This window comes from Anomaloglossus baeobatrachus, unplaced genomic scaffold, assembly GCF_048569485.1.
Source record: "Anomaloglossus baeobatrachus isolate aAnoBae1 unplaced genomic scaffold, aAnoBae1.hap1 Scaffold_167, whole genome shotgun sequence".
Lineage (NCBI taxonomy): Eukaryota > Metazoa > Chordata > Amphibia > Anura > Aromobatidae > Anomaloglossus > Anomaloglossus baeobatrachus.
The window spans coordinates 306,978-379,066 of NW_027441937.1; the positions used below are offsets into that span (position 1 = coordinate 306,978).

Consider the following 72,089-nt stretch of genomic DNA (forward strand, 5'->3'; position numbering starts at 1 on the left):
GTGGGTGTGCACCTGTGGGGATGTGGTGTTGGACCCCTTTTATTCCCCCAAAATCTAGCGGGCTTCCCACCGGTAACCCGCTCCCCAGCTTGGATGGATGCTGAGGGAGCCCCTTTTGCCCGCAGGCTCTGGCCCTGGGAACTGTAGCCTTGGCGGTGACTGTGCTTCCCTCTACGGTGTGAGCTGTTGCCTTCAATCGGGTCTTGACTGCTGGGAAACCCTGGAGGTTCCTGTCGCTAACGGATTTGACCGGTTTTACGGCGACTCCTAGCCTGGTCGGGGTCCGTAGGCCCTGCCGGATGGTGCTGGCTTCTCTTCACTCCCCGATCTGGTACCGGCGGGCCACCGCCCATCCCCGGTCCGTACGGTTCACTCCAATCAGCCTCTCCTGCAGAAGGTCACCACCGTCTGCCAACCTTGCTGAGTGCCCGGGCCACACACCCGGACACGGTCAGTCTCCTCTCCTCTTCACTTCTCTAACTCCAAAACTGATCTCTAATCTGACTCCTTTTCCCGCCTCCAGGACTGTGAACTCCTCGGTGGGTGGGATCAACCGCCTGGCCCACCCCCTGGTGTGGACATCAGCCCCTGGAGGAAGGCAACTAGGATTTGTGTTTAGCTTCGGTGTGCCTAGCCGGAGTGTAGAGTGTGTTGGTGTAGTACCTGTGACGACCTGGCTTGTCCAGGGCGCCCATGTGGGGTGTTGGCAGTGTATTTGCGCCTGCGTTCAAAGGTTTGCTGAATGGATAACTGAACGCTGCGCTGGGACAAGGACGTGCTTGATGATGGTGTTATTTCTGAGTAGGCAACTGCAGGTGCAGGACCGGAGGAGGCTTGTTCGCAGGCAGCATGGACAGGGGATTGGCTCGCATGCACAACCAGCGAAGACGTAGCAGTGACATTAGCAAGCACTGCTCCTCGACTCTGTTGTACTTCCCACAAAGTCGGGTGCTTGGCTGACATGTGCCTGATCATGCTGGTGGTGGTCAGGCTGCTAGTTTTGGTACCCCTGCTGATGCTGGCACGGCAGGTGTTGCAAATGGCCTTTTTAGAATCATCTGGATCCAACTTAAAAAACTGCCAGACTCGGGAAGACCTAACATTTGTACAGGCACCTTGTGTCGTGTTGTTGTTCCGGGGAACGGTTGCCTGACTTCTGCCTGGAGCCACCACCCTGCTTCTTACTGCCTGTTGGGATGCTACGCCTCCCTCCCCCTGTGCACTGCTGTCCTCGCTCTGCATATCCTCCTGCCAGGTTGGGTCAGTTACTGGATCATCCACCACGTCGTCTTCCTCTTCCGCACCCTGCTCCTCCTCCTGACTTCCTGACAATTATGTCTCATCATCGTCCACCCCTTGTTGAGACACGTTGCCAACTTCGTGAGAACGTGGCTGCTCAAATATTTGGCCATCTGTACATACGATCTCCTCATGACCCACTTCAACATGAGCTGGCGAGAGGCCAGAATGTGCGAATGGAAATGTGAACAGCTCTTCCGAGTGTCCAAGTGTGGGATCATTAATGTCCGAGGACGTGTACTCAGCCTTGTGGTAGGAAGGAGGATCAGGTTCTGAAATGTGCGGTGCAGTATCACGGCTACTGACACTTGACCGTGTGGAAGACAGAGTGTTTGTGGTGGTGCCAATCTGACTGGAAGCATTATCCGCTATCCAACTAACAACCTGTTGACACTGGTCTTGGTTCAAGAGCGGTGTACTGCTGCGGTCCCCAAGAATTTGGGACAGGATGTGCGAGCGACTAGATGTGGCCCTTTGTTGTGGCAAAATTAGAGCTTGCCCACGACCTCGGCCTCTGCCTGCACCACCATCACGTCCACTTCCTTGTTCCTTGCCAACGCCCTTGCGCATTTTGCAATGCTGTGCTGACGTGTATTCACTAGACTTGGGCGTTATATCAAAGTTTGTGCAAATTGTGCACCTGTACGCTGCCACCGACAGGCACACACGTGCGGTTTTTAAATGCAAGCACGGACGCACTAAGAACCTAACAGGTTTTAGGAGCAAAAATTAATGACGAGAACTCTGACACTATCAGCCACTGCTGACTGACGTGTATTATACACTACACTTGTGCGTTATATAATAGTTTGGTAAAAACGCACACAAGTGCACCTGTACGCTGCCACCGACAGGCACACACGTGCGGTTTTTAAATGCAAGCACGGACGCACTAAGAACCTAACACAGGTTTTAGGAGCAAAAATTAATGACGAGAACTCTGACACTATCAGCCACTGCTGACTGACGTGTATTATACACTACACTTGTGCGTTATATAATAGTTTGGTAAAAACGCACACAAGTGCACCTGTACGCTGCCACCGACAGGCACACACGTGCGGTTTTTAAATGCAAGCACGGACGCACTAAGAACCTAACACAGGTTTTAGGAGCAAAAATTAATGACGAGAACTCTGACACTATCAGCCACTGCTGACTGACGTGTATTATACACTACACTTGTGCGTTATATAATAGTTTGGTAAAAACGCACACAAGTGCACCTGTACGCTGCCACCGACAGGCACACACGTGCGGTTTTTAAATGCAAGCACGGACGCACTAAGAACCTAACACAGGTTTTAGGAGCAAAAATTAATGACGAGAACTCTGACACTATCAGCCACTGCTGACTGACGTGTATTATACACTACACTTGTGCGTTATATAATAGTTTGGTAAAAACGCACACAAGTGCACCTGTACGCTGCCACCGACAGGCACACACGTGCGGTTTTTAAATGCAAGCACGGACGCACTAAGAACCTAACAGGTTTTAGGAGCGACAATTGCTGAGAAGTCTGACACTATCAGGACTGTTTTAGACTGTGTACACCAGCCCCAGATATGATGAAGGCTGGTATACGGTCACCACTAGGAATGGCTATATACCCTGCCTGCCTGCCTGCCTGCCTGCCTGTATACTGCTACAATAGTCCTGACAAGGACTCTTTTGGTCACTAGCCTGTATTCCAACCTGGCTATACCCTGCCTGTATACAGCAACAATAGTCCTGAGAAGGACTCTGCTACTGTACTCCGACCTGGCTATACCCTGCCTGCCTGTATACAACTAGAATAGTCCTGAGAAGGACTTTTGGTCACACTGTTTGCAGCCCTGCTACGGAAATAGCTATAAAGGGCCGCAAACCTTTCCCTGAAGCAGCGACCCTCTCCCTGCACTGACTGTCTGGATAGCTGTGAGCAGAGCACAGCGCGCCCGCCGGTATAAAGGCTCGGTCACGCTGTGCAGGCCGGCCAATCACTGCAATTCCACAACTAACAGGGCTGTGGCATTGCAGTGGTCTGCCAGCCAATCCCTGCATGAGGGCTGGCTCTCAAAAGAGCGCCAACATGCAGGGATGAAGACCACGAGTACAGCACGAGTATCGCGAGATTACTCAGTCCCCGTCGAGTAGACCGAGTACAGTGATACTCGTGCGAGTACCGAGTAGTAACAAGCATGCTCGCTCATCACTATTTATTAGTAAAATGGCTTACACTCCCCTTTTTTCCACTTTTTTCTTCACTACTTTTATAAAGAAATTTTTCCTTTCTTTATTCTTAATGCAATTTTATATAGCAACACCACCATTTTTTGCCACGAACATAATTTTTCTTGTCCGTCATCCCGTTCACCCTTACAGGGTTGTGGACAGATGCACTTGTCACTACACTTCTAAGACTCAATACAGGGTCTGGAGCTCAATGCTCCCTTTTTGTTTTTTTTTTCTTCTTTTTTTTCTTTTTTTCATTTTGTCCTTCTTCTTCTTCTTTTTCTGATTTTTGTCTCAAAAAGCTGATGAAATTTGAAACACTATACCCCAGTGATTTTATAAATGTTTCTCAATATATCACTTGAGAACTTTTATGGCCGGTATTGTAACAGTTGACCATCCCGGCAGTATTTGAAATACAGCAGTCAGTCCTCTGACGTAGCTCCATATGTGTATATATAGAGGTTCTTCCTCCTTTGATTGCATACTGTTCTTTTTTTGCCCTGATGAAGGAGACAGTGATCTCTGAAACACATTGACCGGAAAAAAGAATAAAGAGATGAAATAATTAACATCAGTTTCCTTTGGTGACAGCGCGGCACGCACCCGATTTTCCTCCTATACGTTATTGCTCTTCTACTAGGGGCTGCGGCTGTCGCCATTTGTAACGTGCATTTAGGGGTTGTGACTGGCACAACCTTAATAGGTGAGTGCAACTACTATTAATTATTTGTTACCTTACCAGGTAAGACCCTAATTTGTGCGTCTGCTCCAGAGTTATTTCCCTGATTATTAATATCTGACAGGCAGTGATTGATCCTGCATTCTCACCTTCCTCTCTGTTGCACATTCTTATTGTTCCTATATGCTCTCTATTTCCATCAGACTTTTTTTGTCCTTCGGTGGGGCTCTAACATATGTGCACCATTTATTATTTATTTTTATGGATTCCTTTCTTTTTTCATGCTAGCGTTCATTATGCAGTAGTCATTCATGATATATCTTATATTTGTGAATCCATTAGGGCTCTATATGTCTGGTGCATCACATTGGGTCTTTTCAGTGCACAATAGGCACCTTTTTCTGTTATGCTCTGCTGCCACCTTATGGACATCCTATCAGTGATGCCAGAAAAAAATGGACATGTCTCCGTGCAGCAATCACGGACACGCGGGTACGCCGCACGGAGACACGTGCAGTGAAAAATCACTGATGTGTGAGCAGACCCATTCATTATAATGGATCTGCGTATCTCAGTGATTCTGTTATGTTTAAAAAAAAGCACAAACGTACCAGAATCACTGACGTGTGAAACAGGCCTTATAGTGTTTTGATTTATGTATGTATTATACAACTTCTGTGGATCTTGTATGAGTGACTTTTCTTCATTTTATTGGATTGTTTTAAAATATTGAAATAAAGTCACGCTTCCTATGCATCCTTTTGTATTCTGATTGGCTACTATAATACAGTTTTTAGGCACTGAGATCGATACCAGAGGCATGGTCTTCCGCTTACCAGAGGATAAGCTCAAAAGGCTAAGGGACATAATAGAAGGGTTTAGTGCTGTTAAGAAGGTGGCATTAAGATAAATGAAATATATCTTCTCGGTCTTCTCGTTTTCTTGCTGAGTTGTGCCAATGGACAGAGTTTTTTCTAGACATTTGCTATTGGAAACTCAGGGAACCAAAGCTCCTGGATAGAGTTGAGCGCGGTTCGTGGTTCGTGGTTCTCCAGTTCTAGGCTCGAGTGATTTTGGGGCATGTTCTAGATCGAACTAGAACTCGAGTTTTTTGCAAAAGCTCGATAGTTCTAGAAACGTTCGAGAACGGTTCTAGCAGCCAAAAAACAGCTAAATCATAGCTTGGTTTCTGCTGTAATAGTGTAAGTCACTCTGTGAATCAAACTATTATCACATTTCAGTGTATAGTGTGCGTGAACAGCGCCTTCAGATCACTGCTGTTTCTATAATGGCGATCGCCATTTTTTTTTTTTTTTTCTTGTCTTCCTTCCCTAAGTGCGCGCGTCTTGTGGGGCGGGCCAGCATGTCAGCCAATCACAGACACACACACAGCTAAGTTGACTTTGAGCCAGAGAAGCAACGGCATGTGTGATAGGATCTGCATGTCACATGTCCCTGCATTATAAAACCGGACATTTTCTTCACGGACGCCATTATCTGCCTTCTGCGTCTTTGGTGTCAGACATCACTGTCGCAGCTCCGTCCTCCTGAGTCCTATAGCCGATACAGCTGTATGCGCTGCATACACAGCGTTAGACAGCATAGGGAGAGCACTTTATAGCAGTTCTTTTAAGGACTCAAACCGGCAGGGTCAGAGAGCCATAGGTGACAGGTCCTGCAAACAGCAACAGCATCTGTGTAGCCAAGGTCAGGGATTTCCTCCCTGCATTTCACCATTAGGAGGGAATAGAAAGGCAGGCTTCCATTCCTCTACCCAGAGCACCACAATCCTGCCACTGTACCCTCCTATCCTCTGCACACTCCAACTCATTATAACTAAGCCATTATACTAGCAAACACTCAGTGTACCTAGTGGCATCCTATCTGTGGCTATTGGACTTTGCTATAGTCCCACTAGTGCAAAGACATTTGCAGAGCACGTCTGCCTGCATTGCACACTCCAACTTTTTTAAACTAAGCAATTTTACTAGCAAACACTCAGTGTACCTAGTGGCATCCTATACGTGGCTATTGGACTTTGCTATAGTCCCACTAGTGCCAAGACATTTGCAGAGCGCATCTGCCTGCGTTGCACACTCCAACTAATTTTAACTTAGCCATTATACTAGCAAACACTCAGTGTACCTAGTGGCATCCTATACGTGGCTATTGGACTTTGCTATAGTCCCACTAGTGCCAAGACATTTGCAGAGCGCATCTGCCTGCGTTGCACACTCCAACTAATTATAAGTAAGCCATTATACTAGCAAACACTCAGTGTACCTAGTGGCATCCTATCTGTGGCTATTGGACTTTGCTATAGTCCCACTAGTGCAAAGACATTTGCAGAGCACGTCTGCCTGCATTGCACACTCCAACTTTTTTAAACTAAGCAATTTTACTAGCAAACACTCAGTGTACCTAGTGGCATCCTATACGTGGCTATTGGACTTTGCTATAGTCCCACTAGTGCCAAGACATTTGCAGAGCGCATCTGCCTGCGTTGCACACTCCAACTAATTATAAGTAAGCCATTATACTAGCAAACACTCAGTGTACCTAGTGGCATCCTATCTGTGGCTATTGGACTTTGCTATAGTCCCACTAGTGCCAAGACATTTGCAGAGCGCATCTGCCTGCGTTGCACACTCCAACTAATTATAAGTAAGCCATTATACTAGCAAACACTCAGTGTACCTAGTGGCATCCTATACGTGGCTATTGGACCTTGCTATAGTCCCACTAGTGCCAAGACATTTGCAGAGCGCATCTGCCTGCGTTGCACACTCCAACTAATTATAAGTAAGCCATTATACTAGCAAACACTCAGTGTACCTAGTGGCATCCTATACGTGGCTATTGGACCTTGCTATAGTCCCACTAGTGCCAAGACATTTGCAGAGCGCATCTGCCTGCGTTGCACACTCCAACTAATTATAAGTAAGCCATTATTATAATTATTATTATTATTTATTATTATAGCGCCATTTATTCCATGGCGCTTTACAAGTGAAAGGGTATACGTACAACAATCATTAACAGTACATAACAGACTGGTACAGGAGGAGAGAGGACCCTGCCCGCGAGGGCTTACAGTCTACAGGGAATGGGTGATGGTACAATAGGTGAGGACAGAGCTGGTTGCGCAGTGGTCTACTGGACTGAGGGCTGTTGTAGGTTATAGGCTTGTTGGAAGAGGTGGGTCTTGAGGTTCCTCTTGAAGCTTTCCACGGTAGGGGAGAGTCTGATGTGCTGAGGTAGAGCATTCCAAAGTATGGGGGATGCACGGGAGAAATCTTGTACGCGATTGTGGGAAGAGAAGATAAGGGAGGAGCAGAGAAGGAGATCTTGTGAGGATCTGAGGTTGCGTGCAGGTAGGTACCGGGAGACTAGGTCACAGATGTAGGGAGGAGACAGGTTGTGCATGGCTTTGTATGTCATGGTTAGTGTTTTGAACTGGAGTCGTTGGGTGATGGGAAGCCAGTGAAGGGATTGGCAGAGTGGCGAGGCTGGGGAGTAGCGAGGGGAGAGGTGGATTAAGCGGGCCGCAGAGTTTAGGATAGATTGGAGGGGTGCAAGAGTGTTGGAAGGGAGGCCAGAGAGCAGGAGGTTGCAGTAGTCGAGGCGGGAGATGATGAGGGCATGCACTAATGTTTTTGCTGATTCTTGGTTAAGGAAAGCACGGATCCGGGAGATGTTTTTGAGTTGTAATCGGCATGAGGTGAAGAGGGCTTGGATGTGTGGCTTGAAGGATAGAGCAGAGTCGAGGGTCACTCCAAGGCAACGAGCTTGTGAGACTGGGGAGAGTAAGCAACCATCGAGTTTGATGGAAAGGCTTGTTGGAGGAGATGAGTGAGGAGGAGGAAAGACAATGAATTCTGTTTTGTCCATGTTAAGTTTTAGGAATCGCACAGAGAAGAAGGATGAAATAGCAGACAGACATTGTGGGATTCTGGTTAGTAGAGAGGTAATGTCAGGTCCATTATACTAGCAAACACTCAGTGTACCTAGTGGCATCCTATCTGTGGCTATTGGACTTTGCTATAGTCCCACTAGTGCCAAGACATTTGCAGAGCGCATCTGCCTGCGTTGCACACTCCAACTAATTATAAGTAAGCCATTATACTAGCAAACACTCAGTGTACCTAGTGGCATCCTATACGTGGCTATTGGACCTTGCTATAGTCCCACTAGTGCCAAGACATTTGCAGAGCGCATCTGCCTGCGTTGCACACTCCAACTAATTATAAGTAAGCCATTATACTAGCAAACACTCAGTGTACCTAGTGGCATCCTATACGTGGCTATTGGACCTTGCTATAGTCCCACTAGTGCCAAGACATTTGCAGAGCGCATCTGCCTGCGTTGCACACTCCAACTAATTATAAGTAAGCCATTATTATTATTATTATTATTATTTATTATTATAGCGCCATTTATTCCATGGCGCTTTACAAGTGAAAGGGTATACGTACAACAATCATTAACAGTACATAACAGACTGGTACAGGAGGAGAGAGGACCCTGCCCGCGAGGGCTTACAGTCTACAGGGAATGGGTGATGGTACAATAGGTGAGGACAGAGCTGGTTGCGCAGTGGTCTACTGGACTGAGGGCTGTTGTAGGTTATAGGCTTGTTGGAAGAGGTGGGTCTTGAGGTTCCTCTTGAAGCTTTCCACGGTAGGGGAGAGTCTGATGTGCTGAGGTAGAGCATTCCAAAGTATGGGGGATGCACGGGAGAAATCTTGTACGCGATTGTGGGAAGAGGAGATAAGGGAGGAGCAGAGAAGGAGATCTTGTGAGGATCTGAGGTTGCGTGCAGGTAGGTACCGGGAGACTAGGTCACAGATGTAGGGAGGAGACAGGTTGTGCATGGCTTTGTATGTCATGGTTAGTGTTTTGAACTGGAGTCGTTGGGTGATGGGAAGCCAGTGAAGGGATTGGCAGAGTGGCGAGGCTGGGGAGTAGCGAGGGGAGAGGTGGATTAAGCGGGCCGCAGAGTTTAGGATAGATTGGAGGGGTGCAAGAGTGTTGGAAGGGAGGCCAGAGAGCAGGAGGTTGCAGTAGTCGAGGCGGGAGATGATGAGGGCATGCACTAATGTTTTTGCTGATTCTTGGTTAAGGAAAGCACGGATCCGGGAGATGTTTTTGAGTTGTAATCGGCATGAGGTGAAGAGGGCTTGGATGTGTGGCTTGAAGGATAGAGCAGAGTCGAGGGTCACTCCAAGGCAACGAGCTTGTGAGACTGGGGAGAGTAAGCAACCATCGAGTTTGATGGAAAGGCTTGTTGGAGGAGATGAGTGAGGAGGAGGAAAGACAATGAATTCTGTTTTGTCCATGTTAAGTTTTAGGAATCGCACAGAGAAGAAGGATGAAATAGCAGACAGACATTGTGGGATTCTGGTTAGTAGAGAGGTAATGTCAGGTCCATTATACTAGCAAACACTCAGTGTACCTAGTGGCATCCTATCTGTGGCTATTGGACTTTGCTATAGTCCCACTAGTGCCAAGACATTTGCAGAGCGCATCTGCCTGCGTTGCACACTCCAACTAATTATAAGTAAGCCATTATACTAGCAAACACTCAGTGTACCTAGTGGCATCCTATACGTGGCTATTGGACCTTGCTATAGTCCCACTAGTGCCAAGACATTTGCAGAGCGCATCTGCCTGCGTTGCACACTCCAACTAATTATAAGTAAGCCATTATACTAGCAAACACTCAGTGTACCTAGTGGCATCCTATACGTGGCTATTGGACTTTGCTATAGTCCCACTAGTGCAAAGACATTTGCAGAGCACGTCTGCCTGCATTGCACACTCCAACTTTTTTAAACTAAGCAATTTTACTAGCAAACACTCAGTGTACCTAGTGGCATCCTATACGTGGCTATTGGACTTTGCTATAGTCCCACTAGTGCCAAGACATTTGCAGAGCGCATCTGCCTGCGTTGCACACTCCAACTAATTTTAACTTAACCATTATACTAGAAAACACTCAGTGTACCTAGTGGCATCCTATACGTGGCTATTGGACTTTGCTATAGTCCCACTAGTGCCAAGACATTTGCAGAGCGCATCTGCCTGCGTTGCACACTCCAACTAATTATAAGTAAGCCATTATACTAGCAAACACTCAGTGTACCTAGTGGCATCCTATACGTGGCTATTGGACCTTGCTATAGTCCCACTAGTGCCAAGACATTTGCAGAGCGCATCTGCCTGCGTTGCACACTCCAACTAATTATAAGTAAGCCATTATACTAGCAAACACTCAGTGTACCTAGTGGCATCCTATACGTGGCTATTGGACTTTGCTATAGTCCCACTAGTGCCAAGACATTTGCAGAGCGCATCTGCCTGCGTTGCAAACTCCAACTAATTATAAGTAAGCCATTATACTAGCAAACACTCAGTGTACCTAGTGGCATCCTATACGTGGCTATTGGACCTTGCTATAGTCCCACTAGTGCCAAGACATTTGCAGAGCGCATCTGCCTGCGTTGCACACTCCAACTAATTATAAGTAAGCCATTATACTAGCAAACACTCAGTGTACCTAGTGGCATCCTATCTGTGGCTATTGGACTTTGCTATAGTCCCACTAGTGCCAAGACATTTGCAGAGCGCATCTGCCTGCGTTGCACACTCCAGCTAATTATAAGTAAGCCATTATACTAGCAAACACTCAGTGTACCTAGTGGCATCCTATACGTGGCTATTGGACTTTGCTATAGTCCCACTAGTGCCAAGACATTTGCAGAGCGCATCTGCCTGCGTTGCACACTCCAACTAATTATAAGTAAGCCATTATACTAGCAAACACTCAGTGTACCTAGTGGCATCCTATACGTGGCTATTGGACTTTGCTATAGTCCCACTAGTGCCAAGACATTTGCAGAGCGCATCTGCCTGCGTTGCACACTCCAACTAATTTTAACTTAGCCATTATACTAGCAAACACTCAGTGTACCTAGTGGCATCCTATACGTGGCTATTGGACTTTGCTATAGTCCCACTAGTGCCAAGACATTTGCAGAGCGCATCTGCCTGCGTTGCACACTCCAACTAATTATAAGTAAGCCATTATACTAGCAAACACTCAGTGTACCTAGTGGCATCCTATACGTGGCTATTGGACTTTGCTATAGTCCCACTAGTGCAAAGACATTTGTCGAGCACGTCTGCCTGCATTGCACACTCCAACTTTTTTAAACTAAGCAATTTTACTAGCAAACACTCAGTGTACCTAGTGGCATCCTATACGTGGCTATTGGACTTTGCTATAGTCCCACTAGTGCCAAGACATTTGCAGAGCGCATCTGCCTGCGTTGCACACTCCAACTAATTTTAACTTAACCATTATACTAGCAAACACTCAGTGTACCTAGTGGCATCCTATACGTGGCTATTGGACTTTGCTATAGTCCCACTAGTGCCAAGACATTTGCAGAGCGCATCTGCCTGCGTTGCACACTCCAACTAATTATAAGTAAGCCATTATACTAGCAAACACTCAGTGTACCTAGTGGCATCCTATACGTGGCTATTGGACCTTGCTATAGTCCCACTAGTGCCAAGACATTTGCAGAGCGCATCTGCCTGCGTTGCACACTCCAACTAATTATAAGTAAGCCATTATACTAGCAAACACTCAGTGTACCTAGTGGCATCCTATACGTGGCTATTGGACTTTGCTATAGTCCCACTAGTGCCAAGACATTTGCAGAGCGCATCTGCCTGCGTTGCACACTCCAACTAATTATAAGTAAGCCATTATACTAGCAAACACTCAGTGTACCTAGTGGCATCCTATACGTGGCTATTGGACCTTGCTATAGTCCCACTAGTGCCAAGACATTTGCAGAGCGCATCTGCCTGCGTTGCACACTCCAACTAATTATAAGTAAGCCATTATACTAGCAAACACTCAGTGTACCTAGTGGCATCCTATCTGTGGCTATTGGACTTTGCTATAGTCCCACTAGTGCCAAGACATTTGCAGAGCGCATCTGCCTGCGTTGCACACTCCAACTAATTATAAGTAAGCCATTATACTAGCAAACACTCAGTGTACCTAGTGGCATCCTATACGTGGCTATTGGACTTTGCTATAGTCCCACTAGTGCCAAGACATTTGCAGAGCGCATCTGCCTGCGTTGCACACTCCAACTAATTATAAGTAAGCCATTATACTAGCAAACACTCAGTGTACCTAGTGGCATCCTATACGTGGCTATTGGACTTTGCTATAGTCCCACTAGTGCCAAGACATTTGCAGAGCGCATCTGCCTGCGTTGCACACTCCAACTAATTTTAACTTAGCCATTATACTAGCAAACACTCAGTGTACCTAGTGGCATCCTATACGTGGCTATTGGACTTTGCTATAGTCCCACTAGTGCCAAGACATTTGCAGAGCGCATCTGCCTGCGTTGCACACTCCAACTAATTATAAGTAAGCCATTATACTAGCAAACACTCAGTGTACCTAGTGGCATCCTATACGTGGCTATTGGACTTTGCTATAGTCCCACTAGTGCCAAGACATTTGCAGAGCGCATCTGCCTGCGTTGCACACTCCAACTAATTTTAACTTAGCCATTATACTAGCAAACACTCAGTGTACCTAGTGGCATCCTATACGTGGCTATTGGACTTTGCTATAGTCCCACTAGTGCAAAGACATTTGCAGAGCACGTCTGCCTGAATTGCACACTCCAACTTTTTTAAACTAAGCAATTTTACTAGCAAACACTCAGTGTACCTAGTGGCATCCTATACGTGGCTATTGGACTTTGCTATAGTCCCACTAGTGCCAAGACATTTGCAGAGCGCATCTGCCTGCGTTGCACACTCCAACTAATTATAAGTAAGCCATTATACTAGCAAACACTCAGTGTACCTAGTGGCATCCTATCTGTGGCTATTGGACTTTGCTATAGTCCCACTAGTGCCAAGACATTTGCAGAGCGCATCTGCCTGCGTTGCACACTCCAACTAATTATAAGTAAGCCATTATACTAGCAAACACTCAGTGTACCTAGTGGCATCCTATACGTGGCTATTGGACCTTGCTATAGTCCCACTAGTGCCAAGACATTTGCAGAGCGCATCTGCCTGCGTTGCACACTCCAACTAATTATAAGTAAGCCATTATACTAGCAAACACTCAGTGTACCTAGTGGCATCCTATACGTGGCTATTGGACCTTGCTATAGTCCCACTAGTGCCAAGACATTTGCAGAGCGCATCTGCCTGCGTTGCACACTCCAACTAATTATAAGTAAGCCATTATTATTATTATTATTATTTATTATTATAGCGCCATTTATTCCATGGCGCTTTACAAGTGAAAGGGTATACGTACAACAATCATTAACAGTACATAACAGACTGGTACAGGAGGAGAGAGGACCCTGCCCGCGAGGGCTTACAGTCTACAGGGAATGGGTGATGGTACAATAGGTGAGGACAGAGCTGGTTGCGCAGTGGTCTACTGGACTGAGGGCTGTTGTAGGTTATAGGCTTGTTGGAAGAGGTGGGTCTTGAGGTTCCTCTTGAAGCTTTCCACGGTAGGGGAGAGTCTGATGTGCTGAGGTAGAGCATTCCAAAGTATGGGGGATGCACGGGAGAAATCTTGTACGCGATTGTGGGAAGAGGAGATAAGGGAGGAGCAGAGAAGGAGATCTTGTGAGGATCTGAGGTTGCGTGCAGGTAGGTACCGGGAGACTAGGTCACAGATGTAGGGAGGAGACAGGTTGTGCATGGCTTTGTATGTCATAGTTAGTGTTTTGAACTGGAGTCGTTGGGTGATGGGAAGCCAGTGAAGGGATTGGCAGAGTGGCGAGGCTGGGGAGTAGCGAGGGGAGAGGTGGATTAAGCGGGCCGCAGAGTTTAGGATAGATTGGAGGGGTGCAAGAGTGTTGGAAGGGAGGCCAGAGAGCAGGAGGTTGCAGTAGTCGAGGCGGGAGATGATGAGGGCATGCACTAATGTTTTTGATGATTCTTGGTTAAGGAAAGCACGGATCCGGGAGATGTTTTTGAGTTGTAATCGGCATGAGGTGAAGAGGGCTTGGATGTGTGGCTTGAAGGATAGAGCAGAGTCGAGGGTCACTCCAAGGCAACGAGCTTGTGAGACTGGGGAGAGTAAGCAACCATCGAGTTTGATGGAAAGGCTTGTTGGAGGAGATGAGTGAGGAGGAGGAAAGACAATGAATTCTGTTTTGTCCATGTTAAGTTTTAGGAATCGCACAGAGAAGAAGGATGAAATAGCAGACAGACATTGTGGGATTCTGGTTAGTAGAGAGGTAATGTCAGGTCCATTATACTAGCAAACACTCAGTGTACCTAGTGGCATCCTATCTGTGGCTATTGGACTTTGCTATAGTCCCACTAGTGCCAAGACATTTGCAGAGCGCATCTGCCTGCGTTGCACACTCCAACTAATTATAAGTAAGCCATTATACTAGCAAACACTCAGTGTACCTAGTGGCATCCTATACGTGGCTATTGGACCTTGCTATAGTCCCACTAGTGCCAAGACATTTGCAGAGCGCATCTGCCTGCGTTGCACACTCCAACTAATTATAAGTAAGCCATTATACTAGCAAACACTCAGTGTACCTAGTGGCATCCTATACGTGGCTATTGGACTTTGCTATAGTCCCACTAGTGCAAAGACATTTGCAGAGCACGTCTGCCTGCATTGCACACTCCAACTTTTTTAAACTAAGCAATTATACTAGCAAACACTCAGTGTACCTAGTGGCATTCTATACGTGGCTATTGGACTTTGCTATAGTCCCACTAGTGCCAAGACATTTGCAGAGCGCATCTGCCTGCGTTGCACACTCCAACTAATTATAAGTAAGCCATTATACTAGCAAACACTCAGTGTACCTAGTGGCATCCTATACGTGGCTATTGGACATTGCTATAGTCCCACTAGTGCCAAGACATTTGCAGAGCGCATCTGCCTGCGTTGCACACTCCAACTAATTATAAGTAAGCCATTATACTAGCAAACACTCAGTGTACCTAGTGGCATCCTATACGTGGCTATTGGACTTTGCTATAGTCCCACTAGTGCCAAGACATTTGCAGAGCGCATCTGCCTGCGTTGCACACTCCAACTAATTATAAGTAAGCCATTATACTAGCAAACACTCAGTGTACCTAGTGGCATCCTATACGTGGCTATTGGACTTTGCTATAGTCCCACTAGTGCCAAGACATTTGCAGAGCGCATCTGCCTGCGTTGCACACTCCAACTAATTTTAACTTAGCCATTATACTAGCAAACACTCAGTGTACCTAGTGGCATCCTATACGTGGCTATTGGACTTTGCTATAGTCCCACTAGTGCCAAGACATTTGCAGAGCGCATCTGCCTGCGTTGCACACTCCAACTAATTATAAGTAAGCCATTATACTAGCAAACACTCAGTGTACCTAGTGGCATCCTATACGTGGCTATTGGACTTTGCTATAGTCCCACTAGTGCCAAGACATTTGCAGAGCGCATCTGCCTGCGTTGCACACTCCAACTAATTTTAACTTAGCCATTATACTAGCAAACACTCAGTGTACCTAGTGGCATCCTATACGTGGCTATTGGACTTTGCTATAGTCCCACTAGTGCCAAGACATTTGCAGAGCGCATCTGCCTGCGTTGCACACTCCAACTCATTATAACTAAGTTGCATTGTCAGGGATATTTATTCTTTATTATTCTGCTGTTAATAAAGCTAGACCACCACTGCAATCTTCACCACCTCTCAATTTTTACTACCACATTTTCAGTCCACAATCTTGTCGCAATCAACATGAGTAGCAAAATGACAGATGCTGGTGGAAAGGGGAAGAGGCGTGGTGGAAAAGGCAAAAAAGGTTTTGTCTGTGGGGAAAGTGCAGCAGCACTGAATACACGTTCAGAGACAACGCTGGCAGCTGGACACGACAAAATCTCCAAGGCGTAACTGGAGAGCTCTGGCCATTTTTCTAGGTTTGAAGCCCAAAAGGAGCAAGGCTCCAGTTGCACAGCCATGGCATCGATGTTCATTTGGAGATACTCCTGTATCATCCTCTCCAGCCGTTGAGTATGTGTCAGACTTGTTGTCTCTGGTGGCCTTGCAAAAGAGGGTCTAAAAAAATTATGAAAAGATTCCATAAAATTGCTGTTACCGGCACCAGATACGGTCCTACTGGTACGGGTAGACTGTTGAAGATGACGAGACCGTCCCATGTTTGTCAAGTTACAACTGGGAGATTCCCTACCTGCACGGTTGTTTGGTGGAAAAGCCGAGCTAAGATCGAGTAACAGCTTCTGCTGATACTCCTGCATACGTGCGTCCCTTTCTATGGCTGGAATTATGTCACAAAATTTGGACTTGTACCGGGGATCTAATAGTGTGGCAATCCAGTAGTCATCATCACTTCTAATTTTGACAATACGACTGTCATGTTGGAGGTAGTGCAACAAAAAGGCACTCATGTGTCTTGCGCAGCCATGCGGACCAAGTCCACGCTGTGTTTGTGGCATAGAGGTGCTACCCGTTCTTTCTTCCTCTGACATCTCCCCCCAACCTCTTTCAACTGAAATTTGACCAAGGTCTCCCTCATCCGCTGAGTCTTCCATGTCCATGGACAGTTCGTCCTCCATTTCTTCATGTTCTCCTGCACCTTGCTCAACATTTCGCCTGCTACTATGCGCCCTTGTCGATCCCTGTTCGCCATGGTCCCATGCCTGCTGCGTTGGTGATGATGAACGTCTGGACCTTGGTGATGTTGTTGTCCCTTGCGCATATGAATCCTCCTGTAGTTCCTCCCCTTCATGTTGTCCCACCCCCTGACTCCGAATAGTGTTTAGCGTGTGCTCCAGCATGTAAATGACTGGAATCGTCATGCTGATAATGGCATTGTCAGAGCTAAACATATTCGTCGCCATGTCGAAACTGTGCAGAAGGGTGCATAGGTCCTTGATCTGAGACCACTCCATCAGGGTGATCTGCCCCACCTCTGCATCTCGTTGGCCCAGGCTATACGTCATGACGTATTGCACCAGGGCTCTGCGGTGCTGCCACAGTCGCTGTAACATGTGGAGAGTTGAATTCCAGCGTGTCGCCACATCGCATTTCAGGCGATGAACCGGCAGGCCGAAAGACTTCTGGAGCGATGCAAGTCGCTCTGCTGCGGCGCTTGAACGGCGGAAGTGAGCTGACAGTTTTCGTGCCCTGTTCAGAAGGCCATCTAGGCCGGGATAGTGTGTTAAAAATTGCTGGACGACAAGGTTCAACACGTGAGCCATACAAGGTACGTGTGTCACAATGCCCAAGCGAAGTGCCGCACCCAGGTTTGCAGCATTGTCGCACACGGCCTTACCAGGCTGCAGGTTGAGTGGAGACAACCATTTATTAAACTCGGACCGCAGAGCTGACCACAACTCCTCAGCTGTGTGACTCTTATTCCCAAGACATGTCAAGCTAAAGACCGCCTGATGCCGTTACGCTCTGCTGCCAGCATAGTAATGAGGCGTGCGTGATTCCTTCTGCGCAGTGAGAACGCTGGTGGCCTGACCAGGCAGGCTTGGGGCGGAGGTGGAGGACCCAGATGAGGTGGAGGATGCAGAAGCTGTGGCGGAACTTGGACAGACAGAGGATTGACACACAAGTCGTGGGGACGGCAAGACTTGTGCAGCAGACCCTTCACCATCTATCACCATAGTTACCCAGTGCCCAGTCAGCGACATGTAACGTCCCTGTCCATGCTTACTGGTCCAAGTATCGGTGGTGAAATGCACCCGTTCACACACAGAGTTTCTCAAGGAAGCGGTGATGTTGTGTGCGACATGCTGGTGTAGCACGGGCACACCTTTCTTAGAGAAGTAGTGGCGACTAGGCATCTGGTACTGGGGCACAGCGACAGACATAAGGTCTCTAAAATCCTGTGTGTCCACTAGGCGGAAAGGCAGCATTTCGGTAGCCAACAGCTTACAGAGGGATAGAGTCAACCTCTTAGCTTTGTCATGGGTCGGAGGAAGTGGCCTTTTATTTGACCACATCTGAGGGACAGAGATATGGCTGCTGTGTGTAGACGGTGTTGAGTAGGGTGTCCCTGGAAAAATGCAGGTTTGTGAGGAAAGTGCAGGCGGAGACATGATGTTGCCTTCATCCAACGTTGGTGCTATCGATGTCTGAGAGAGCTGTACACACTCACTTGTTTCCCCTTCCAAACCAACTGACGACCTTACAAGCAAACTGCCTGTTGCGGTTACAGTGGTGGAAGTTTGGCGTGGAAAAACAGGTGTGACAGCTGTCCCCACAGTCCTAGAAGATGAAGAGCGCGCGGATGCACTGGAAGGGGCGGGCGGTGGATGGTTCGCTCTTGCAGCATTGCAGCACAGTGAGCTTCCCACCGGGACCTATGATATTTATTCATGTGACGATTCATGGAAGAAGTTGTCAAACTGCTGAGGTTTTGACCTCTACTAAGAGAATCATGACAAATTTTACATATCACATGATTTGGGCGATCTTTTTCTATGTCAAAAAAGGACCAGGCTAGGCAAGGCTTAGAGGCCATGCGACCTGTTGATCCACCCCGAATAATGCTCATAGGCAGAGTGGTGGCTGAGGATGCAGTTGTAGACGTGCTACCAGTGCTCCGACTCTGTCCAGGAAGGCGCAAGGTAACTTCGTCGTCGGTTGCATCCTCCTCCACCGCCTCTGTTGACCTCCTCGAGTGCCTGACTGGGGGTTGACAGTAGGTGTGATCTAGAACTTCATCATCAATTTTTTGTGTTTGCACTCCCCTCCCCCTCAGACCGAGCCTCTTCTTGCCCTGACCGAATATTTAAGTTGTCATCCCAATCGGGTATCTGCGTCTCATCTTCATCAGTATGTTCCTCATTGTCTATAACCACAGGTGTTACAGTTTGTGACAAAGGGTCAACATTATGCTCAGAAACTTGGTCCTCACGGCCTGAATCAGAGTCACAAAGGTTCTGGGCATCACTGCAGACCATTTCCTGTTCTGTACTCACTGTAGCTTGGGAGCAGACCTCTGATTCCCAGGCTATAGTGTGACTGAACAGCTCTGCAGACTCAGCCATCTCAGTTCCACCATACTGTGCAGGGCTGATGGAGACTTCAGAGCTGGGAGAAATCAAGTGTGATTGGGATGACAACTCAGAGGACTGGTGTTTTTTGGATGCGGTACTTGAAGTGGCTGAGAGGGCACTTGTTGGACCACTTGAGATCCATTCAAGCATTTTCCTTTTTTGCCCATCATCTACCTTTCTTCCTGTTGTTCGTGTCCGTAAAAAAGGGAGCACATCGGATTGTCCACGGTAAGTAGTAGACATCTTACTTTTGCTGGTAGATGGTCTATCTTCAGCAGATGATAATGGAGCTTTGCCACTTTCCCCACAGACAAAACCTTTTTTGCCTTTTCCACCACGCCTCTTCCCCTTTCCACCAGCATCTGTCATTTTGCCACTCATGTTGATTGCGACAAGATTGTGGACTGAAAATGTGGTAGTAAAAATTGAGAGGTGGTGAAGATTGCAGTGGTGGTCTAGCTTTATTAACAGCAGAATAATAAAGAATAAATATCCCTGACAATGCAACTTAGTTATAATGAGTTGGAGTGTGCAACGCAGGCAGATGCGCTCTGCAAATGTCTTGGCACTAGTGGGACTATAGCAAAGTCCAATAGCCACGTATAGGATGCCACTAGGTACACTGAGTGTTTGCTAGTATAATGGCTAAGTTAAAATTAGTTGGAGTGTGCAACGCAGGCAGATGCGCTCTGCAAATGTCTTGGCACTAGTGGGACTATAGCAAAGTCCAATAGCCACGTATAGGATGCCACTAGGTACACTGAGTGTTTGCTAGTATAATGGCTTACTTATAATTAGTTGGAGTGTGCAACGCAGGCAGATGCGCTCTGCAAATGTCTTGGCACTAGTGGGACTATAGCAAAGTCCAATAGCCACGTATAGGATGCCACTAGGTACACTGAGTGTTTGCTAGTATAATGGCTAAGTTAAAATTAGTTGGAGTGTGCAACGCAGGCAGATGCGCTCTGCAAATGTCTTGGCACTAGTGGGACTATAGCAAAGTCCAATAGCCACGTATAGGATGCCACTAGGTACACTGAGTGTTTGCTAGTATAATGGCTTACTTATAATTAGTTGGAGTGTGCAACGCAGGCAGATGCGCTCTGCAAATGTCTTGGCACTAGTGGGACTATAGCAAAGTCCAATAGCCACGTATAGGATGCCACTAGGTACACTGAGTGTTTGCTAGTATAATGGCTTACTTATAATTAGTTGGAGTGTGCAACGCAGGCAGATGCGCTCTGCAAATGTCTTGGCACTAGTGGGACTATAGCAAAGTCCAATAGCCACAGATAGGATGCCACTAGGTACACTGAGTATTTGCTAGTATAATGGCTTACTTATAATTAGTTGGAGTGTGCAACGCAGGCAGATGCGCTCTGCAAATGTCTTGGCACTAGTGGGACTATAGCAAGGTCCAATAGCCACGTATAGGATGCCACTAGGTACACTGAGTGTTTGCTAGTATAATGGCTTACTTATAATTAGTTGGAGTGTGCAACGCAGGCAGATGCGCTCTGCAAATGTCTTGGCACTAGTGGGACTATAGCAAAGTCCAATAGCCACGTATAGGATGCCACTAGGTACACTGAATGTTTGCTAGTATAATGGCTTACTTATAATTAGTTGGAGTGTGCAACGCAGGCAGATGCGCTCTGCAAATGTCTTGGCACTAGTGGGACTATAGCAAGGTCCAATAGCCACGTATAGGATGCCACTAGGTACACTGAGTGTTTGCTAGTATAATGGCTTACTTATAATTAGTTGGAGTGTGCAACGCAGGCAGATGCGCTCTGCAAATGTCTTGGCACTAGTGGGACTATAGCAAAGTCCAATAGCCACGTATAGGATGCCACTAGGTACACTGAGTGTTTGCTAGTATAATGGCTAAGTTAAAATTAGTTGGAGTGTGCAACGCAGGCAGATGCGCTCTGCAAATGTCTTGGCACTAGTGGGACTATAGCAAAGTCCAATAGCCACGTATAGGATGCCACTAGGTACACTGAGTGTTTGCTAGTAAAATTGCTTAGTTTAAAAAAGTTGGAGTGTGCAATGCAGGCAGACGTGCTCTGCAAATGTCTTTGCACTAGTGGGACTATAGCAAAGTCCAATAGCCACAGATAGGATGCCACTAGGTACACTGAGTTTTTGCTAGTATAATGGCTTACTTATAATTAGTTGGAGTGTGCAACGCAGGCAGATGCGCTCTGCAAATGTCTTGGCACTAGTGGGACTATAGCAAGGTCCAATAGCCACGTATAGGATGCCACTAGGTACACTGAGTGTTTGCTAGTATAATGGCTTACTTATAATTAGTTGGAGTGTGCAACGCAGGCAGATGCGCTCTGCAAATGTCTTGGCACTAGTGGGACTATAGCAAGGTCCAATAGCCACGTATAGGATGCCACTAGGTACACTGAGTGTTTGCTAGTATAATGGCTTACTTATAATTAGTTGGAGTGTGCAACGCAGGCAGATGCGCTCTGCAAATGTCTTGGCACTAGTGGGACTATAGCAAGGTCCAATAGCCACGTATAGGATGCCACTAGGTACACTGAGTGTTTGCTAGTATAATGGCTTACTTATAATTAGTTGGAGTGTGCAACGCAGGCAGATGCGCTCTGCAAATGTCTTGGCACTAGTGGGACTATAGCGAGGTCAAATAGCCACGAATAGGATGCCACTAGGTACACTGAGTGTTTGCTAGTATATATGGCAAAATTATAGATGGAAAGGGAGAAGGGGAGGGGGGGAGAGAGGAGGCTGTAATTGACTACAAGGGTATGAGTTATGAGTGATCATAGGGATAGTGTTACATAAGTGGAAATACCTATGGAGGACCGGATGTGTAAGCGCATACCTTATACAAACCTATAGAGTGCTGATGGGTGAGAGTGTGATGTTAGATATAAGACATCCTATAGTGAATAGTGAGCCGTAATCAAGTGCAACAGGGATATTTCACGTGACTATGGGAACATGGAAGGTAAAGAAAGGGGAGAAAAAACTGTTAGACAAGGTAATCAGACATAATGTAACCAGTTGATCAGACATGACAAACATGACAAATAAAAAACAAGGAAGAATGGAACTCCATACATAGTGGAACCATATATAGTGTGAACACGAAAAAGAACCGGGCGTTAGAAAAAATGTGCACGGCCCAATGAATCAAGTCGGTTCTTCATATTCATGGTTTAAGCCCTTGGGTTCCAACGTGCCCAGAGTATATATCCAGAAAGATTCCCTTTCTTTGAGCTTCCTAATTCTATTGCCTCCTCTGCGTATGGCTGGGACATGTTCGATGACTTGGAATCTTAATTGGGCCACTGTGTGATTATGCGTCACAAAATGGTGTGGGACTGGTAATAGAATCTGCTTACAATGTATTGTTGACTTGTGCTTAGCACAAAAAAAGGGAATCTTTCTGGATATGTACTCTGGACACATTAAAACCCAAGGGCTTAAACCGTGAATATGAAGTACAGACTTGATTCATTGGGCCGTGCACCATGTCACCATGTGTGCAATTGCATTGTCCAATGGCTCACAATGGTTATGCGTTTTCATTGGATGGATAATCGAAGCCATGTTTTTTTCCTTTCTCTTGGGTTTGTTGTGTGAGTAGCCTATAGGATTAAGTTAGTTACCGCAGGCAGTGGATTTAGCTTCCTGTCTTTGGTCCAGTGGTAGATTGATTGTTTGGTCTATGAGCTGTTATGGGTTTTAATCCAGGTGAATGCCCATGGGCTGCCTATAACTGTGTGAAATATGTAGTTTTACTGGGCTGGGATGAGAGAATCCATCGAAGCATGGTGTAGGGATTGTGGTTCCTGTGTGCTAAGAAGAAAGGCTAGCACCAGCCAGAAAGCCCCATTACAGCCAATAATCAACCGCTAGCCGCTGGAACTCGTTGCTCTAGATCATGTCAAACTCTCACCAAGCAGGAATAGATACATTAGCCCACCATCCCACCCAAAGAGCAACTTCTGCTGCGCAGCTGGCTTTCTAGGCAGCAGCGCTATTGTGATGTCAGCGGGGGACATTGTGACAAGCCAGTGTTCCGTCACTTCATGTTGTGCACTGTTCAAACGGAAAATACATCAACAGGCAGACTACAGAAAAGCTTACTGACAAAGGATAGAGAGGGGCTTTCTCAGAGGGCTTTTTACAGTTTGTCTATTCCCAATTAGCCGTTTAAGTATGCTTAATGAAAGTACTAATTCTTTCATAGGCCGCCCATTCTTAGTATTTGACGTTCCTTATATTGCGGTATCAGGCTTCGCAGCAGGTTGCAAAACATTCATCACCCATGACTGTCCCCAATTGGGCTCAGAAGCTAAATGTCTATCATGACCTCTCTTTTTGAAAGTCCAAGAGCAAGCAAACTCTTCCTCCAGGAGAGGGAGCCAACAGATCACTAAAGACATCATCATTGCTCAAAGAAAACACCGAAAAACAATGGAAGCTTTAATTGGAGTGGAATCTGATAGCCAGCACCTGATGCCAAGTCTGCATCTTCTAACACCTGCAGTCACTGCAGCAGCTGAATCCAATGTGTCCAAAAGGGATCTATTCTATTCAATTGCAAATGATCTAGATAAGACTGAGAATAAGATACTGCACGGGACATAGCAGAGTTGGTCAAGTTGAGTGGAGATGAGTTTGCTATTTGGCACAGCTTTTGCATCAATAAAGCAAGTAAAAGGTGTGAAAGATAAAAAAAAAGGGTGAAAGTGTGAAAAGTGAATTGGCCAAATTGAGGTGCATATAAAGTTTTTGCTTTCTTTCAATTCACTAATGAGGCTCATTTGAATCAGGTGAATTGAGTTCTGCTTTTGGAAACTCGGTTAAGAAGGGGTGCACCGGTCCTGGAGGTACTGCAATACCAGGTCAATGCGTGGAGTGGACAGAGCAAGATTTTTTCCATCTCCTTGTTCTAAAAATCCATTTAATATATGGTCCCTAGAGAGGGGACGTATCAGATATTAAACTGATAAGAACAGATTTAATTTTTTTTTTTTCTGTTTATCAGTAGGACTTCAAAATAACAAAGGTGATCGCCTCCCGTTGCCTGGGAACCGTCCAGGCACAAGAGGGCTATGTGTCACCAGAAGGCGCACACACTCCCTCAAGGCCGGCAGACGTGCAATCCCAGGCACCTTCCAGTACCGACCAAGGTAGCGTCCTCCGAAACTACACTTGATCTTAGCCAAAAGGCTGAGAAGCTATAACCCGAATTGGTTACGGCCTTGAGTGGCACCCTGGCCTATACCGGACACATCTTAGGGAGAGGGAGACAAACCCACGCCTACAGAAGACATTTTGTCACCCAAGCCAAACCCTTGAAAAGGCTGTTTTGCAGAGCAAAAACAAGGAGAATGGTACTTTTTGCAGCCGCCGCCCACTGCAATGAATCTGAATAACTCCTCCTTTTGGGCACAAGCACCTCCCCTCCCCCTTGCAGTCTTTCCAATTCATGATACAAAAAGACGGACGGACAGGACAGGACAGGACCATCTGCCTGACTTTCCGTCACTGCCACCCTTTGCCATCCTTGCCCGTAGAAAGCCCTTTCATCATCCCCAAACCCTAATCTTTTCCCTTCCCTTCCCAGCTGCGTCTCACTCCCTTTCATTAGGAAGTGAGCGCAGCCTTTTCTCCGTTCTGCACATGCGCGACGTTAAACACAAATGCGCAGGCGTGCGTTCCATTAGCCTCACTGCATTCCACTCCCATACAGGAAGTGGGCACAGCTATTACTACGGTCGCACATAAAAGAACCCACGGCCACCACTGCACATAGCTGACTCCACCACAGGACACCCACTTCTACACCAACGCAGGTAAGACAGGATCGGCACCTCTATGCTCCCGTTACAATCAGGCTCAGTCACCATGTGATAACGCTCTCAACTCTTTAGTTGCAGGCTCCCCTTGCTTCACCTCCACTGGCTGTGCTGCCATTTCCTCTCCCACCTGGAAGTTATACTTTATTCCACTATTTTCCTGTTTCTCTCTTCCCCCTTTTCCCATAACCTACTTTTATCTGCATTTGTGGGGTATCTATATGCTATTTACATCATAGTTTTATTCATTAATATGGAAGGGAAGAGTGCCCATGAGAGTGTTGAACTGCGGAGAGCAAAAGATTAAGCTGCTCCGATTTGCCACCATTGATAAGCTGTTCTCAGTAGATACACATGCTATCCAAACAGCAGCATCCACCATTGCTTCAGCCCACCCATTCAGTGACAGCTCACCAAGTCAGCCAGAGGAGTGGTGTAAGGAATTACACGTAGGCACTGACTCCACACCTTCACATCACAAGAAGGGGGTCTACAGGCTAGTGCAAGAATACGAGCAAGTCTTCAGCAAACATCCGCTAGACTTTTGAAAAATAAAAGGGGTCAAACACTACATCCCCACAAGTGCACACCCACCCATCAAAGAGAGATATAAGCCAAATCTACCTGCACATTACCAGTGTACCAAGGACATATTGAGCAACATGAAGGAGGCTGGGGTTATCCGTGACAGTTGTAGCCTCTGGGCAGCTCCGTTGGTCCTGTTAAAGAAGAAGGACAGCACCACTCCCCTGTATTGAGGAATAGCTAGCTGCATTGACAACTGCAAATTATTTTTCTACCCTTGATCTCACTAGTCACTATTGGCAAGTGTCCGTTGCTGAGGCAGACCGGAAGAAGACCGCCTTTGCCACCCCGATGGGTCTCTGCGAGTTCAAAAGCATGCCCTTCGAGCTGTGCAATTTGCCAGGAACCTTCCAGAGGCTGATGGAATGCTGCTTGGGACACCGAAACTTTGAAACGGTACTGCTATACCTTTATGATGTTATTGTTTATTCTAACGCAAACAAGATTTTAGGGTGTATAAAAAGGGAGATTAGATCCGATGATCCCAACGTATTGTTACCCCTCTATAAATCACTTGTAAGGCCACATCTGGAATATGGGGTAAAGTCCTGAGCAGGTTGATAACCATTGGTTTGAGCATGGTAGGGTGTAGTACGCATCTTCCTGCATCGGTAAAAGCTGCAGAAGTCCTTGAAGATTTCCGCTTCAAAGGCAGTGCCTTGATCTGTGAGGACTCTCTCTGAGTAGCCATGAGGTCTGCATAAGTGTGCTTGGAAGACCTTCGCTGCAGTATGGGCCATTAGATCTTTGACTTGTACCACAACCATAAATCTCGAGTAGTTGTCTACCATCGTAAGTGCATACGTGAGCTCACCTCGATATTCTGCAACAAAACTCCCTTTTTCGATTTCAGTTTCAGCAAACACTCCTCTTCCTGTAGAAAATATTTATCATTACCTAAGACAGTCATTCTAATGCATGACAATATTAAGGCAATTTAGTTAAAACTTGTTTTAACTCACCTTTAAGGGGATTGATGTATTTCATGGTCAATCCAGGTTTGTCAGTGATGGCACTGACATAATGTATGGCGTCTTTTTCGGGCGTTATCCTTTGCCTTTTCATTGTGAAAATCCAGTTGCCTATATCAAAGCAAATTCTACTACTTGTAAAGTATGCAGAAAATGAAATGTAGAACATATAACATCAACTGCTTAGGAACGCATCATAGGTTAGTACTTAAAAGGATATTGTCATGTTCTAGTCATAATGCAAGCTGGACATTTTTCATGTTACCCTGTAATCGCCGGCCTGTTCTAATGCTCACAAGCCAAGATATAGGCTCAGCTGCTAAGGCTTCCCTCTGCCTTCTGAATGAAAATTGAATATGTCTGGCTCACTGTGTATATAGCAGGTGCTCAGAAAAAATAAGAGTTAATTCAATAGAAATAGCTCTGGCACACTATAGTGATCAATAACGTAAGAAAAGAACTCTTAGAATGCTGAAAATTCTTTATTTGTGCAAAAGGATAATTCATCCAACGTTTCGAGCTTGTTTTTAGGTCTTTATCAAGGATAAAGTTATCTAAGATCATAAAGGGTTACAAAACCATATAAACACGTAATTAGTACATAGTACAACATAACAGTACAATATATTGCTACTTGAGAGTACAATGGGTCAAATGACCATGATGCACATACAAAAAAATTTTCCAAAGCCATAGTGAAAACATTTGTACTGAGGAAAGAAAATTTCCACATGACCTATGTGGAGAAACATTCTGGATCAAACAACCAAAAATAGTCAAGCAGGTAAATACACACCTATATGGATAACAGGATGATATGTGTTCAATTGTATAGCGTCATTGCCATTAAGGTACAAATGGAAAACTTGCAATCCTATATAGTGAAGGAAATGAACACATATCATATCAAAGAACACAGGAACATGGGTGTGAGAAAAACCTCAATGTTTATACTTTGTTCTTTATAATGGTGTGAACATGTATATGTCTCAGTACCTTATGAACTTGAGAATTCTAGTGAGTAGATGATGAAAGCCTATTCCAGAACTGGAATCGGTAAATAATTGTAGGTGGAATCTAAATGAAAAGATGGTACAAGTGTTATTATGACACGTGGGCTATAACACAATGGACCGTGTGACAAAGAAGAAAGGAGAGAAAGAAGAGGAAGAAAATGGAACTACCTGTAACATTACGTGATAGTCACTGGTAAGTATCACTTGACAATTCAGGTGAAAAAGGATTCCTTTATTAAAGGGTTCTCAGTCGCCTCAGGATCATGAAATACTAGGGTAAATGATATGAGAATGGGTAAGAAGCACCACTAAAGGAAATATGAGATGCAGGACATATATCTATAAACCCCTGAACTACATGATAGAAATAAAAAGAAGAAAAAAGAAAAAAAAGAAGAAAGAAGAAGAACACATAGAATGCGGAAAGAGAATGGGTACAACTACCTGAGTTACTGCAGGGAGGCCCCTGGTAGGTATTGTGAGGGTTAGTGGAATTCCTTCACTGAAGGGTTCTCAGTTGCCTCAGGTTCGTGAAAAATGCTATAGACAAATAATGCCCGGAGAAAAGGGGTTCATATACAGCGAATAATGGTAATACAAGGTACATGTGTCCCATGTAATAGTATAAATATATATATATTGTACTAAGCTCTACACCAGAAATAGAAAGTAGTCCCTCTGCCTTCTGTCTAGGTGCCCTGAGTTATGTCCTGTAAACTGTCACAGTGACCTAGACACACATGTGTAGTAGGGGAATATCCCTGCTGAGATGCCAGTGCTAGAGCACTCGTTTGCTGTGGAGTTGAACGCTATGTGAGCAGTTCTTACCTTCAATGAGCAGAAGTCTCTTTTTTCAGATTTCAATATCTCTGTGGGTATCTGGCAGAAATATGGAATACTCTTTACTGCTAAGACCCTGTACACCACTCCCACTAAAGGGGGCTTTACACGCTGCGACATCGCTAATGCGGAGTCGTTGGGGTCACGGAATTTGTGACGCACATCCGGCCGCATTAGCGATGTTGCTGCGTGTGATACCGATGAGCGATTTTGCATCGTTGCAAAAACGTGCAAAATCGCTCATCGGTGACATGGGTCTCCATTCTCGATTATCGTTACTGCAGCAGTAACGATGTAGTTCGTCGCTCCTGCGGTAGCACACATCGCTCCGTGTGACACCGCAGAAACGAGGAACCTCTCCTTACCTGCCTCCCAGCCGCTATGAGGAAGGAAGGAGGTGGGCGGGATGTTCCGGCCACTCATCTCCGCCCCTCCGCTGCTATTGGGCGGTCGCTCAGTGACGTCGCTGTGACGCCGCACGGACCGCCCCCTTAGAAAGGAGGCGGTTCGCCGGACACAGCGACGTCGCCGGGCAGGTAAGTATGTGTGACGGGTCTGGTCGGTGTTGTGCGGCATGGGCAGCGATTTGCCCGTGTCGCGCAACAGATGGGGGCGGGTACCCACACTAGCGATATCGGGACCGATATCGCAGTGTGTAAAGTAGCCTTTAGTCACATGACCAAGACTGTATCTGTGTCCCTACAACACACTTGAGACAAATGTGTGTGTGAGCCTGCATTGTGGGGTATATATAATATATTATAGAGCTGGGAAGGATCATTCTAAGCAGTGAGCTGTTCCAGTATTTGTAGGAAAATACCCAGTAGAAGCATCAAACACAGCACCAATACCTCCCATCAGTATTCCACCACAGTGCCATGTAACCCATGCCCTACACTCCCATCTACACCAATACTATACAGGCACAAACTAGTATATCTGACTAAAAGCCCCCAAAATATGAAGAACGGCCTATAGTTGAGTGTGGATATAAAATCTATGTGAGCAGAGCTAGAATAGAAATCACTGATCGCATTGAAGTCATTCTGACCATAAATCACCATGATATCAAGGTGAGGAGTTGTGTGTTACTGCTGGGAGGAAAGGGTTAACAGTGGAATATTAAGGTGCATTTCTGTGTGCAGTGTTACTAGTCAATGTAACAATTCAGTATGAGCTGCTCTTGGTGCCGGGGGAGGGAGATGCTCTCCTGAGCAAGATAGATGGGGAATGAACATGATATCTATATAGTGTAAGGCAGGGGGTCTCAAACCAGGTGATCATGTCTGATCAACTGGTTACATTATGTCTGATTACCTTGTCTAACAGTTTTTTCTCCCCTTTCTTTACCTTCCAGGTTCCCATAGTCACGTGAAATATCCCTGTTGCACTTGATTACGGCTCACTATTCACTATAGGATGTCTTATATCTAACATCACACTCTCACCCATCAGCACTCTATAGGTTTGTATAAGGTATGCGCTTACACATCCGGTCCTCCATAGGTATTTCCACTTATGTAACACTATCCCTATGATCACTCATAACTCATACCCTTGTAGTCAATTACAGCCTCCTCTCTCCCCCCTCCCCTTCTCCCTTTCCATCTATAATTTTGCCAGTACAATATTAGTTTACATTAGGCACACACTCACATATTCCTTTCCTTAGTGATTTATTGTAATTCACATTCACATACAATTCTCTATGCCTGCCCCATTACTACATTCATACCTACTTGACCCTATCCTGATACCCCTTGTCTCACCTTGTTGGTCCCTACACCTGTTATCATGTCCTTTCCTGTGTCTGTCTTGTCACACAACACATTTTAGCATATAACTTGTGCTCCTTATTACCTGTCCTGCCTATTAGAATTATGTCCATTATGTCCATGCATGGCCCAATGAATCAAGTCTGCACTTCATATTCATGGTTTAAGCCTTTGGGTTCCAATGTGCCCAGAGTATATATCCAGAAAGATTCCCTTTCTTTGAGCTTCCTAATTCTATTGCCTCCTCTGCGTATGGCTTGGACATGTTCGATGACTTGGAATCTTAATTGGATCACTGTGTGATTATGCGTCACAAAATGGTGTGGGACTGGTAATAGAATCTGCTTACAATGTATTGTTGACTTGTGTTTAGCTCAAAGAAAGAGAATCTTTCTGGATATGTACTCTGGGCACATTAGAACCCAAGGGCTTAAACCGTGAATATGAAGTAAAGACTTGATTCATTGGGCCGTGCACCATGTCACCAAGTGTCCAATTGCATTGTCCAATGGCTCACAATGGTTATGCGTTTTCATTGGATGGATAATCGAAGCCATGTTTTTTTCCTTTCTGTTGGGTTTGTTGTGTGAGTAGCCTATAGGATTAAGTTGGTTACCGCAGGCAGTGGATTTAACTTCCTGTCTTTGGTCCAGTGGTAGATGGATTGTCTGGTCTATGAGCTGTTATTGGTTTGAATGCAGGTGAATGCCCATGGGCTGCTTATGACTGTGTAAAATAGTATTGATTCATGATGGATTTCAGACTACATGTAGATATCTTCAGTCTTTCTATCCACATCATTTAAATGAACATTATCCATGCAGCTTGAAATTCATCCAATAAGAGAAGCAACCTTGTACAACCAATCTGATAAGGGCACAGTATATCCTAAGGGAAGGTTATGGCTATAAAAGGGGACTTCTTGGAGTCACCAGGTTGTTGATGGATGTTGCATGATCTAGTCTAAGCTCTTAAGAGCTGGCTAGGGGATCAGAACCAGGATGCCTTGTGGACTCGGTCTAGGGACTTTGGCTTCAACTAGAGGATCACTTGGCTACATGGCTTCAATCTAGGGGCTTCAATTCCGATTGGAGATCATAACCGCAATCTAGGGATTTCGACTCCGGCTGCCAGGATTATACCATATCATCATACCAGAGACTACTTAAGGAAGAAACCCAGGTTGGACAATTTTGTCACCTGGCTACAGACTTTGCAGACCTCAGCCAGCTTCCTAAATCTGGCGCTATTCTATTGTCGGTGGGTGCCCGACAAATTACACAGCTATGTCAAATTTTGGTTTATGAAACTTCAAATCCAGTGACTGATTATTATGTTTTCTAATGTCCTGATTTAAAAAAAAAAATAAATATTTTTTTTTAACCATCAAATATTGATTTTGTACAATCCATGTGTGAAGTTACATACAAGTGACATGAACAAGAAAAATACTTATTGTAACCAAAAATATTCACAATTTTATATATAAAATACATTTATTTATTGTACAGTCATTCTGCAACTTTATTAGAAATTTATTCTTGCACTTTTTCCTTTTCTCTAGATCCCCCTTTTCTCTTATAGAAGGCCTGTGGATCTTCTCTGTGAAGCATCCGGCAATCATGTTCACGTTTCATTTACTTTGGTATCGTCGTTCCATCTCCTTGATATTCCGATGAAAACCTTCTTGTTCTTCCCACCAGCACCAAGGTTTTCAGACAAGTAGTCCAAATAGGAATGTAAAAAATGTAACTTCAAATTCATTAGACAACCCAAGGCTTTGAAACGTTTCAGCATGTTCTCCACGATGGACTTAAATTTTGATTCTTTGTTGTTACCTAGAAACGTATTTATTGCTTCTTTCAAAGAGTCCCAAGCCCTTTTTTCAACAGTTTTCATTATTGTTTAAAACACGTCATCCTTCATTCATGGGTTTCTGAATATCCGAACCCACAAAAATGCTTTTGTGCTGCCCCTGTGCCAGCAGCCGCCGTTGGTCGGATCCAGACCTTCTAAGAGAGTGGCTCGACCCGGGGGTCTCGCGGACATGTCGAATAAAAGGAGGAATGTAGATGTATGGGCTAGGCCGTATTAAGTTTGTGACGCCACCAACGGTGTGTGGTGAGGTGGGACACCACCGCTGCCGTTATGGGATACCCGGGAGAGATGTAGTGGCAGCTGGATGTTAACCCCTCCGTGTGTAGGGATGATTGCCCCGGGGCCCAGTGTCTTTGTGCAGGGTATGGTGATGGCAAGGGCCGGCGCGCCTGAGCAAGCAGGGGGATGTTTGGTTACTCACAGTAAATGAATCACACGAGTCTTTCGGTAAACCAAAGGTGCTGGTGGCCTGCCGCCCCGGCCGGTTGCATTCAGGTCCCCCACCCAGGCTGGTGGTCGCTGTCCTTTACTCTGCACTTGTTTTTGTGTATGGTGGACTGCCTGGTCTGGAACTCAGGAGTCTGCTCCCGGCTGGATATGGCCTAAGGAGCCGTGCCCGCAGGCGCTGGCCCGTGGGATCTAAGGGCCCTGGCGGTGGCCTTATCCCTATCAGTGGGCTGTTGTCTTCTTTGAGGGACTTTAGGTGGGATAGGACCTATAATCCTGCCCTCAATCATTTAATTAGCTAGGCCGCTGGTTTCGGTCCTGGCTTCAGTGTCCTAGGTGACTAGGGTTTCAGGTCGGCTGTGTGTTTCCTAAGTGAGGAAAGGTGTTGTGCGGGGGCCTATCTGTAACTACCTGGTTTTGCCAGGGCATCACACCTTCCTTCAGACTTGATTCTGACAGTCCCTGAAACTTGGTACACAGGTACTTAAACATCTCTCCTTCTTTCAGTAGCGCTTTCACAAACAGCTTCATCAGTCCAAGCTTACAGTGGAGTGGTGGCAAGAGAACTTTAGGTGGGATCAACTAAGCTTTATGCAACAATGTTCTTGAGTCCCGGTTACAAAGATGTTCTTGTTGGCCAATTTTTTTTGCTCCAGTGAAGAGTCCTAACCTGGCTTTCCAATTCACACAAAAAGCATGTGTTCTGCCTTCTTTTACGTAATGCTGTGAATCTCTAGCATACAGCTAAACCCTAGTTCACATTTCAAATAAACAGACTGTGAAGTTCAATAGCCTTGATTTATTAGCTGGTAACGTGAACTTGATTGCAGTATACATGGAATATACAGTGAATATAGGAATATCCAAGATGCAGTTGAAGACAGAATACGGTATATCCAAGATACTGTTTTATACGGGTAAAAACTATAACAAGAAAATGATTACAGTCAGTACAGTGTTAATACAGAGTTAACATAGCATAACAGTACATGAGATGCAGTTCTTACGAGAATGTAGGTGAAAGGTCACTGCATCTGCAATACATAGAAATCTTATCTAGACAAACAAGACAGGGATGACACTAAAGGTGTAGAAGTACAATGTACAATGCATTTACTACACTCTTCCATCTAGGATTCTATCACTAACACATGTAATTTGCTTTGCTCACCGGATTACACTAGGCAGGGGTGAATGTACAGAGAGGTAAGTCGGCATGTCCTTTCCTGACAAATCCAAAGAAAAAATGGCTGCAGGCTTCTTCTCAGCTCAGGGAGGCATTCCTTACCCAGAATACCTTTAGCTTAAAGGGAAACTCAGCAATTCAAAAGAATAACAATGACCTCTAGGGATTGTAACAGAAATTTCAATGAATGACTATTAGCAGGCTGCCATGAGGCAGAACAGCATGGGTATTTAATATATCCTCCTTGCTGCCCAAGAAGCAATGAGAACATTTTTAGACCACCACATATTGACCATCCATGCTCCTTGTAGTTAAGTTTCTTGAGAATAAAGTCTAAATTCTCACAGCTTTCTTCCAAGTGCATAGCATGTGTGACGCCCTGGACTAGCCAGGTAGTCACAAACACAAAATCACACACACCCCCTCCCCTGGATAGTCTACATCAGTCACACAAAATCCTTGTTGCCTCCTCCAGGCTCTGATGTCCACACCAGGTGGGGCGGAGCCAGGCGGTTGGCCCCACCCACCGAGGAGTTCACAGGCCCGGAGGCGGGAAAAAGCAGTTAGTTTAGTTTTGTAGTGGAAAGTGAGAGGACAGAAACTGTTAGTGTCTGGGTAGGAGCCCAGGCACTGTCAGCAAGGTCGGCAGACGGTGGTGGCCGTCTGCAGGAGGTGGTACAAGTCAGCTGAACCGTAGGACCGGGGACGGGCGGTGACCCGAGGGGAACTGAACCGGTGAGCGGATCTGTACCAAGCACAAAGGCAGGGCCATTGGACCCTGACCAGGCTAGGAGCCGCCGACAATGGTCAAATCCGAGAGTGACCGGAATCCCAGGGGTTCCCTAACACCCAAGACCCGACAGAAGGCAACCGTCCACACCGTGAGGATAAAAAGCCACCGCCATAGGCTAGAGATCCAAGGGCCAGCGCCTGCGGGCAAACGGGCTCCCTCGGTACGTACACCCCAGCCATCCAGCCTCCCCGTACCGCCACCGGGCCCCGGGATCACCAACCCCTACCCACGGAGGGGGAACCAACATCCTAGCTGCTCCCTGCCATCGCTCCCGGGATCCCCGTCACCAGCAGTGGTGGTGCCCATTATCACCACGACCTGTGGGTGACGTCACTAACTATCTCCCCAAACAAACCACCCCCTTTTCACTCGTGGGCGAGGAGCGCTGCTCGAGTCCCCGGATCTGGCCCTCCGCTCGAGCCACCGAGCAGCAGCAGCAGCAGAAGTCCCCGAACCCGAGCGTAGCGTGCGTGGCCCCTCTGCCCGCGACACATGCCCTACACACACTGAAGAATACTTACTGCCATTGAGCAGTAGCACAGCTTTCAGACTTTTTGGATGAAACAATGACGTGTCTCCACTCGCTCACATTGTACTTAATGTTACATTTTCCATCAGCACAGGAACATCGCTTGAATACACTAGAGCACCATCTTCAGAAAAGTATGGAGGGAATCTTTTCAGAATTCTAACCTTTTGGAAACCTATTGTCACGCTCTCCGGGTCCCCTGCTCTGCCCCCCGGCTCACCTGCCACGCTCCCCGGCTTCCCTGCTTCGCTCCCCGGCTCCTCTGGCAGACATCCCCCGCTCCACGGTCTCCAGCCTCCACCACCTGCGGTCCCCAGGCGGCCCGGTCCCCGCTCCCGGCGCCCGTCGGCAGCCCTGCTCCAGGCCGGCTCCCCTGCTTCCTATACACCGCTCCCTGCCCTGGCTTCTGGCACCCGGGCCTCGCGCATGCGCATTAGGGCGCGCGCGCGGTCATTGACCCTCTCTTAAAGGGCCAGCGTCCACTGACAGGAAATTGAACACACAGGTACAGGGTATAAAGGGGTTTAATGTCCAAGTGGGCGGGGCCTGTTCTTCGTGTTTCCTAAGCTAGGAGTCAGGTCTCCTTGTGTCTCTGTGATATACTTACCTATCTCTCTTCTAGAGCCGCTCCTGCCTCGCCATCCGGTCCTGCCGATTCCCGAACCCCGAACGCTGACTATCTGCCATCCCGTCAGTCCGTACCATCTCTGATCCCTGTGGTGACCCGTCCTCTCGCTCCATCGGTTCCGGACTCTGCCTGACATCTCGGCCTCCGAACCTGAGCTCCGTCACCCGGACTACCATCAGTGACTCCGTGGTCCCAGGGACTTCTCCATTCCACTCTTTTGCACGGACTGTCCTGCTACCCGTAGTGCTCCGGCTACCGGACCCCTTGCCTTCATTAAGGTGTTTGGCCCAGTGGATCCACCTCCTGGGTCTGCCCGTCCACCTGGCCCTAACACCTATAGAATCAGTGTTTGTGAAAAAACTGTACGTGAGGATAATTTTTCAATATTTTTACTGAGTCCAATGATCGAAAGTATGAAAAAAATCACATCTTTCAAAAATTTTTACCCTTGGAAACCTGTGTTATTATTACTATGCACGAGCCCTAAATTGTCTGAAAAACAACAAATATGCTGGTTGGATAGACCTTGACCCCACAATTCAACGGCCACAATTAAGGAGAAAAGTGCTAAGAGAGTTAAATTTGCCCCTGAAATAACCCATGATACGGGCCAAGGAGGGACACACCATTTTGATCCGAAAATAGCCCAACACCATGAGAGACGGGCAAATCCGTGAAAAGACAAAGTTCCAAGCTACAACTGACGCAGGATCTACAGCACATACGCCCATTGTAATTGTTCATGATTTCCGGCCACTACGCATTTCAGCCTTCAGGGACCTGGTAATTCGAATGCTATGTCCAGGAGTAGAGATGAGCGAACCGGTCCCGGTTCGGCTCGAGGTCGGTTCGCCGAACGGAGCTCCCGTTCGAGTTCGGCTCGTCGAACGTTCGACGAACCGAACTCGAGCCAATAGGAAACAATGGCAGGCAATCACAAACACAGTAAAACACCTAGAAAACACCCTCAAAGGTGTCCAAAAGGTGACAAACAGCTCACAACACAACACAAACACATGGGAAAGTGACAAGGACATATACTCATGCGAAAACAAAACAGCTGGACAAGGAAAAGAGGAGGACACACAGATATAGGCATGGCACGCCATTCTAAAATCATGTAAAACACCGCAAGGTGACTCCAAGCGGAGTCTCCCTTTTTTCCAAAAATTGGGCCCCACACACACCCACCCCTTCAGTGGCAGCAGTTGTGCCCCAGTTGTACACTTCACAGCTACATTTGCATCAAGCACATTCAAAAATACGCTATTCTTAACCGTCCCCAGGATGACACCGGGGTAGGTAGCAAAGTCTTTCCTGATCCCAGCTCTGTTCATCTTGGCTTCTTTTAAAAACACAGCAAGCAAGGGTTACTCCAAGCGGAGTCTCCCTTTTTTCCAAAAATTGGGCCACACAGACACCCACCCCATCAGTGGCAGCACTTGGGCCCTAGTTGCAAACAGGATGTTTTGATTTGCATCAAGCAAATTCAAAAATACGCCATAATTAACCGTCCCCAGGATGACACCGGGGTAGGTAGCAAAGTCTTTCCTGATCCCAGCTCTGTTCATCTTGGCTTCTTTTAAAAACACAGCAAGCAAGGGTTACTCCAAGCGGAGTCTCCCTTTTTTCCAAAAATTGGGCCACACAGACACCCACCCCATCAGTGGCAGCACTTGGGCCCTAGTTGCAAACAGGATGTTTTGATTTGCATCAAGCAAATTCAAAAATACGCCATAATTAACCGTCCCCAGGATGACACCGGGGTAGGTAGCAAAGTCTTTCCTGATCCCAGCTCTGTTCATCTTGGCTTCTTTTAAAAACACAGCAAGCAAGGGTTACTCCAAGCGGAGTCTCCCTTTTTTCCAAAAATTGGGCCACACAGACACCCACCCCATCAGTGGCAGGACTTGGGCCCTAGTTGCAAACAGGATGTTTTGATTTGCATCAAGCACATTCAAAAATACGCCATTCTTATCCGTCCCCAGGATGACACCGGGGTAGGTAGATAAAGTCTTTGCTGACCCATGACTTGTTCATCTTGGCTTCTTTTAAAAACACAGCAAGGAAGGGTTACTCCAAGCGGAGTCTCCCTTTTTTCCAAAAATTGGGCCACACAGACACCCACCCCATCAGTGGCAGCACTTGGGCCCTAGTTGCAAACAGGATGTTTTGATTTGCATCAAGCACATTCAAAAATACGCCATAATTAACCGTCCCCAGGATGACACCGGGGTAGGTAGCAAAGTCTTTCCTGATCCCAGCTCTGTTCATCTTGGCTTCTTTTAAAAACACAGCAAGCAAGGGTTACTCCAAGCGGAGTCTCCCTTTTTTCCAAAAATTGGGCCACACAGACACCCACCCCATCAGTGGCAGCACTTGGGCCCTAGTTGCAAACAGGATGTTTTGATTTGCATCAAGCACATTCAAAAATACGCCATAATTAACCGTCCCCAGGATGACACCGGGGTAGGTAGCAAAGTCTTTCCTGATCCCAGCTCTGTTCATCTTGGCTTCTTTTAAAAACACAGCAAGCAAGGGTTACTCCAAGCGGAGTCTCCCTTTTTTCCAAAAATTGGGCCACACAGACACCCACCCCATCAGTGGCAGCACTTGGGCCCTAGTTGCAAACAGGATGTTTTGATTTGCATCAAGCACATTCAAAAATACGCCATAATTAACCGTCCCCAGGATGACACCGGGGTAGGTAGCAAAGTCTTTCCTGATCCCAGCTCTGTTCATCTTGGCTTCTTTTAAAAACACAGCAAGCAAGGGTTACTCCAAGCGGAGTCTCCCTTTTTTCCAAAAATTGGGCCCCACACACACCCACCCCTTCAGTGGCAGCAGTTGTGCCCCAGTTGTACACTTCACAGCTACATTTGCATCAAGCACATTCAAAAATACGCTATTCTTAACCGTCCCCAGGATGACACCGGGGTAGGTAGCAAAGTCTTTCCTGATCCCAGCTCTGTTCATTTTGGCTTCTTTTAAAAACACAGCAAGCAAGGGTTACTCCAAGCGGAGTCTCCCTTTTTTCCAAAAATTGGGCCACACAGACACCCACCCCATCAGTGGCAGCACTTGGGCCCTAGTTGCAAACAGGATGTTTTGATTTGCATCAAGCACATTCCAAATCAACAAGCATTTACTCTCCCCAGGATGACACAGGGGTAGTAAATTCCTTCTGGATCCATGACTTGTTCATTTTGATGAACGTCAGTCTGTCCACATTGTCACTGGACAGACGCGTGCGCTTATCTGTCAGCACACACCCAGCAGCACTGAATACACGTTCAGAGACAACGCTGGCAGCTGGACACGACAAAATCTCCAAGGCGTAACTGGAGAGCTCTGGCCATTTTTCTAGGTTTGAAGCCCAAAAGGAGCAAGGCTCCAGTTGCACAGTCATGGCATCGATGTTCATTTGGAGATACTCAGATACTCCTGTATCATCCTCTCCAGCCGTTGAGTATGTGTCAGACTTGTTGTCTCTGGTGGCCTTGCAAAAGAGGGTCTAAAAAAATTATGAAAAGATTCCATAAAATTGCTGTTACCGGCACCAGATACGGTCCTACTGGTACGGGTAGACTGTTGAAGATGACGAGACCGTCCCATGTTTGTCAAGTTACAACTGGGAGATTCCCTCCCTGCACCTGCACGGTTGTTTGGTGGAAAAGCCGAGCTAAGATCGAGTAACAGCTTCTGCTGATACTCCTGCATACGTGCGTCCCTTTCTATGGCTGGAATTATGTCACAAAATTTGGACTTGTACCGGGGATCTAATAGTGTGGCAATCCAGTAGTCATCATCACTTCTAATTTTGACAATACGACTGTCATGTTGGAGGTAGTGCAACAAAAAGGCACTCATGTGTCTTGCGCAGCCATGCGGACCAAGTCCACGCTGTGTTTGTGGCATAGAGGTGCTACCCGTTCTTTCTTCCTCTGACATCTCCCCCCAACCTCTTTCAACTGAAATTTGACCAAGGTCTCCCTCATCCGCTGAGTCTTCCATGTCCATGGACAGTTCGTCCTCCATTTCTTCATGTTCTCCTGCACCTTGCTCAACATTTCGCCTGCTACTATGCGCCCTTGTCGATCCCTGTTCCCCATGGTCCCATGCCTGCTGCGTTGGTGATGATGAACGTCTGGACCTTGGTGATGTTGTTGTCCCTTGCGCATATGAATCCTCCTGTAGTTCCTCCCCTTCATGTTGTCCCACCCCCTGACTCCGAATAGTGTTTAGCGTGTGCTCCAGCATGTAAATGACTGGAATCGTCATGCTGATAATGGCATTGTCAGAGCTAAACATATTCGTCGCCATGTCGAAACTGTGCAGAAGGGTGCATAGGTCCTTGATCTGAGACCACTCCATCAGGGTGATCTGCCCCACCTCTGCATCTCGTTGGCCCAGGCTATACGTCATGACGTATTGCACCAGGGCTCTGCGGTGCTGCCACAGTCGCTGTAACATGTGGAGAGTTGAATTCCAGCGTGTCGCCACATCGCATTTCAGGCGATGAACCGGCAGGCCGAAAGACTTCTGGAGCGATGCAAGTCGCTCTGCTGCGGCGCTTGAACGGCGGAAGTGAGCTGACAGTTTTCGTGCCCTGTTCAGAAGGCCATCTAGGCCGGGATAGTGTGTTAAAAATTGCTGGACGACAAGGTTCAACACGTGAGCCATACAAGGTACGTGTGTCACAATGCCCAGGCGAAGTGCCGCACCCAGGTTTGCAGCATTGTCGCACACGGCCTTACCAGGCTGCAGGTTGAGTGGAGACAACCATTTACTAAACTCGGACCGCAGAGCTGACCACAACTCCTCAGCTGTGTGACTCTTATTCCCAAGACATGTCAAGCTAAAGACCGCCTGATGCCGTTGCGCTCTGCTGCCAGCATAGTAATGAGGCGTGCGTGATTCCTTCTGCGCAGTGAGAATGCTGGTGGCCTGACCAGGCAGGCTTGGGGCGGAGGTGGAGGACCCAGATGAGGTGGAGGATGCAGAAGCTGTGGCGGAACTTGGACAGACAGAGGATTGACACACAAGTCGTGGGGACGGCAAGACTTGTGCAGCAGACCCTTCACCATCTATCACCATAGTTACCCAGTGCCCAGTTAGCGACATGTAACGTCCCTGTCCATGCTTACTGGTCCAAGTATCGGTGGTGAAATGCACCCGTTCACACACAGAGTTTCTCAAGGAAGCGGTGATGTTGTGTGCGACATGCTGGTGTAGCGCGGGCACACCTTTCTTAGAGAAGTAGTGGCGACTAGGCATCTGGTACTGGGGCACAGCGACAGACATAAGGTCTCTAAAATCCTGTGTGTCCACTAGGCGGAAAGGCAGCATTTCGGTAGCCAACAGCTTACAGAGGGATAGAGTCAACCTCTTAGCTTTGTCATGGGTCGGAGGAAGTGGCCTTTTATTTGACCACATCTGATGGACAGAGATCTGGCTGCTGTGTGTAGACGGTGTTGAGTAGGGTGTCCCTGGAAAAATGCAGGTTTGTGAGGAAAGTGCAGGCGGAGACATGATGTTGCCTTCATCCAACGTTGGTGCTATCGATGTCTGAGAGAGCTGTACACACTCACTTGTTTCCCCTTCCAAACCAACTGACGACCTTACAAGCAAACTGCCTGTTGCGGTTACAGTGGTGGAAGTTTGGCGTGGAAAAACAGGTGTGACAGCTGTCCCCACAGTCCTAGAAGATGAAGAGCGCGCGGATGCACTGGAAGGGGCGGGCGGTGGATGGTTCGCTCTTGCAGCATTGCAGCACAGTGAGCTTCCCACCGGGACCTATGATATTTATTCATGTGACGATTCATGGAAGAAGTTGTCAAACTGCTGAGGTTTTGACCTCTACTAAGAGAATCATGACAAATTTTACATATCACATGATTTGGGCGATCTTTTTCTATGTCAAAAAAGGACCAGGCTAGGCAAGGCTTAGAGGCCATGCGACCTGTTGATCCACCCCGAATAATGCTCATAGGCAGAGTGGTGGCTGAGGATGCAGTTGTAGACGTGCTACCAGTGCTCCGACTCTGTCCAGGAAGGCGCAAGGTAACTTCGTCGTCGGTTGCATCCTCCTCCACCGCCTCTGTTGACCTCCTCGAGTGCCTGACTGGGGGTTGACAGTAGGTGGAATCTAGAACTTCATCATCAATTGTTGTGTTTGCACTCCCCTCCCCCTCAGACCGAGCCTCTTCTTGCCCTGACCGAATATTTAAGTTGTCATCCCAATCGGGTATCTGCGTCTCATCTTCATCAGTATGTTCCTCATTGTCTATAACCACAGGTGTTACAGTTTGTGACAAAGGGTCAACATTATGCTCAGAAACTTGGTCCTCACGGCCTGAATCAGAGTCACAAAGGTTCTGGGCATCACTGCAGACCATTTCCTGTTCTGTACTCACTGTAGCTTGGGAGCAGACCTCTGATTCCCAGGCTATAGTGTGACTGAACAGCTCTGCAGACTCAGCCATCTCAGTTCCACCATACTGTGCAGGGCTGATGGAGACTTCAGAGCTGGGAGAAATCAAGTGTGATTGGGATGACAACTCAGAGGACTGGTGTTTTTTGGATGCGGTACTTGAAGTGGCTGAGAGGGCACTTGTTGGACCACTTGAGATCCATTCAAGCATTTTCCTTTTTTGCCCATCATCTACCTTTCTTCCTGTTGTTCGTGTCCGTAAAAAAGGGAGCACATCGGATTGTCCACGGTAAGTAGTAGACATCTTACTTTTTCTGGTAGATGGTCTATCTTCAGCAGATGATAATGGAGCTTTGCCACTTTCCCCACAGACAAAACCTTTTTTGCCTTTTCCACCACGCCTCTTCCCCTTTCCACCAGCATCTGTCATTTTGCCACTCATGTTGATTGCGACAAGATTGTGGACTGAAAATGTGGTAGTAAAAATTGAGAGGTGGTGAAGATTGCAGTGGTGGTCTAGCTTTATTAACAGCAGAATAATAAAGAATAAATATCCCTGACAATGCAACTTAGTTATAATGAGTTGGAGTGTGCAACGCAGGCAGATGCGCTCTGCAAATGTCTTGGCACTAGTGGGACTATAGCAAAGTCCAATAGCCACGTATAGGATGCCACTAGGTACACTGAGTGTTTGCTAGTATAATGGCTAAGTTAAAATTAGTTGGAGTGTGCAACGCAGGCAGATGCGCTCTGCAAATGTCTTGGCACTAGTGGGACTATAGCAAAGTCCAATAGCCACGTATAGGATGCCACTAGGTACACTGAGTGTTTGCTAGTATAATGGCTTACTTATAATTAGTTGGAGTGTGCAACGCAGGCAGATGCGCTCTGAAAATGTCTTGGCACTAGTGGGACTATAGCAAAGTCCAATAGCCACGTATAGGATGCCATTAGGTACACTGAGTGTTTGCTAGTATAATGGCTAAGTTAAAATTAGTTGGAGTGTGCAACGCAGGCAGATGCGCTCTGCAAATGTCTTGGCACTAGTGGGACTATAGCAAAGTCCAATAGCCACGTATAGGATGCCACTAGGTACACTGAGTGTTTGCTAGTATAATGGCTTACTTATAATTAGTTGGAGTGTGCAACGCAGGCAGATGCGCTCTGCAAATGTCTTGGCACTAGTGGGACTATAGCAAAGTCCAATAGCCACGTATAGGATGCCACTAGGTACACTGAGTGTTTGCTAGTATAATGGCTTACTTATAATTAGTTGGAGTGTGCAACGCAGGCAGATGCGCTCTGCAAATGTCTTGGCACTAGTGGGACTATAGCAAAGTCCAATAGCCACAGATAGGATGCCACTAGGTACACTGAGTGTTTGCTAGTATAATGGCTTACTTATAATTAGTTGGAGTGTGCAACGCAGGCAGATGCGCTCTGCAAATGTCTTGGCACTAGTGGGACTATAGCAAGGTCCAATAGCCACGTATAGGATGCCACTAGGTACACTGAGTGTTTGCTAGTATAATGGCTTACTTATAATTAGTTGGAGTGTGCAACGCAGGCAGATGCGCTCTGCAAATGTCTTGGCACTAGTGGGACTATAGCAAAGTCCAATAGCCACGTATAGGATGCCACTAGGTACACTGAGTGTTTGCTAGTATAATGGCTTACTTATAATTAGTTGGAGTGTGCAACGCAGGCAGATGCGCTCTGCAAATGTCTTGGCACTAGTGGGACTATAGCAAGGTCCAATAGCCACGTATAGGATGCCACTAGGTACACTGAGTGTTTGCTAGTATAATGGCTTACTTATAATTAGTTGGAGTGTGCAACGCAGGCAGATGCGCTCTGCAAATGTCTTGGCACTAGTGGGACTATAGCAAAGTCCAATAGCCACGTATAGGATGCCACTAGGTACACTGAGTGTTTGCTAGTATAATGGCTAAGTTAAAATTAGTTGGAGTGTGCAACGCAGGCAGATGCGCTCTGCAAATGTCTTGGCACTAGTGGGACTATAGCAAAGTCCAATAGCCACGTATAGGATGCCACTAGGTACACTGAGTGTTTGCTAGTAAAATTGCTTAGTTTAAAAAAGTTGGAGTGTGCAATGCAGGCAGACGTGCTCTGCAAATGTCTTTGCACTAGTGGGACTATAGCAAAGTCCAATAGCCACAGATAGGATGCCACTAGGTACACTGAGTTTTTGCTAGTATAATGGCTTACTTATAATTAGTTGGAGTGTGCAACGCAGGCAGATGCGCTCTGCAAATGTCTTGGCACTAGTGGGACTATAGCAAGGTCCAATAGCCACGTATAGGATGCCACTAGGTACACTGAGTGTTTGCTAGTATAATGGCTTACTTATAATTAGTTGGAGTGTGCAACGCAGGCAGATGCGCTCTGCAAATGTCTTGGCACTAGTGGGACTATAGCAAGGTCCAATAGCCACGTATAGGATGCCACTAGGTACACTGAGTGTTTGCTAGTATAATGGCTTACTTATAATTAGTTGGAGTGTGCAACGCAGGCAGATGCGCTCTGCAAATGTCTTGGCACTAGTGGGACTATAGCAAAGTCCAATAGCCACAGATAGGATGCCACTAGGTACACTGAGTGTTTGCTAGTATAATGGCTTACTTATAATTAGTTGGAGTGTGCAACGCAGGCAGATGCGCTCTGCAAATGTCTTGGCACTAGTGGGACTATAGCAAGGTCCAATAGCCACGTATAGGATGCCACTAGGTACACTGAGTGTTTGCTAGTATAATGGCTTACTTATAATTAGTTGGAGTGTGCAACGCAGGCAGATGCGCTCTGCAAATGTCTTGGCACTAGTGGGACTATAGCAAGGTCCAATAGCCACGTATAGGATGCCACTAGGTACACTGAGTGTTTGCTAGTATAATGGCTTACTTATAATTAGTTGGAGTGTGCAACGCAGGCAGATGCGCTCTGCAAATGTCTTGGCACTAGTGGGACTATAGCAAAGTCCAATAGCCACAGATAGGATGCCACTAGGTACACTGAGTGTTTGCTAGTATAATGGCTTACTTATAATTAGTTGGAGTGTGCAACGCAGGCAGATGCGCTCTGCAAATGTCTTGGCACTAGTGGGACTATAGCAAAGTCCAATAGCCACGTATAGGATGCCACTAGGTACACTGAGTGTTTGCTAGTAAAATTGCTTAGTTTAAAAAAGTTGGAGTGTGCAATGCAGGCAGACGTGCTCTGCAAATGTCTTTGCACTAGTGGGACTATAGCAAAGTCCAATAGCCACAGATAGGATGCCACTAGGTACACTGAGTGTTTGCTAGTATAATGGCTTACTTATAATTAGTTGGAGTGTGCAACGCAGGCAGATGCGCTCTGCAAATGTCTTGGCACTAGTGGGACTATAGCAAAGTCCAATAGCCACGTATAGGATGCCACTAGGTACACTGAGTGTTTGCTAGTAAAATTGCTTAGTTTAAAAAAGTTGGAGTGTGCAATGCAGGCAGACGTGCTCTGCAAATGTCTTTGCACTAGTGGGACTATAGCAAAGTCCAATAGCCACAGATAGGATGCCACTAGGTACACTGAGTGTTTGCTAGTATAATGGCTTAGTTATAATGAGTTGGAGTGTGCAGAGGACAGGAGGGTACAGTGGCAGGATTGTGGTGCTCTGGGTAGAGGAATGGAAGCCTGCCTTTCTATTCCCTCCTAATGGTGAAATGCAGGGAGGAAATCCCTGACCTTGGCTACACAGATGCTGTTGCTGTTTGCAGGACCTGTCACCTATGGCTCTCTGACCCTGCCGGTTTGAGCCCTTAAAAGGACTGCTATAAAGTGCTCTCCCTATGCTGTCTAACGCTGTGTATGCAGCGCATACAGCTGTATCGGCTATAGGACTCAGGAGGACGGAGCTGCGACAGTGATGTCTGACACCAAAGACGCAGAAGGCAGATAATGGCGTCCGTGAAGAAAATGTCCGGTTTTATAATGCAGGGACATGTGACATGCAGATCCTATCACACATGCCGTTGCTTCTCTGGCTCAAAGTCAACTTAGCTGTGTGTGTGTCTGTGATTGGCTGACATGCTGGCCCGCCCCACAAGACGCGCGCACTTAGGGAAGGAAGACAAGAAAAAAAAAAAAAAAATGGCGATCGCCATTATAGAAACAGCAGTGATCTGAAGGCGCTGTTCACGCACACTATACACTGAAATGTGATAATAGTTTGATTCACAGAGTGACTTACACTATTACAGCAGAAACCAAGCTATGATTTAGCTGTTTTTTGGCTGCTAGAACCGTTCTCGAACGTTTCTAGAACTATCGAGCTATTGCAAAAAGCTCGAGTTCTAGTTCGATCTAGAACATGCCCCAAAATCACTCGAGCCTAGAACTGGAGAACCACGAACCACGAACCGCACTCAACTCTATCCAGGAGCTTTGGTTCCCTGAGTTTCCAATAGCAAATGTCTAGAAAAAACTCTGTCCATTGGCACAACTCAGCAAGAAAACGAGAAGACCGAGAAGATATATTTCATTTATCTTAATGCCACCTTATTAACAGCACTAAACCCTTCTATTATGTCCCTTAGCCTTTTGAGCTTATCCTCTGGTAAGCGGAAGACCATGCCTCTGGTATCGATCTCAGTGCCTAAAAACTGTATTATAGTAGCCAATCAGAATACAAAAGGATGCATAGGAAGCGTGACTTTATTTCAATATTTTAAAACAATCCAATAAAATGAAGAAAAGTCACTCATACAAGATCCACAGAAGTTGTATAATACATACATAAATCAAAACACTATAAGGCCTGTTTCACACGTCAGTGATTCTGGTACGTTTGTGCTTTTTTTTAAACATAACAGAATCACTGAGATACGCAGATCCATTATAATGAATGGGTCTGCTCACACATCAGTGATTTTTCACTGCACGTGTCTCCGTGCGGCGTACCCGCGTGTCCGTGATTGCTGCACGGAGACATGTCCATTTTTTTCTGGCATCACTGATAGGATGTCCATAAGGTGGCAGCAGAGCATAACAGAAAAAGGTGCCTATTGTGCACTGAAAAGACCCAATGTGATGCACCAGACATATAGAGCCCTAATGGATTCACAAATATAAGATATATCATGAATGACTACTGCATAATGAACGCTAGCATGAAAAAAGAAAGGAATCCATAAAAATAAATAATAAATGGTGCACATATGTTAGAGCCCCACCGAAGGACAAAAAAAGTCTGATGGAAATAGAGAGCATATAGGAACAATAAGAATGTGCAACAGAGAGGAAGGTGAGAATGCAGGATCAATCACTGCCTGTCAGATATTAATAATCAGGGAAATAACTCTGGAGCAGACGCACAAATTAGGGTCTTACCTGGTAAGGTAACAAATAATTAATAGTAGTTGCACTCACCTATTAAGGTTGTGCCAGTCACAACCCCTAAATGCACGTTACAAATGGCGACAGCCGCAGCCCCTAGTAGAAGAGCAATAACGTATAGGAGGAAAATCGGGTGCGTGCCGCGCTGTCACCAAAGGAAACTGATGTTAATTATTTCATCTCTTTATTCTTTTTTCCGGTCAATGTGTTTCAGAGATCACTGTCTCCTTCATCAGGGCAAAAAAAGAACAGTATGCAATCAAAGGAGGAAGAACCTCTATATATACACATATGGAGCTACGTCAGAGGACTGACTGCTGTATTTCAAATACTGCCGGGATGGTCAACTGTTACAATACCGGCCATAAAAGTTCTCAAGTGATATATTGAGAAACATTTATAAAATCACTGGGGTATAGTGTTTCAAATTTCATCAGCTTTTTGAGACAAAAATCAGAAAAAGAAGAAGAAGGACAAAATGAAAAAAAGAAAAAAAAGAAGAAAAAAAAACCAAAAAGGGAGCATTGAGCTACAGACCCTGTATTGAGTCTTAGAAGTGTAGTGACAAGTGCATCTGTCCACAACCCTGTAAGGGTGAACGGGATGACGGACAAGAAAAATTATGTTCGTGGCAAAAAATGGTGGTGTTGCTATATAAAATTGCATTAAGAATAAAGAAAGGAAAAATTTCTTTATAAAAGTAGTGAAGAAAAAAGTGGAAAAAAGGGGAGTGTAAGCCATTTTACTAATAAATAGTGATGAGCGAGCATGCTTGTTACTACTCGGTACTCGCACGAGTATCACTGTACTCGGTCTACTCGACGGGGACCGAGTAATCTCGCGATACTCGTGCTGTACTCGTGGTCTTCATCCCTGCATGTTGGCGCTCTTTTGAGAGCCAGCCCTCATGCAGGGATTGGCTGGCAGACCACTGCAATGCCACAGCCCTGTTAGTTGTGGAATTGCAGTGATTGGCCGGCCTGCACAGCGTGACCGAGCCTTTATACCGGCGGGCGCGCTGTGCTCTGCTCACAGCTATCCAGACAGTCAGTGCAGGGAGAGGGTCGCTGCTTCAGGGAAAGGTTTGCGGCCCTTTATAGCTATTTCCGTAGCAGGGCTGCAAACAGTGTGACCAAAAGTCCTTCTCAGGACTATTCTAGTTGTATACAGGCAGGCAGGGTATAGCCAGGTCGGAGTACAGTAGCAGAGTCCTTCTCAGGACTATTGTTGCTGTATACAGGCAGGGTATAGCCAGGTTGGAATACAGGCTAGTGACCAAAAGAGTCCTTGTCAGGACTATTGTAGCAGTATACAGGCAGGCAGGCAGGCAGGCAGGGTATATAGCCATTCCTAGTGGTGACCGTATACCAGCCTTCATCATATCTGGGGCTGGTGTACACAGTCTAAAACAGTCCTGATAGTGTCAGACTTCTCAGCAATTGTCGCTCCTAAAACCTGTTAGGTTCTTAGTGCGTCCGTGCTTGCATTTAAAAACCGCACGTGTGTGCCTGTCAGTGGCAGCGTACAGGTGCACAATTTGCACAAACTTTGATATAACGCCCAAGTCTAGTGAATACACGTCAGCACAGCATTGCAAAATGCGCAAGGGCGTTGGCAAGGAACAAGGAAGTGGACGTGATGGTGGTGCAGGCAGAGGCCGAGGTCGTGGGCAAGCTCTAATTTTGCCACAACAAAGGGCCACATCTAGTCGCTCGCACGTCCTGTCCCAAATTCTTGGGGACCGCAGCAGTACACCGCTCTTGAACCAAGACCAGTGTCAACAGGTTGTTAGTTGGATAGCGGATAATGCTTCCAGTCAGATTGGCACCACCACAAACACTCTGTCTTCCACACGGTCAAGTGTCAGTAGCCGTGATACTGCACCGCACATTTCAGAACCTGATCCTCCTTCCTACCACAAGGCTGAGTACACGTCCTCGGACATTAATGATCCCACACTTGGACACTCGGAAGAGCTGTTCACGTTTCCATTCGCACATTCTGGCCTCTCGCCAGCTCATGTTGAAGTGGGTCATGAGGAGATCGTATGTACAGATGGCCAAATATTTGAGCAGCCACGTTCTCACGAAGTTGGCAACGTGTCTCAACAAGGGGTGGACGATGATGAGACACAATTGTCAGGAAGTCAGGAGGAGGAGCAGGGTGCGGAAGAGGAAGACGACGTGGTGGATGATCCAGTAACTGACCCAACCTGGCAGGAGGATATGCAGAGCGAGGACAGCAGTGCACAGGGGGAGGGAGGCGTAGCATCCCAACAGGCAGTAAGAAGCAGGGTGGTGGCTCCAGGCAGAAGTCAGGCAACCGTTCCCCGGAACAACAACACGACACAAGGTGCCTGTACAAATGTTAGGTCTTCCCGAGTCTGGCAGTTTTTTAAGTTGGATCCAGATGATTCTAAAAAGGCCATTTGCAACACCTGCCGTGCCAGCATCAGCAGGGGTACCAAAACTAGCAGCCTGACCACCACCAGCATGATCAGGCACATGTCAGCCAAGCACCCGACTTTGTGGGAAGTACAACAGAGTCGAGGAGCAGTGCTTGCTAATGTCACTGCTACGTCTTCGCTGGTTGTGCATGCGAGCCAATCCCCTGTCCATGCTGCCTGCGAACAAGCCTCCTCCGGTCCTGCACCTGCAGTTGCCTACTCAGAAATAACACCATCATCAAGCACGTCCTTGTCCCAGCGCAGCGTTCAGTTATCCATTCAGCAAACCTTTGAACGCAGGCGCAAATACACTGCCAACACCCCACATGCCACAGTTCTAAATGCTAACATTTCGCGACTGCTTGCGCTGGAAATGTTGCCTTTTAGGCTGGTGGAGACAGAAGCATTCCGCGACCTGATGGCGGCAGCTGTCCCACGTTACTCGGTCCCCAGCCGCCACTATTTCTCCCGGTGTGCCGTCCCCGCGTTGCATAACCACGTGTCACAAAACATCACACGTGCCCTGAACAACGCTGTTTCACCCAAAGTCCACCTAACCACAGACACATGGTGACGATTATCTCGAGAGTGCAAAGTAGCCAAATGAAACTTTTACTGGATTTCCACTTACTTTATCAAATCTCATCTCCACCACAGTTTGCATCTGTTATAGTTTTGGAGAAAATTGTGGTCATTTCATTTTTGCGCGAATGTGTTCAGATTCCTTTTTTATTGCCCTGCCTAAGGGCTATACTATTGTGTGGCACTCCGATGTCCCTGAGAAGAGACGTACATAAAGGCCTCTGAGTCTAATGTGCCCATTTTGAGGAACTGAGTCTTTGTAGTATTTTCCTTTGCCAGGGCAGTCCAAAATTGTGAGGTTCACCAATGCCCCTGCATACAGACGTGCATGATGGCCTGTAAACCTGAAGTGCCCATTGTAAGGAAGTGGGTCTATTGTAGTATAGCCCTTAGGCAGGGCAGCCAAAAATTGGGAGGCTCCACGTTGTCCCTGGATAGAGACGTGCATGAGGGCCTCAAAACATTAAGTGTCCAGTGTCAGGAAGTGGGTGTATTATAGTATAGCCCTTAGGCAGGGCAGCCAAAAATTGGGAGGCTCCACGTTGTCCCTGGATAGAGACGTGCATGAGGGCCTGTAAACCTGAAGTGCCCATTGGAAGGAAGTGGGTCTTTTGTAGTATAGCCCTTTGGCAGGGCAGCCAAAAATTGGGAGGCTCCACGTTGTCCCTGGATAGAGACGTGCATGAGGGCCTCAAAACATTAAGTGTCCATTGTCAGGAAGTGGGTGTATTATAGTATAGCCCTTTGGCAGGGCAGCCAAAAATTGGGAGGCTCCACGTTGTCCCTGGATAGAGACGTGCATGAGGGCCTCAAAACATTAAGTGTCCATTGTCAGGAAGTGGGTCTTTTGTAGTATAGCCCTTTGGCAGGGCAGCCAAAAATTGGGAGGCTCCACGTTGTCCCTGGATAGAGACGTGCATGAGGGCCTCAAAACATTAAGTGTCCATTGTCAGGAAGTGGGTGTATTATAGTATAGCCCTTTGGCAGGGCAGCCAAAAATTGGGAGGCTCCACGTTGTCCCTGCATAGAGACGTGCATGAGGGCCTCAAAACATTGTTCCCATTGCAAAGGAGCGGGTCTCCTGTCGTTGTAATGTCCATTCTGCAAAGAATGGGCGAAAAAATTTACCACTGGGGGTATACCTGAAACAAAGGCCTAACTCTTGTAACGGTCATCATGGTGGCGCATGAGGAGAAGGAGGAGCAGTCCAGCGATTATCCAAAGTCCAGAAGTGTGTACCCATGGGTGACTGGAGGTACATGGCAAATTCCCGTTACAAACTTTAAATTCCGCTCTCATTTGCTGGTGGTGTGGTGAAGTCTGGCCCAATCCAACCCTTGTTCATCTTGATCAGAGTCAGCCTGTCAGCATTTTCAGTTGACAGGCGGGTGCGTTTATCTGTAATGATTCCACCTGCGGCACTAAAAACACGCTCTGACAAAACGCTAGCGGCAGGGCAGGCCAGGACTTCCAAGGCGTAGAGAGCCAATTCATGCCACGTGTCCACCTTGGATACCCAATAATTGTAAGGCACAGAGGAATGTCGGAGTACAGTTGTTCGATCTGCAAGGTACTCCTTGAGCATCTGGGCAAACTTAGGATTTCTTGTGGCACTACCCCGCACCTCAGGGGCTGTGGTACGTGAGGGGCTGAGAAAACTGTCCCACATCTTAAAGACTGTTCCCCTACCTCTGGCGGATTGGACTTGTGCCTCTCTCGGCTGTACGCCTTGGTTGTCCACTGATTCCTGACCTATGCCGCTAGCGTTTTGTGAGGGGAATGCTTTGCCTACTTCCGTGACTATGGCCTTCCGGAACTGCTGCATTTTGGTTGACCTCTCCGCCTCGAGAATAAGAGACATAAAGTTCTCCTTGTAGCGTGGGTCTAACAGTGTTACCAACCAGTAATGATTGTCGGCCAAGATGTTCTTAACGCGAGGGTCACGAGACAGGCAGCTTACCATAAAGTCAGCCATGTGCGCCAGACTCTTAACAGCCAGGACTTCAGTAGCCTGACCAACACGTTGACTGAACATGCTGTCCTCCTCCTCCTCCTCCTCCTCCTCATCTACCCTGTCCTCTGGCCAGCCACGCTGAACCGAGGATATGACTGGTGTGCATGTCATATCCTCAATTTGGCCGGAGATTTGCTCCATGTCTTCATCCTCCTCCTCGTCATAGTCCTCCACTGCACGTTGTGATGAGACGAGGCTGGGCTGTGTGTTATCACCCACACCCACTACTGTTTCTTGCTGCAACTCATCGCGCTCCGCCTGCAATGCATCATGTTTGGTTTTGAGCAGAGACCGTTTTAGAAGGCAGAGTAGCGGTATGGTGACACTAATAATGGCGTCATCACCACTCACCATCTTGGTGGAGTCCTCAAAGTTTTGGAGGATGGTACATAGGTCGGACATCCATCTCCACTCCTCAGGTGTTATGTGTGGAGTTTGACCCATTTCCCGACGGCTTAGGTGATGCTGGTACTCAACAACTGCCCTCTTCTGCTCACATATCCTGACCAACATGTGCAGAGTTGAATTCCAACGCGTGGGGACATCACACACCAGTCTGTGAGCCGGAAGATGCAAACTGCGCTGAAAGCCGGCAAGGCCGGCTGAAGCAGTAGGTGACTTTCGAAAATGTGCAGACAGGCGGCGAACTTTTACCAGCAGATCAGACAGCTCTGGGTATGACTTTAGAAACCGCTGAACCACGAGGTTGAGCACATGGGCCACGCATGGAACATGTGTCAGCTGGCCTCGCCTCAAAGCCGCCACCAGGTTCCGGCCATTGTCACACACGACCTTTCCTGGCTTTAGGTTCAGAGGTGTGAGCCAGTGATCTGCCTGCTGTTTCAGAGCTGTCCACAGCTCTTCTGCATTGTGGGGTTTGTCACCTATGCAGATTAGCTTCAGCACAGCCTGTTGCCGCTTCGCCGAGGCAGTGCTGCAGTGCTTCCAGCTTGGGACTGGTGTGGAGGGTACAGTGGATGAGGATGCGCAGGAGGAGGAGGAGGCTGAAGAGCATGACATTCCGGAGCTGTAGAGTGTGGGTGAAACACTGACTGAGGTAGGGCCTGCAAACCTTGGTGTGGGAAGGACGTGTTCCGTCCCTCGCTCAGACTGGGTCCCAGCTTCCACAATATTAACCCAGTGTGCCGTCAACGAGATGTAGCGGCCTTGCCCACAAGCACTTGTCCACGTGTCTGTGGTTAGGTGGACTTTGGGTGAAACAGCGTTGTTCAGGGCACGTGTGATGTTTTGTGACACGTGGTTATGCAACGCGGGGACGGCACACCGGGAGAAATAGTGGCGGCTGGGGACCGAGTAACGTGGGACAGCTGCCGCCATCAGGTCGCGGAATGCTTCTGTCTCCACCAGCCTAAAAGGCAACATTTCCAGCGCAAGCAGTCGCGAAATGTTAGCATTTAGAACTGTGGCATGTGGGGTGTTGGCAGTGTATTTGCGCCTGCGTTCAAAGGTTTGCTGAATGGATAACTGAACGCTGCGCTGGGACAAGGACGTGCTTGATGATGGTGTTATTTCTGAGTAGGCAACTGCAGGTGCAGGACCGGAGGAGGCTTGTTCGCAGGCAGCATGGACAGGGGATTGGCTCGCATGCACAACCAGCGAAGACGTAGCAGTGACATTAGCAAGCACTGCTCCTCGACTCTGTTGTACTTCCCACAAAGTCGGGTGCTTGGCTGACATGTGCCTGATCATGCTGGTGGTGGTCAGGCTGCTAGTTTTGGTACCCCTGCTGATGCTGGCACGGCAGGTGTTGCAAATGGCCTTTTTAGAATCATCTGGATCCAACTTAAAAAACTGCCAGACTCGGGAAGACCTAACATTTGTACAGGCACCTTGTGTCGTGTTGTTGTTCCGGGGAACGGTTGCCTGACTTCTGCCTGGAGCCACCACCCTGCTTCTTACTGCCTGTTGGGATGCTACGCCTCCCTCCCCCTGTGCACTGCTGTCCTCGCTCTGCATATCCTCCTGCCAGGTTGGGTCAGTTACTGGATCATCCACCACGTCGTCTTCCTCTTCCGCACCCTGCTCCTCCTCCTGACTTCCTGACAATTGTGTCTCATCATCGTCCACCCCTTGTTGAGACACGTTGCCAACTTCGTGAGAACGTGGCTGCTCAAATATTTGGCCATCTGTACATACGATCTCCTCATGACCCACTTCAACATGAGCTGGCGAGAGGCCAGAATGTGCGAATGGAAACGTGAACAGCTCTTCCGAGTGTCCAAGTGTGGGATCATTAATGTCCGAGGACGTGTACTCAGCCTTGTGGTAGGAAGGAGGATCAGGTTCTTAAATGTGCGGTGCAGTATCACGGCTACTGACACTTGACCGTGTGGAAGACAGAGTGTTTGTGGTGGTGCCAATCTGACTGGAAGCATTATCCGCTATCCAACTAACAACCTGTTGACACTGGTCTTGGTTCAAGAGCGGTGTACTGCTGCGGTCCCCAAGAATTTGGGACAGGACGTGCGAGCGACTAGATGTGGCCCTTTGTTGTGGCAAAATTAGAGCTTGCCCACGACCTCGGCCTCTGCCTGCACCACCATCACGTCCACTTCCTTGTTCCTTGCCAACGCCCTTGCGCATTTTGCAATGCTGTGCTGACGTGTATTCACTAGACTTGGGCGTTATATCAAAGTTTGTGCAAATTGTGCACCTGTACGCTGCCACTGACAGGCACACACGTGCGGTTTTTAAATGCAAGCACGGACGCACTAAGAACCTAACAGGTTTTAGGAGCGACAATTGCTGAGAAGTCTGACACTATCAGGACTGTTTTAGACTGTGTACACCAGCCCCAGATATGATGAAGGCTGGTATACGGTCACCACTAGGAATGGCTATATACCCTGCCTGCCTGCCTGCCTGCCTGTATACTGCTACAATAGTCCTGACAAGGACTCTTTTGGTCACTAGCCTGTATTCCAACCTGGCTATACCCTGCCTGTATACAGCAACAATAGTCCTGAGAAGGACTCTGCTACTGTACTCCGACCTGGCTATACCCTGCCTGCCTGTATACAACTAGAATAGTCCTGAGAAGGACTTTTGGTCACACTGTTTGCAGCCCTGCTACGGAAATAGCTATAAAGGGCCGCAAACCTTTCCCTGAAGCAGCGACCCTCTCCCTGCACTGACTGTCTGGATAGCTGTGAGCAGAGCACAGCGCGCCCGCCGGTATAAAGGCTCGGTCACGCTGTGCAGGCCGGCCAATCACTGCAATTCCACAACTAACAGGGCTGTGGCATTGCAGTGGTCTGCCAGCCAATCCCTGCATGAGGGCTGGCTCTCAAAAGAGCGCCAACATGCAGGGATGAAGACCACGAGTACAGCACGAGTATCGCGAGATTACTCGGTCCCCGTCGAGTAGACCGAGTACAGTGATACTCGTGCGAGTACCGAGTAGTAACAAGCATGCTCGCTCATCACTATTTATTAGTAAAATGGCTTACACTCCCCTTTTTTCCACTTTTTTCTTCACTACTTTTATAAAGAAATTTTTCCTTTCTTTATTCTTAATGCAATTTTATATAGCAACACCACCATTTTTTGCCACGAACATAATTTTTCTTGTCCGTCATCCCGTTCACCCTTACAGGGTTGTGGACAGATGCACTTGTCACTACACTTCTAAGACTCAATACAGGGTCTGGAGCTCAATGCTCCCTTTTTGGTTTTTTTTTCTTCTTTTTTTTCTTTTTTTCATTTTGTCCTTCTTCTTCTTCTTTTTCTGATTTTTGTCTCAAAAAGCTGATGAAATTTGAAACACTATACCCCAGTGATTTTATAAATGTTTCTCAATATATCACTTGAGAACTTTTATGGCCGGTATTGTAACAGTTGACCATCCCGGCAGTATTTGAAATACAGCAGTCAGTCCTCTGACGTAGCTCCATATGTGTATATATAGAGGTTCTTCCTCCTTTGATTGCATACTGTTCTTTTTTTGCCCTGATGAAGGAGACAGTGATCTCTGAAACACATTGACCGGAAAAAAGAATAAAGAGATGAAATAATTAACATCAGTTTCCTTTGGTGACAGCGCGGCACGCACCCGATTTTCCTCCTATACGTTATTGCTCTTCTACTAGGGGCTGCGGCTGTCGCCATTTGTAACGTGCATTTAGGGGTTGTGACTGGCACAACCTTAATAGGTGAGTGCAACTACTATTAATTATTTGTTACCTTACCAGGTAAGACCCTAATTTGTGCGTCTGCTCCAGAGTTATTTCCCTGATTATTAATATCTGACAGGCAGTGATTGATCCTGCATTCTCACCTTCCTCTCTGTTGCACATTCTTATTGTTCCTATATGCTCTCTATTTCCATCAGACTTTTTTTGTCCTTCGGTGGGGCTCTAACATATGTGCACCATTTATTATTTATTTTTATGGATTCCTTTCTTTTTTCATGCTAGCGTTCATTATGCAGTAGTCATTCATGATATATCTTATATTTGTGAATCCATTAGGGCTCTATATGTCTGGTGCATCACATTGGGTCTTTTCAGTGCACAATAGGCACCTTTTTCTGTTATGCTCTGCTGCCACCTTATGGACATCCTATCAGTGATGCCAGAAAAAAATGGACATGTCTCCGTGCAGCAATCACGGACACGCGGGTACGCCGCACGGAGACACGTGCAGTGAAAAATCACTGATGTGTGAGCAGACCCATTCATTATAATGGATCTGCGTATCTCAGTGATTCTGTTATGTTTAAAAAAAAGCACAAACGTACCAGAATCACTGACGTGTGAAACAGGCCTTATAGTGTTTTGATTTATGTATGTATTATACAACTTCTGTGGATCTTGTATGAGTGACTTTTCTTCATTTTATTGGATTGTTTTAAAATATTGAAATAAAGTCACGCTTCCTATGCATCCTTTTGTATTCTGATTGGCTACTATAATACAGTTTTTAGGCACTGAGATCGATACCAGAGGCATGGTCTTCCGCTTACCAGAGGATAAGCTCAAAAGGCTAAGGGACATAATAGAAGGGTTTAGTGCTGTTAATAAGGTGGCATTAAGATAAATGAAATATATCTTCTCGGTCTTCTCGTTTTCTTGCTGAGTTGTGCCAATGGACAGAGTTTTTTCTAGACATTTGCTATTGGAAACTCAGGGAACCAAAGCTCCTGGATAGAGTTGAGTGCGGTTCGTGGTTCGTGGTTCTCCAGTTCTAGGCTCGAGTGATTTTGGGGCATGTTCTAGATCGAACTAGAACTCGAGCTTTTTGCAATAGCTCGATAGTTCTAGAAACGTTCGAGAACGGTTCTAGCAGCCAAAAAACAGCTAAATCATAGCTTGGTTTCTGCTGTAATAGTGTAAGTCACTCTGTGAATCAAACTATTATCACATTTCAGTGTATAGTGTGCGTGAACAGCGCCTTCAGATCACTGCTGTTTCTATAATGGCGATCGCCATTTTTTTTTTTTTTTTCTTGTCTTCCTTCCCTAAGTGCGCGCGTCTTGTGGGGCGGGCCAGCATGTCAGCCAATCACAGACACACACACAGCTAAGTTGACTTTGAGCCAGAAAAGCAACGGCATGTGTGATAGGATCTGCATGTCACATGTCCCTGCATTATAAAACCGGACATTTTCTTCACGGACGCCATTATCTGCCTTCTGCGTCTTTGGTGTCAGACATCACTGTCGCAGCTCCGTCCTCCTGAGTCCTATAGCCGATACAGCTGTATGCGCTGCATACACAGCGTTAGACAGCATAGGGAGAGCACTTTATAGCAGTCCTTTTAAGGGCTCAAACCGGCAGGGTCAGAGAGCCATAGGTGACAGGTCCTGCAAACAGCAACAGCATCTGTGTAGCCAAGGTCAGGGATTTCCTCCCTGCATTTCACCATTAGGAGGGAATAGAAAGGCAGGCTTCCATTCCTCTACCCAGAGCACCACAATCCTGCCACTGTACCCTCCTGTCCTCTGCACACTCCAACTCATTATAACTAAGCCATTATACTAGCAAACACTCAGTGTACCTAGTGGCATCCTATCTGTGGCTATTGGACTTTGCTATAGTCCCACTAGTGCAAAGACATTTGCAGAGCACGTCTGCCTGCATTGCACACTCCAACTTTTTTAAACTAAGCAATTTTACTAGCAAACACTCAGTGTACCTAGTGGCATCCTATACGTGGCTATTGGACTTTGCTATAGTCCCACTAGTGCCAAGACATTTGCAGAGCGCATCTGCCTGCGTTGCACACTCCAACTAATTATAAGTAAGCCATTATACTAGCAAACACTCAGTGTACCTAGTGGCATCCTATCTGTGGCTATTGGACTTTGCTATAGTCCCACTAGTGCAAAGACATTTGCAGAGCACGTCTGCCTGCATTGCACACTCCAACTTTTTTAAACTAAGCAATTTTACTAGCAAACACTCAGTGTACCTAGTGGCATCCTATACGTGGCTATTGGACTTTGCTATAGTCCCACTAGTGCCAAGACATTTGCAGAGCGCATCTGCCTGCGTTGCACACTCCAACTAATTATAAGTAAGCCATTATACTAGCAAACACTCAGTGTACCTAGTGGCATCCTATCTGTGGCTATTGGACTTTGCTATAGTCCCACTAGTGCAAAGACATTTGCAGAGCACGTCTGCCTGCATTGCACACTCCAACTATTTTAAACTAAGCAATTTTACTAGCAAACACTCAGTGTACCTAGTGGCATCCTATACGTGGCTATTGGACTTTGCTATAGTCCCACTAGTGCCAAGACATTTGCAGAGCGCATCTGCCTGCGTTGCACACTCCAACTAATTATAAGTAAGCCATTATACTAGCAAACACTCAGTGTACCTAGTGGCATCCTATCTGTGGCTATTGGACTTTGCTATAGTCCCACTAGTGCCAAGACATTTGCAGAGCGCATCTGCCTGCGTTGCACACTCCAACTAATTATAAGTAAGCCATTATACTAGCAAACACTCAGTGTACCTAGTGGCATCCTATACGTGGCTATTGGACCTTGCTATAGTCCCACTAGTGCCAAGACATTTGCAGAGCGCATCTGCCTGCGTTGCACACTCCAACTAATTATAAGTAAGCCATTATACTAGCAAACACTCAGTGTACCTAGTTGCATCCTATACGTGGCTATTGGACCTTGCTATAGTCCCACTAGTGCCAAGACATTTGCAGAGCGCATCTGCCTGCGTTGCACACTCCAACTAATTATAAGTAAGCCATTATACTAGCAAACACTCAGTGTACCTAGTGGCATCCTATCTGTGGCTATTGGACTTTGCTATAGTCCCACTAGTGCCAAGACATTTGCAGAGCGCATCTGCCTGCGTTGCACACTCCAACTAATTATAAGTAAGCCATTATACTAGCAAACACTCAGTGTACCTAGTGGCATCCTATACGTGGCTATTGGACCTTGCTATAGTCCCACTAGTGCCAAGACATTTGCAGAGCGCATCTGCCTGTGTTGCACACTCCAACTAATTATAAGTAAGCCATTATACTAGCAAACACTCAGTGTACCTAGTGGCATCCTATACGTGGCTATTGGACCTTGCTATAGTCCCACTAGTGCCAAGACATTTGCAGAGCGCATCTGCCTGCGTTGCACACTCCAACTAATTATAAGTAAGCCATTATACTAGCAAAAACTCAGTGTACCTAGTGGCATCCTATCTGTGGCTATTGGACTTTGCTATAGTCCCACTAGTGCAAAGACATTTGCAGAGCACGTCTGCCTGCATTGCACACTCCAACTTTTTTAAACTAAGCAATTTTACTAGCAAACACTCAGTGTACCTAGTGGCATCCTATACGTGGCTATTGGACTTTGCTATAGTCCCACTAGTGCCAAGACATTTGCAGAGCGCATCTGCCTGCGTTGCACACTCCAACTAATTTTAACTTAGCCATTATACTAGCAAACACTCAGTGTACCTAGTGGCATCCTATACGTGGCTATTGGACTTTGCTATAGTCCCACTAGTGCCAAGACATTTGCAGAGCGCATCTGCCTGCGTTGCACACTCCAACTAATTATAAGTAAGCCATTATACTAGCAAACACTCAGTGTACCTAGTGGCATCCTATACGTGGCTATTGGACCTTGCTATAGTCCCACTAGTGCCAAGACATTTGCAGAGCGCATCTGCCTGCGTTGCACACTCCAACTAATTATAAGTAAGCCATTATACTAGCAAACACTCAGTGTACCTAGTGGCATCCTATACGTGGCTATTGGACTTTGCTATAGTCCCACTAGTGCCAAGACATTTGCAGAGCGCATCTGCCTGCGTTGCACACTCCAACTAATTATAAGTAAGCCATTATACTAGCAAACACTCAGTGTACCTAGTGGCATCCTATACGTGGCTATTGGACCTTGCTATAGTCCCACTAGTGCCAAGACATTTGCAGAGCGCATCTGCCTGCGTTGCACACTCCAACTAATTATAAGTAAGCCATTATACTAGCAAACACTCAGTGTACCTAGTGGCATCCTATACGTGGCTATTGGACTTTGCTATAGTCCCACTAGTGCCAAGACATTTGCAGAGCGCATCTGCCTGCGTTGCACACTCCAACTAATTATAAGTAAGCCATTATACTAGCAAACACTCAGTGTACCTAGTGGCATCCTATACGTGGCTATTGGACTTTGCTATAGTCCCACTAGTGCCAAGACATTTGCAGAGCGCATCTGCCTGCGTTGCACACTCCAACTAATTTTAACTTAGCCATTATACTAGCAAACACTCAGTGTACCTAATGGCATCCTATACGTGGCTATTGGACTTTGCTATAGTCCCACTAGTGCCAAGACATTTTCAGAGCGCATCTGCCTGCGTTGCACACTCCAACTAATTATAAGTAAGCCATTATACTAGCAAACACTCAGTGTACCTAGTGGCATCCTATACGTGGCTATTGGACTTTGCTATAGTCCCACTAGTGCCAAGACATTTGCAGAGCGCATCTGCCTGCGTTGCACACTCCAACTAATTTTAACTTAGCCATTATACTAGCAAACACTCAGTGTACCTAGTGGCATCCTATACGTGGCTATTGGACTTTGCTATAGTCCCACTAGTGCCAAGACATTTGCAGAGCGCATCTGCCTGCGTTGCACACTCCAACTCATTATAACTAAGTTGCATTGTCAGGGATATTTATTCTTTATTATTCTGCTGTTAATAAAGCTAGACCACCACTGCAATCTTCACCACCTCTCAATTTTTACTACCACATTTTCAGTCCACAATCTTGTCGCAATCAACATGAGTGGCAAAATGACAGATGCTGGTGGAAAGGGGAAGAGGCGTGGTGGAAAAGGCAAAAAAGGTTTTGTCTGTGGGGAAAGTGGCAAAGCTCCATTATCATCTGCTGAAGATAGACCATCTACCAGAAAAAGTAAGATGTCTACTACTTACCGTGGACAATCCGATGTGCTCCCTTTTTTACGGACACGAACAACAGGAAGAAAGGTAGATGATGGGCAAAAAAGGAAAATGCTTGAATGGATCTCAAGTGGTCCAACAAGTGCCCTCTCAGCCACTTCAAGTACCGCATCCAAAAAACACCAGTCCTCTGAGTTGTCATCCCAATCACACTTGATTTCTCCCAGCTCTGAAGTCTCCATCAGCCCTGCACAGTATGGTGGAACTGAGATGGCTGAGTCTGCAGAGCTGTTCAGTCACACTATAGCCTGGGAATCAGAGGTCTGCTCCCAAGCTACAGTGAGTACAGAACAGGAAATGGTCTGCAGTGATGCCCAGAACCTTTGTGACTCTGATTCAGGCCGTGAGGACCAAGTTTCTGAGCATAATGTTGACCCTTTGTCACAAACTGTAACACCTGTGGTTATAGACAATGAGGAACATACTGATGAAGATGAGACGCAGATACCCGATTGGGATGACAACTTAAATATTCGGTCAGGGCAAGAAGAGGCTCGGTCTGAGGGGGAGGGGAGTGCAAACACAACAATTGATGATGAAGTTCTAGATTCCACCTACTGTCAACCCCCAGTCAGGCACTCGAGGAGGTCAACAGAGGCGGTGGAGGAGGATGCAACCGACGACGAAGTTACCTTGCGCCTTCCTGGACAGAGTCGGAGCACTGGTAGCACGTCTACAACTGCATCCTCAGCCACCACTCTGCCTATGAGCATTATTCGGGGTGGATCAACAGGTCGCATGGCCTCTAAGCCTTGCCTAGCCTGGTCCTTTTTTGACATAGAAAAAGATCGCCCAAATCATGTGATATGTAAAATTTGTCATGATTCTCTTAGTAGAGGTCAAAACCTCAGCAGTTTGACAACTTCTTCCATGAATCGTCACATGAATAAATATCATAGGTCCCGGTGGGAAGCTCACTGTGCTGCAATGCTGCAAGAGCGAACCATCCACCGCCCGCCCCTTCCAGTGCATCCGCGCGCTCTTCATCTTCTAGGACTGTGGGGACAGCTGTCACACCTGTTTTTCCACGCCAAACTTCCACCACTGTAACCGCAACAGGCAGTTTGCTTGTAAGGTCGTCAGTTGGTTTGGAAGGGGAAACAAGTGAGTGTGTACAGCTCTCTCAGACATCGATAGCACCAACGTTGGATGAAGGCAACATCATGTCTCCGCCTGCACTTTCCTCACAAACCTGCATTTTTCCAGGGACACCCTACTCAACACCGTCTACACACAGCAGCCAGATCTCTGTCCATCAGATGTGGTCAAATAAAAGGCCACTTCCTCCGACCCATGACAAAGCTAAGAGGTTGACTCTATCCCTCTGTAAGCTGTTGGCTACCGAAATGCTGCCTTTCCGCCTAGTGGACACACAGGATTTTAGAGACCTTATGTCTGTCGCTGTGCCCCAGTACCAGATGCCTAGTCGCCACTACTTCTCTAAGAAAGGTGTGCCCGCGCTACACCAGCATGTCGCACACAACATCACCGCTTCCTTGAGAAACTCTGTGTGTGAACGGGTGCATTTCACCACCGATACTTGGACCAGTAAGCATGGACAGGGACGTTACATGTCGCTAACTGGGCACTGGGTAACTATGGTGATAGATGGTGAAGGGTCTGCTGCACAAGTCTTGCCGTCCCCACGACTTGTGTGTCAATCCTCTGTCTGTCCAAGTTCCGCCACAGCTTCTGCATCCTCCACCTCATCTGGGTCCTCCACCTCCGCCCCAAGCCTGCCTGGTCAGGCCACCAGCATTCTCACTGCGCAGAAGGAATCACGCACGCCTCATTACTATGCTGGCAGCAGAGCGCAACGGCATCAGGCGGTCTTTAGCTTGACATGTCTTGGGAATAAGAGTCACACAGCTGAGGAGTTGTGGTCAGCTCTGCGGTCCGAGTTTAATAAATGGTTGTCTCCACTCAACCTGCAGCCTGGTAAGGCCGTGTGCGACAATGCTGCAAACCTGGGTGCGGCACTTCGCCTGGGCATTGTGACACACGTACCTTGTATGGCTCACGTGTTGAACCTTGTCGTCCAGCAATTTTTAACACACTATCCCGGCCTAGATGGCCTTCTGAACAGGGCACGAAAACTGTCAGCTCACTTCCGCCGTTCAAGCGCCGCAGCAGAGCGACTTGCATCGCTCCAGAAGTCTTTCGGCCTGCCGGTTCATCGCCTGAAATGCGATGTGGCGACACGCTGGAATTCAACTCTCCACATGTTACAGCGACTGTGGCAGCACCGCAGAGCCCTGGTGCAATACGTCATGACGTATAGCCTGGGCCAACGAGATGCAGAGGTGGGGCAGATCACCCTGATGGAGTGGTCTCAGATCAAGGACCTATGCACCCTTCTGCACAGTTTCGACATGGCGACGAATATGTTTAGCTCTGACAATGCCATTATCAGCATGACGATTCCAGTCATTTACATGCTGGAGCACACGCTAAACACTATTCGGAGTCAGGGGGTGGGACAACATGAAGGGGAGGAACTACAGGAGGATTCATATGCGCAAGGGACAACAACATCACCAAGGTCCAGACGTTCATCATCACCAACGCAGCAGGCATGGGACCATGGGGAACAGGGATCGACAAGGGCGCATAGTAGCAGGCGAAATGTTGAGCAAGGTGCAGGAGAACATGAAGAAATGGAGGACGAACTGTCCATGGACATGGAAGACTCAGCGGATGAGGGAGACCTTGGTCAAATTTCAGTTGAAAGAGGTTGGGGGGAGATGTCAGAGGAAGAAAGAACGGGTAGCACCTCTATGCCACAAACACAGCGTGGACTTGGTCCGCATGGCTGCGCAAGACACATGAGTGCCTTTTTGTTGCACTACCTCCAACATGACAGTCGTATTGTCAAAATTAGAAGTGATGATGACTACTGGATTGCCACACTATTAGATCCCCGGTACAAGTCCAAATTTTGTGACATAATTCCAGCCATAGAAAGGGACGCACGTATGCAGGAGTATCAGCAGAAGCTGTTACTCGATCTTAGCTCGGCTTTTCCACCAAACAACCGTGCAGGTGCAGGGAGGGAATCTCCCAGTTGTAACTTGACAAACATGGGACGGTCTCGTCATCTTCAACAGTCTACCCGTACCAGTAGGACCGTATCTGGTGCCGGTAACAGCAATTTTATGGAATCTTTTCATAATTTTTTTAGACCCTCTTTTGCAAGGCCACCAGAGACAACAAGTCTGACACATACTCAACGACTGGAGAGGATGATACAGGAGTATCTGAGTATCTCCAAATGAACATCGATGCCATGACTGTGCAACTGGAGCCTTGCTCCTTTTGGGCTTCAAACCTAGAAAAATGGCCAGAGCTCTCCAGTTACGCCTTGGAGATTTTGTCGTGTCCAGCTGCCAGCGTTGTCTCTGAACGTGTATTCAGTGCTGCTGGGTGTGTGCTGACAGATAAGCGCACGCGTCTGTCCAGTGACAATGTGGACAGACTGACGTTCATCAAAATGAACAAGTCATGGATCCAGAAGGAATTTACTACCCCTGTGTCATCCTGGGGAGAGTAAATGCTTGTTGATTTGGAATGTGCTTGATGCAAATCAAAACATCCTGTTTGCAACTAGGGCCCAAGTGCTGCCACTGATGGGGTGGGTGTCTGTGTGGCCCAATTTTTGGAAAAAAGGGAGACTCCGCTTGGAGTAACCCTTGCTTGCTGTGTTTTTAAAAGAAGCCAAGATGAACAGAGCTGGGATCAGGAAAGACTTTGCTACCTACCCCGGTGTCATCCTGGGGACGGTTAAGAATAGCGTATTTTTGAATGTGCTTGATGCAAATGTAGCTGTGAAGTGTACAACTGGGGCACAACTGCTGCCACTGAAGGGGTGGGTGTGTGTGGGGCCCAATTTTTGGAAAAAAGGGAGACTCCGCTTGGAGTAACCCTTGCTTGCTGTGTTTTTAAAAGAAGCCAAGATGAACAGAGCTGGGATCAGGAAAGACTTTGCTACCTACCCCGGTGTCATCCTGGGGACGGTTAATTATGGCGTATTTTTTAATGTGCTTGATGCAAATCAAAACATACTGTTTGCAACTAGGGCCCAAGTGCTGCCACTGATGGGGTGGGTGTCTGTGTGGCCCAATTTTTGGAAAAAAGGGAGACTCCGCTTGGAGTAACCCTTGCTCGCTGTGTTTTTAAAAGAAGCCAAGATGAACAGAGCTGGGATCAGGAAAGACTTTGCTACCTACCCCGGTGTCATCCTGGGGACGGTTAATTATGGCGTATTTTTGAATGTGCTTGATGCAAATCAAAACATCCTGTTTGCAACTAGGGCCCAAGTGCTGCCACTGATGGGGTGGGTGTCTGTGTGGCCCAATTTTTGGAAAAAAGGGAGACTCCGCTTGGAGTAACCCTTGCTTGCTGTGTTTTTAAAAGAAGCCAAGATGAACAGAGCTGGGATCAGGAAAGACTTTGCTACCTACCCCGGTGTCATCCTGGGGACGGTTAAGAATAGCGTATTTTTGAATGTGCTTGATGCAAATGTAGCTGTGAAGTGTACAACTGGGGCACAACTGCTGCCACTGAAGGGGTGGGTGTGTGTGGGGCCCAATTTTTGGAAAAAAGGGAGACTCCGCTTGGAGTAACCCTTGCTTGCTGTGTTTTTAAAAGAAGCCAAGATGAACAGAGCTGGGATCAGGAAAGACTTTGCTACCTACCCCGGTGTCATCCTGGGGACGGTTAATTATGGCGTATTTTTGAATGTGCTTGATGCAAATCAAAACATCCTGTTTGCAACTAGGGCCCAAGTGCTGCCACTGATGGGGTGGGTGTCTGTGTGGCCCAATTTTTGGAAAAAAGGGAGACTCCGCTTGGAGTAACCCTTGCTTGCTGTGTTTTTAAAAGAAGCCAAGATGAACAGAGCTGGGATCAGGAAAGACTTTGCTACCTACCCCGGTGTCATCCTGGGGACGGTTAATTATGGCGTATTTTTGAATGTGCTTGATGCAAATCAAAACATCCTGTTTGCAACTAGGGCCCAAGTGCTGCCACTGATGGGGTGGGTGTCTGTGTGGCCCAATTTTTGGAAAAAAGGGAGACTCCGCTTGGAGTAACCCTTGCTTGCTGTGTTTTTAAAAGAAGCCAAGATGAACAGAGCTGGGATCAGGAAAGACTTTGCTACCTACCCCGGTGTCATCCTGGGGACGGTTAAGAATAGCGTATTTTTGAATGTGCTTGATGCAAATGTAGCTGTGAAGTGTACAACTGGGGCACAACTGCTGCCACTGAAGGGGTGGGTGTGTGTGGGGCCCAATTTTTGGAAAAAAGGGAGACTCCGCTTGGAGTAACCCTTGCTTGCTGTGTTTTTAAAAGAAGCCAAGATGAACAGAGCTGGGATCAGGAAAGACTTTGCTACCTACCCCGGTGTCATCCTGGGGACGGTTAATTATGGCGTATTTTTGAATGTGCTTGATGCAAATCAAAACATCCTGTTTGCAACTAGGGCCCAAGTGCTGCCACTGATGGGGTGGGTGTCTGTGTGGCCCAATTTTTGGAAAAAAGGGAGACTCCGCTTGGAGTAACCCTTGCTTGCTGTGTTTTTAAAAGAAGCCAAGATGAACAGAGCTGGGATCAGGAAAGACTTTGCTACCTACCCCGGTGTCATCCTGGGGACGGTTAATTATGGCGTATTTTTGAATGTGCTTGATGCAAATCAAAACATCCTGTTTGCAACTAGGGCCCAAGTGCTGCCACTGATGGGGTGGGTGTCTGTGTGGCCCAATTTTTGGAAAAAAGGGAGACTCCGCTTGGAGTAACCCTTGCTTGCTGTGTTTTTAAAAGAAGCCAAGATGAACAGAGCTGGGATCAGGAAAGACTTTGCTACCTACCCCGGTGTCATCCTGGGGACGGTTAATTATGGCGTATTTTTGAATGTGCTTGATGCAAATCAAAACATCCTGTTTGCAACTAGGGCCCAAGTGCTGCCACTGATGGGGTGGGTGTCTGTGTGGCCCAATTTTTGGAAAAAAGGGAGACTCCGCTTGGAGTAACCCTTCCTTGCTGTGTTTTTAAAAGAAGCCAAGATGAACAAGTCATGGGTCAGCAAAGACTTTATCTACCTACCCCGGTGTCATCCTGGGGACGGATAAGAATGGCGTATTTTTGAATGTGCTTGATGCAAATCAAAACATCCTGTTTGCAACTAGGGCCCAAGTCCTGCCACTGATGGGGTGGGTGTCTGTGTGGCCCAATTTTTGGAAAAAAGGGAGACTCCGCTTGGAGTAACCCTTGCTTGCTGTGTTTTTAAAAGAAGCCAAGATGAACAGAGCTGGGATCAGGAAAGACTTTGCTACCTACCCCGGTGTCATCCTGGGGACGGTTAATTATGGCGTATTTTTGAATTTGCTTGATGCAAATCAAAACATCCTGTTTGCAACTAGGGCCCAAGTGCTGCCACTGATGGGGTGGGTGTCTGTGTGGCCCAATTTTTGGAAAAAAGGGAGACTCCGCTTGGAGTAACCCTTGCTTGCTGTGTTTTTAAAAGAAGCCAAGATGAACAGAGCTGGGATCAGGAAAGACTTTGCTACCTACCCCGGTGTCATCCTGGGGACGGTTAATTATGGCGTATTTTTGAATTTGCTTGATGCAAATCAAAACATCCTGTTTGCAACTAGGGCCCAAGTGCTGCCACTGATGGGGTGGGTGTCTGTGTGGCCCAATTTTTGGAAAAAAGGGAGACTCCGCTTGGAGTAACCCTTGCTTGCTGTGTTTTTAAAAGAAGCCAAGATGAACAGAGCTGGGATCAGGAAAGACTTTGCTACCTACCCCGGTGTCATCCTGGGGACGGTTAAGAATAGCGTATTTTTGAATGTGCTTGATGCAAATGTAGCTGTGAAGTGTACAACTGGGGCACAACTGCTGCCACTGAAGGGGTGGGTGTGTGTGGGGCCCAATTTTTGGAAAAAAGGGAGACTCCGCTTGGAGTCACCTTGCGGTGTTTTACATGATTTTAGAATGGCGTGCCATGCCTATATCTGTGTGTCCTCCTCTTTTCCTTGTCCAGCTGTTTTGTTTTCGCATGAGTATATGTCCTTGTCACTTTCCCATGTGTTTGTGTTGTGTTGTGAGTTGTTTGTCACCTTTTGGACACCTTTGAGGGTGTTTTCTAGGTGTTTTACTGTGTTTGTGATTGCCTGCCATTGTTTCCTATTGGCTCGAGTTCGGTTCGTCGAACGTTCGACGAGCCGAACTCGAACGGGAGCTCCGTTCGGCGAACCGACCTCGAGCCGAACCGGGACCGGTTTGCTCATCTCTACTCCTGGACATAGCATTCGAATTACCAGGTCCCTGAAGGCTGAAATGCGTAGTGGCCGGAAATCATGAACAATTACAATGGGCGTATGTGCTGTAGATCCTGCGTCAGTTGTAGCTTGGAACTTTGTCTTTTCACGGATTTGCCCGTCTCTCATGGTGTTGGGCTATTTTCGGATCAAAATGGTGTGTCCCTCCTTGGCCCGTATCATGGGTTATTTCAGGGGCAAATTTAACTCTCTTAGCACTTTTCTCCTTAATTGTGGCCGTTGAATTGTGGGGTCAAGGTCTATCCAACCAGCATATTTGTTGTTTTTCAGACAATTTAGGGCTCGTGCATAGTAATAATAACACAGGTTTCCAAGGGTAAAAATTTTTGAAAGATGTGATTTTTTTCATACTTTCGATCATTGGACTCAGTAAAAATATTGAAAAATTATCATCACGTACAGTTTTTTCACAAACACTGATTCTATAGGTGTTAGGGCCAGGTGGACGGGCAGACCCAGGAGGTGGATCCACTGGGCCGAACACCTTAATGAAGGCAAGGGGTCCGGTAGCCGGAGCACTACGGGTAGCAGGACAGTCCGTGCAAAAGAGTGGAATGGAGAAGTCCCTGGGACCACGGAGTCACTGATGGTAGTCCGGGTGACGGAGCTCAGGTTCGGAGGCCGAGATGTCAGGCAGAGTCCGGAACCGATGGAGCGAGAGGACGGGTCACCACAGGGATCAGAGATGGTACGGACTGACGGGATGGCAGATAGTCAGCGTTCGGGGTTCGGGAATCGGCAGGACCGGATGGCGAGGCAGGAGCGGCTCTAGAAGAGAGATAGGTAAGTATATCACAGAGACACAAGGAGACCTGACTCCTAGCTTAGGAAACACGAAGAACAGGCCCCGCCCACTTGGACATTAAACCCCTTTATACCCTGTACCTGTGTGTTCAATTTCCTGTCAGTGGACGCTGGCCCTTTAAGAGAGGGTCAATGACCGCGCGCGCGCCCTAATGCGCATGCGCGAGGCCCGGGTGCCAGAAGCCAGGGCAGGGAGCGGTGTATAGGAAGCAGGGGAGCCGGCCTGGAGCAGGGCTGCCGACGGGCGCCGGGAGCGGGGACCGGGCCGCCTGGGGACCGCAGGTGGTGGAGGCTGGAGACCGTGGAGCGGGGGATGTCTGCCAGAGGAGCCGGGGAGCGAAGCAGGGAAGCCGGGGAGCGTGGCAGGTGAGCCGGGGGGCAGAGCAGGGGACCCGGAGAGCGTGACAATAGGTTTCCAAAAGGTTAGAATTCTGAAAAGATTCCCTCCATACTTTTCTGAAGATGGTGCTCTAGTGTATTCAAGCGATGTTCCTGTGCTGATGGAAAATGTAACATTAAGTACAATGTGAGCGAGTGGAGACACGTCATTGTTTCATCCAAAAAGTCTGAAAGCTGTGCTACTGCTCAATGGCAGTAAGTATTCTTCAGTGTGTGTAGGGCATGTGTCGCGGGCAGAGGGGCCACGCACGCTACGCTCGGGTTCGGGGACTTCTGCTGCTGCTGCTGCTCGGTGGCTCGAGCGGAGGGCCAGATCCGGGGACTCGAGCAGCGCTCCTCGCCCACGAGTGAAAAGGGGGTGGTTTGTTTGGGGAGATAGTTAGTGACGTCACCCACAGGTCGTGGTGATAATGGGCACCACCACTGCTGGTGACGGGGATCCCGGGAGCGATGGCAGGGAGCAGCTAGGATGTTGGTTCCCCCTCCGTGGGTAGGGGTTGGTGATCCCGGGGCCCGGTGGCGGTACGGGGAGGCTGGATGGCTGGGGTGTACGTACCGAGGGAGCCCGTTTGCCCGCAGGCGCTGGCCCTTGGATCTCTAGCCTATGGCGGTGGCTTTTTATCCTCACGGTGTGGACGGTTGCCTTCTGTCGGGTCTTGGGTGTTAGGGAACCCCTGGGATTCCGGTCACTCTCGGATTTGACCATTGTCGGCGGCTCCTAGCCTGGTCAGGGTCCAATGGCCCTGCCTTTGTGCTTGGTACAGATCCGCTCACCGGTTCAGTTCCCCTCGGGTCACCGCCCGTCCCCGGTCCTACGGTTCAGCTGACTTGTACCACCTCCTGCAGACGGCCACCACCGTCTGCCGACCTTGCTGACAGTGCCTGGGCTCCTACCCAGACACTAACAGTTTCTGTCCTCTCACTTTCCACTACAAAACTAAACTAACTGCTTTTTCCCGCCTCCGGGCCTGTGAACTCCTCGGTGGGTGGGGCCAACCGCCTGGCTCCGCCCCACCTGGTGTGGACATCAGAGCCTGGAGGAGGCAACAAGGATTTTGTGTGACTGATGTAGACTATCCAGGGGAGGGGGTGTGTGTGATTTTGTGTTTGTGACTACCTGGCTAGTCCAGGGCGTCACACATGCTATGCACTTGGAAGAAAGCTGTGAGAATTTAGACTTTATTCTCAAGAAACTTAACTACAAGGAGCATGGATGGTCAATATGTGGTGGTCTAAAAATGTTCTCATTGCTTCTTGGGCAGCAAGGAGGATATATTAAATACCCATGCTGTTCTGCCTCATGGCAGCCTGCTAATAGTCATTCATTGAAATTTCTGTTACAATCCCTAGAGGTCATTGTTATTCTTTTGAATTGCTGAGTTTCCCTTTAAGCTAAAGGT

At 47.2% G+C, this 72,089-nt stretch overlaps 1 pseudogene; it reads right to left on the minus strand.

Annotated features, from left to right (window-relative positions):
- Positions 1-24,175: 24,175 nt before the first annotated feature.
- Positions 24,176-24,381, minus strand: LOC142260698 (U2 spliceosomal RNA; annotated as a pseudogene).
- Between the last annotated feature and the right edge of the window lie 47,708 nt (positions 24,382-72,089).